At 46.5% G+C, this 72,089-nt stretch overlaps 1 protein-coding gene across 1 annotated transcript; it reads right to left on the bottom strand.

The window, feature by feature from the left end:
- Window positions 1-25,595: 25,595 nt before the first annotated feature.
- Window positions 25,596-57,772, bottom strand: LOC147730532 (gamma-crystallin-1-like). Its single transcript, XM_086958574.1, has 3 exons — window positions 57,755-57,772; window positions 31,656-31,898; window positions 25,596-25,925 (listed from the first exon to the last, which is right to left on the bottom strand). Exons 1-3 carry the CDS (start codon window positions 57,761-57,763, stop codon window positions 25,653-25,655), a joined length of 525 nt encoding a protein of 174 aa, XP_086814700.1. The 5' UTR covers window positions 57,764-57,772; the 3' UTR covers window positions 25,596-25,652.
- Window positions 57,773-72,089: the final 14,317 nt, after the last annotated feature.

Below are 72,089 nucleotides of genomic sequence, written 5' to 3'. Positions count from 1 at the left end.
CCGGGGCCGGCGCCTCTCTCTCCACTGCGGTCACAAGGTATTGGATTATCCTCCCACGACGAGTCAGGTTAAAAACAGCAGCTCCTTCGTCACCAATAAGGCTCAAGCAGGGCTCTCCAACACTCGATCACAGGGCAAATAGTTCTGCTTCTCGAGCGGCACCCGCGAAGCGGGGGCCGCGAGAAGTTATCTGGTTTGGAGGGGGTGTGGCTCTGGGAGGGGGCGCGGCTCACGCGGGAAGAGGACCAGCTGCGAGTTGGTGATTGCTGGTCCTCGCAGTCCCGGGGCCGGCGCCTCTCTCTCCACTGCGGTCACAAGGTATTGGATTATCCTCCCACGACGAGTCAGGTTAAAAACAGCAGCTCCTTCGTCACCAATAAGGCTCAAGCAGGGCTCTCCAACACTCGATCACAGGGCAAATAGTTCTGCTTCTCGAGCGGCACCCGCGAAGCGGGGGCCGCGAGAAGTTATCTGGTTTGGAGGGGGTGTGGCTCTGGGAGGGGGCGCGGCTCACGCGGGAAGAGGACCAGCTGCGAGTTGGTGATTGCTGGTCCTCGCAGTCCCGGGGCCGGCGCCTCTCTCTCCACTGCGGTCACAAGGTATTGGATTATCCTCCCACGACGAGTCAGGTTAAAAACAGCAGCTCCTTCGTCACCAATAAGGCTCAAGCAGGGCTCTCCAACACTCGATCACAGGGCAAATAGTTCTGCTTCTCGAGCGGCACCCGCGAAGCGGGGGCCGCGAGAAGTTATCTGGTTTGGAGGGGGTGTGGCTCTGGGAGGGGGCGCGGCTCACGCGGGAAGAGGACCAGCTGCGAGTTGGTGATTGCTGGTCCTCGCAGTCCCGGGGCCGGCGCCTCTCTCTCCACTGCGGTCACAAGGTATTGGATTATCCTCCCACGACGAGTCAGGTTAAAAACAGCAGCTCCTTCGTCACCAATAAGGCTCAAGCAGGGCTCTCCAACACTCGATCACAGGGCAAATAGTTCTGCTTCTCGAGCGGCTCCCGCGAAGCGGGGGCCGCGAGAAGTTATCTGGTTTGGAGGGGGTGTGGCTCTGGGAGGGGGCGCGGCTCACGCGGGAAGAGGACCAGCTGCGAGTTGGTGATTGCTGGTCCTCGCAGTCCCGGGGCCGGCGCCTCTCTCTCCACTGCGGTCACAAGGTATTGGATTATCCTCCCACGACGAGTCAGGTTAAAAACAGCAGCTCCTTCGTCACCAATAAGGCTCAAGCAGGGCTCTCCAACACTCGATCACAGGGCAAATAGTTCTGCTTCACATCTGAGAATACCCTTCCACGCTTAGGGTGGACAAAAATATTTACAACAAGGGGTGGTGAGGGACAGAGTCTCTGAATTAAGCAGAAAGCTCTCACCTAGTCAAGAGATCAGGGCTAGATCCAACACCGTTTTTTAGCTCACTGCACCATCCCAGTTTCAGAACCTGGCTGTATGCAAATTAGTCTGTTCCTGTCCCAGTGCATGATGGGAACAGGGCAAACCAAACTACAAAAGCCAATTCTTACACTGGGAAGGAAACAAGCTCCCGGGGACCGGTTTCTGGCATTACAGCCGTCTTCGGCCCGGTTTGCTTGAATCCTGATGGTGCAATGAGCAAGGGTCTCACATCTGAGAATACCCTTCCACGCTTAGGGTGGACAAAAATATTTACAACAAGGGGTGGTGAGGGACAGAGTCTCTGAATTAAGCAGAAAGCTCTCACCTAGTCAAGAGATCAGGGCTAGATCCAACACCGTTTTTTAGCTCACTGCACCATCCCAGTTTCAGAACCTGGCTGTATGCAAATTAGTCTGTTCCTGTCCCAGTGCATGATGGGAACAGGGCAAACCAAACTACAAAAGCCAATTCTTACACTGGGAAGGAAACAAGCTCCCGGGGACCGGTTTCTGGCATTACAGCCGTTTAACTCAGACACTCTGTTCATCACCACCCCCTTTTGTAAATCGTTTTTGGCCACTATAGGTGTGGCAGGGTATACTCAGACATGAGTCCCTTTCTCACTGCTCCATCAGGATTCAAGCAAGCCGGGCCGAAGAAGGCTGAAATGCCAGAAACCGGTCCCCGGTAGCTTGTCTCCTTTCTGGTGAAGAATTGGCTTGGTAGTTTAGTCTGCCCTGTTCCCATGATGCACTGGGCCAGGGACAGACTGATTTGCATATAGCCAGGTTCTGAGCTGGGATGGGGCAGTGAGATAAATAACGGTGATGGATCAAGCCCTGATCTTTGGACTGGGTAAGAGTGGTCTGTTTAACTCAGACACTCTGTTCATCACCACCCCCTTTTGTAAATCGTTTTTGGCCACTATAGGTGTGGCAGGGTATACTCAGACATGAGTCCCTTTCTCACTGCTCCATCAGGATTCAAGCAAGCCGGGCCGAAGAAGGCTGAAATGCCAGAAACCGGTCCCCGGTAGCTTGTCTCCTTTCTGGTGAAGAATTGGCTTGGTAGTTTAGTCTGCCCTGTTCCCATGATGCACTGGGCCAGGGACAGACTGATTTGCATATAGCCAGGTTCTGAGCTGGGATGGGGCAGTGAGATAAATAACGGTGATGGATCAAGCCCTGATCTTTGGACTGGGTAAGAGTGGTCTGTTTAACTCAGACACTCTGTTCATCACCACCCCCTTTTGTAAATCGTTTTTGGCCACTATAGGTGTGGCAGGGTATACTCAGACATGAGTCCCTTTCTCACTGCTCCATCAGGATTCAAGCAAGCCGGGCTGAAGAAGGCTGAAATGCCAGAAACCGGTCCCCGGTAGCTTGTCTCCTTTCTGGTGAAGAATTGGCTTGGTAGTTTAGTCTGCCCTGTTCCCATGATGCACTGGGCCAGGGACAGACTGATTTGCATATAGCCAGGTTCTGAGCTGGGATGGGGCAGTGAGATAAATAACGGTGATGGATCAAGCCCTGATCTTTGGACTGGGTAATAGTGGTCTATTTAACTCAGACACTCTGTTCATCACCACCCCCTTTTGTAAATCGTTTTTGGCCACTATAGGTGTGGCAGGGTATACTCAGACATGAGTCCCTTTCTCACTGCTCCATCAGGATTCAAGCAAGCCGGGCCGAAGAAGGCTGAAATGCCAGAAACCGGTCCCCGGTAGCTTGTCTCCTTTCTGGTGAAGAATTGGCTTGGTAGTTTAGTTTGCCCTGTTCCCATGATGCACTGGGCCAGGGACAGACTGATTTGCATATAGCCAGGTTCTGAGCTGGGATGGGGCAGTGAGATAAATAACGGTGATGGATCAAGCCCTGATCTTTGGACTGGGTAAGAGTGGTTTGTTTAACTCAGACACTCTGTTCATCACCACCCCCTTTTGTAAATCGTTTTTGGCCACTATAGGTGTGGCAGGGTATACTCAGACATGAGTCCCTTTCTCACTGCTCCATCAGGATTCAAGCAAGCCGGGCCGAAGAAGGCTGAAATGCCAGAAACCGGTCCCCGGTAGCTTGTCTCCTTTCTGGTGAAGAATTGGCTTGGTAGTTTAGTCTGCCCTGTTCCCATGACGCACTGGGCCAGGGACAGACTGATTTGCATATAGCCAGGTTCTGAGCTGGGATGGGGCAGTGAGATAAATAACGGTGATGGATCAAGCCCTGATCTTTGGACTGGGTAAGAGTGGTCTGTTTAACTCAGACACTCTGTTCATCACCACCCCCTTTTGTAAATCGTTTTTGGCCACTATAGGTGTGGCAGGGTATACTCAGACATGAGTCCCTTTCTCACTGCTCCATCAGGATTCAAGCAAGCCGGGCCGAAGAAGGCTGAAATGCCAGAAACCGGTCCCCGGTAGCTTGTCTCCTTTCTGGTGAAGAATTGGCTTGGTAGTTTAGTCTGCCCTGTTCCCATGATGCACTGGGCCAGGGACAGACTGATTTGCATATAGCCAGGTTCTGAGCTGGGATGGGGCAGTGAGATAAATAACGGTGATGGATCAAGCCCTGATCTTTGGACTGGGTAAGAGTGGTCTGTTTAACTCAGACACTCTGTTCATCACCACCCCCTTTTGTAAATCGTTTTTGGCCACTATAGGTGTGGCAGGGTATACTCAGACATGAGTCCCTTTCTCACTGCTCCATCAGGATTCAAGCAAGCCGGGCCGAAGAAGGCTGAAATGCCAGAAACCGGTCCCCGGTAGCTTGTCTCCTTTCTGGTGAAGAATTGGCTTGGTAGTTTAGTCTGCCCTGTTCCCATGATGCACTGGGCCAGGGACAGACTGATTTGCATATAGCCAGGTTCTGAGCTGGGATGGGGCAGTGAGATAAATAACGGTGATGGATCAAGCCCTGATCTTTGGACTGGGTAAGAGTGGTCTGTTTAACTCAGACACTCTGTTCATCACCACCCCCTTTTGTAAATCCACTGAATGCGGCAGCGGCAACACCCTTGTTCAGAGATGCAACGGCAGCGGCTCCGACGGCGGCACGCTTCTCCGTGGATGCAAGGCACTTTTCGCAATGCTGAGCAATGCGTCAGCTACAGCGGCGACATCCTTGTTCAGAGATGCGATGATAACGGCTGCGACGGCCAAAAGCTTCTGCTTCGGTTTGAGACGCTTCTCTCGATGCAGTACAATGCGTCAGCTACAGCAGCGACACCCATGTTCAGAGATGCGACGGCAACGACTGCGACAGTGACACGCTTCTTCCTCTTGAGTCGCGCTACCAGTTTCTTGCGACACGCAATCCCTAAGATAGCCCAAAACAGCAGCAGGCACTTCCAAAGAACGCTTGGGGAGCTGGGCGTTGTAGTCTGTTGTCCCTGAGACTTCAGCAGGATGCATGCTCTTTTCTCAAGCCCATGGATATCCTTCACAAGTTGAATAAAGTGCACACAAAGTCCTTTTTCCTTTCTTTGGCAGTCAGTCAACCACTGCAGGCCAATCCTCCAAGCAGCACTTCAGCTTAGGGATAGTCTATCCTCAGTTTCTTCAGGTTCCTCTCCTCAGCAAAAGGTTTCTACTTGTAATCCAAAAGTAATCTAATTTCTTGGGATCATGGTACCAATATTTATACCCCAAAATCCTTTATCCTCTGCGGCAGAGGGGCCTTTGCCTAGTCCAAACCAGTTCTGGAGCACTCTGTTTACATGACTCCTTCTTTCCTTTCACAGTGCAGGGCAGAAACATCAGACGCCCCACAGGAGGTGGAGCCACTATTGTGGGGGAAAGGCACAGCCCTGAAGCCCTCTGTTGACATGATTCCTTCTCTCCTTTCACAGTGCAGGGCAGAGGCATCAGCCGCAGCACAGGAGGTGGAGCCAGCATTGTGAGGGAAGGCACAGCCCTATTGAGGTCCCAGGTGAAACTCCTCTCTCCCATCTAGATGCAGATCTCTCTATTCACCACTGGGCTGACTCATCCTGTCTCTTGGAATCCCCCAGCCCTGTCACTCAAGCTCCAGACAAGGAATACACAACCTATCGGAGGCGGGCTTGGATAGTTAGGCAAGAAAATGCCTACTTTCTAAAAGTGGTATTTTCAAACACAGAATGTTAACATTTTGATATTTGATATTTTAAGGGGTATTTATAGAGCGCAGCGTTCGCTCCGGAGGGAGCATCATGGCGCTTCACTAAAAGATGTATTTTATCATTATGAGTTCAGGCATATTAAACTCGAATTTCTACCATCTTCCCTGAGTCAGTTAGGATTATATGATGTAATAATTCAACTGCTCATTCTGGCCTATGGAGAACAGGTTGCGTTGCAATAGTGAAAATCGAAAATGGCTGTAATTCACTATTAGGACATGCCACACACACCAGGGCATGTCCTACCTTATACTTACGATGTGAAGAAAAGGGAAGGTTTAGGGATTGGCAAGTGGGTGCACTTGCCCATTCAGCATGGCAGTACCAGACGGCACAGAGGCTCTGCAATGGCAGACCTTAGACACACTTTTACAGGCTGCTTCTGTGGGTGGCACAACCAGTGCTGCAAGCCCACTAGCAGCATTTGGTTTACAAGCCCTGGGCACACTCAGTGCATTGTACTAGGGTCCGACCAGTAAACTAAATCAGCCAATAATTGAATCACTAATTCATACATCAATTTACAATAGGCAGAGCAAATGCACTTTAGCACTGATCAGCAGTGGTAAAGTGGTAAAGTGCCCAGAGTAATAAAATAGCCAACAACAGGTCAGAAAAAATAGAGGAGGAAGGCAAAAAGTTCAGGGATGACCCTGCAAAAAGGGCCAAGTTCAACATCCTCCATCGTGGTTGGCTTGAATTTTAGATTTACCCGATCTAGCACGACCTCAAGTAACCTACTAGTGCTATTGACGTCTAAGCAATGTTTTAGAATTTAATCTTTAAAAATTTATATTTTGAGTACCACTTAGTGGATATTTATTATTTCAGTCTTGTTTTACTCAGATAAATATTCTCTTTCATTCAAACCTTCTGCAGAGTCTTTTTGTGGTGTTTTCACTGTGTTACCTTAATTTAAGTGCTGCAAAAATAATTTACACATTACCTCTTAAGTTAAGCCTGACTGATTTGTGCCAAGCTATCAGAGGATGAGCACAGGTTAATACAGGTTTTGTATCTGACTTACCCTGCATAGGATTGTGGTCTCTACTTGGACAGGGTGATAAACTCGGCCAACTAGAGACCCAATTTCTAACAAGTTGTGTAATAGGTCAGCTTTACTCAATCATTTATTTATGAGGGGTGGAATTTGCAATATCCCACAGTACATCCATTTGTTGTTGTAATGTCAGTCATCATGAGTTATGGTATTTCATGAAGCATAAAGCCATTTAAGTCCCTACACAGTACACTCTCTTCTGTCCCCAAACTGCCCTTTCTGGTACAATAGCACTTTGCGTCTGTTCCACTTGTTACCGTTTTCCAACACCACATACCTGTCACAAATCTCCTTGACTTTGAATGGGCCCCAAAATGTACTCAATCCCTTGCATAACATTCCATGCCTTATTTTAACCCAGTCACCAGCACTCAATCTCTCTCTAATGACACCACTCACCCCACTACTCTCCTCTCAACCAGTACTAATGAGCCACAGTAATTTTAGTTCCCAGCTTTCATCCACACATTTTCTCAAAGGAGAAACATTAATCCATCAATGAATTGTGGCGCAATGAGCCCATTCCATATAATCCACCATTGCCCTGACATCTTTTCCACTTTGGATAGCCATAGATATGGCACCCTTAACCAACCGGTAACCCCGATTCACCATGCAATTGACCTGGGGGTTGTACAGTGCAGTATGATGATGTTTAATGCCAAATTCTTTCTAGAAAACATTTTATGTTGTGAAAAACTAGTTGAGTTCCATTATCTGTGATAGGCATACGAGGTAGCCCTTCCTCCGAAAAGACACTCTTCATAGTATCGGCACTCATTCTGGTGGTTACATCAGGTAAGAATTTTACCACCAACCATTTGGAACGCACAGCCACCAAAGCCAGAATATTTCTCATTTCCTCATCCTAAAATTGCATTGGTCCAATAAAATTAAAGCACACTATACCCCATGGACACCCTGGGTCCTAAATATGCCTTTAGGCAGCTTGTTCATCTGTCTTAAGCCTCTTCTCACTCTCTCCGCACACCTCACAGTTTTCTACCCAAGAAATGATTTGCTAGTCCATTCATGGCCACCTAAGCATTTTTGGTCATAGTTTGTCTTAAGTGACCCTTATGAGCCACCATAAAAATTATTTCCCTCAACCCTTCTGGTGGCGCAAATCTGTAATTTCTCATCAGACCATCCTTCTCAGTCAAAGTAAATTAATCCAGAATTTTCACAATTGGTCTAACAGACGGAGCCACAGTACTCTCCCTATGCCCCCCCCACACACCCCCATTCACCTACTTTTTGGAGAACAAGATCAAAATCCATACACTTACGCCACTCCTCAGCTGAGAATGAACCTCCAACGCACTTTTTCACATCACACAATGATGTCACAGCCCCTTCCTTTTCCCAAGCTAAAGTACCATGTCTATCCTCCTTTGACCACTCCAAATATAAGCATGAGAGTCAATCAGCTTGTGCGTTTTTGATCCTGGTATGTGTCCAATTTGATATCTATAGTCCTGAAGCCTGGAAGCTAGCCTAACCAGCCTAACAGACACCTTGCCTGCCCCACCAGGACTCAAATGTTTGAGCAAAGGTTTATGATCTCTATGAATGGAAAAACTGAGACCCCATAAGAAGGTCCTAAAATGTTCTACTGACCAAGCAGCTGCAAAGGCCTCACGCTCTATGACTGAATAGTTGCTCTCACAATCCATTAGAGAATGTGAGGGAAATGCTAGTTTTCTCTGAACCATAATGTACATGAGAAAGAACAGCCCTCAGACCACATGCACTTGCATCCACAATAAAAAATGCTTTGAGTTGGAGTTCAAATGGTGCAAGGATACCCATCTCATAAATGTCCTTCTTCACCACTTCAAATGCTCTCTGTTGACCCTCACCCCATACGAACATATACCCCTTCTGTAGCAATATCCTCAGATCTTCAAGCTTGCCTGCAAAGTTTTTTCACAAACAGCATAATATTCGATCAAACCCATGAATGACCATAACTGACCCGTATCATGGGGAACTGGTACAGACCTGATAGCTCTCAACAAGGCCATCTTGGGATGAACCCCTTGCCCGGATAAAGTATTGCCAAGGTATTCAACTTCTTCCACCAAGAACCTACATTTTTTCCTCCTCAAAGAGAGCCCCGCCTCACTGAGCCTACTCAACACAGACCTCAAGATGTTGTTATGATCCTGGACTGACACACCAAAAACCGAGATATCATCTTGAAATAGTTTTACATTATGCAATCCCCTGAACACCTCAGACATGATCCTCTGGAAAATTCTTGAAGCTGAGGATAACCTGAATGGCATACTTGTAATCCTAAAATTTCCCTCCATATATTCTGTGAATCTTCATATAACCTGATCTGGTGGTAAGTACTTTTCAAGTCATTCTTATAAAAGTACTTACCACGCTTGAGCAAGAACAACTCATTTATATTTGGGAGGGAGAAAATATTTGTCACCACATGCTGGTTTAGGCTACATAGATCCACACATAAGCTGGACTTGAAAAGTGCTTACCACCAGATCAGGTTATATGAAGATTCACAGAATATATGGAGGGACATACACTGAAAAGCGTAGTAAAAACCATCCCATATCTCCCCTCACATTTATCAGATCACTCAGCTGTAGCGATGGTAATGGCAGGTTTCCCCTAAGAAGATCCTAGAAGCTGGTCATTCGATCGTTCACTGCTTTCAGCACAAGATGAGATTTCTTTTCTGGCAAAGGAAAGCAAGTGCTTTATGAATCTTAATATTGGCTCTGCCACAACAGGATGTGTCTGGGACTCCTTCAAGGCCTTTCTTAGGGGCCAAATTACTAGTAGGGTCGCCTACAGGAGAAAGATATATAGAGAGGAGGTATATTCAAGTGAGGCTGAAATTGGTATTCTACAAAGGGAAATCAACTTGCAATCAACCGCCTCGCCTAACCTTTTGCAAGAACTACAAAATAAGTTGGTGCGAGTAAAGGGGCACTTGGACTCAGTGCTAAATGCACATGTTCTACAAAGGTGGGAAGCCAGTAAAATCGCCCACTTTCAATATGGTGAGGGTGCCACCCATTTCTAACCAAACGATACCGCCCATGGGTTTTTTATCTCATATACCGAGACCGTTAACAACCACACTAGTAGTGCCACCCCATGACCACCTCTCTATATATGCCACCCTTTGTAAGAGGATATAGCCTGCCCCCAAATGGCCGCTTTCTGACTCCACCCAACCAGCTTTCCATCCGGAAAAAGATGTCCCCATACTTCTACCCCTGCTGATCTTAGAGGGATAGCCAGTACGTCTTTGGTCCATTCAGGAGATCCTGGGCTGTCCCAAATGGCAGTATAATATCCATAATACGGGATTTTTAGTATCCTCCTAATCCAGTACCAGAGTTCCACTGCTTCCCGCAGTACCTTAAGGCGCACTTTTTTGAAATACTTTGGATCCGCAAATTTACACAGAAAACCAGATTCCTTATATTGGCTACTTTTTAGCATTGCTGCCAACAATACACCAATACCCGAGGTCGGTGGAGTGTTCAATAGAATTCTAAGATTTTTTAACTGAAAAGCCCAACAGTATAACTGAAAATCCGGGGCTGACAACCCCCCTTTAAGCAATTTTCACCTTATCTTAGTCCATGAGAGACGAGATCCTTTTGCGGCTCATATAAATGTACTAACCTCACTCTGAAGATTCTTAAACCATTCTCCTTTAAATGCAAGAGGGATTGTCTCAAATAAAAAAGTTAGCTTTGGAAGAACCATCATTTTTATCAAATTTGTGCGGCCATATAGATTAAGAAGCAAATGACTCCATCCTCGAAGCATTCCTCCTATTTCTCTTTTAATTCTTACTAAAATAATTTTTGCTAGGTCATCCAAGTTCTGAGTAATCCTAACCCCCAAATATCTCATTTCTAATTTGCGTTTTATAGGGCCAGGATCCAAATTCCAACTCATAATTTCCGTCTTATCCTCGTTAATTTTGTACCCTGAAACAGCTCCAAATTCTTTAGTGATTACTGATATATTTTCCAGTGTCTGCTGGAGATTGGAAGTATAATTTATAATATCATCAGCATATAGACCTATTTTCTTGGACCACACTTCTACCGAGAAAGGGAGGATCTTATCAGAACCCCTAATCCTACAGGCCAAAGGCTCTATATAAAGATCAAACAATAAAGGGGATAAGGGACCTTCCTGCCTGGTGCCCCGCATTACTTTAATCGAATGAGTTAGGATCCCATTAATGAATACTCTAGAGGTGGAAAAATTATACAATGATAGAAGTGTATTAGTAAAATATGAACCCAGGTCTAAATGAGTCAAAAGTGCTTTTAAAAAGATCCAATTTACTCGGTCAAACGCCTTAGCGGCGTCAAGCGCTATTACTGCTAATGGGAGTTTATATGTTGAGGCCAAATCTATTGTACCTATTAGAGAAAAAGTGAGTTCCTTAAGGAACCTACCTTTAATGAAGCCTTTCTGATCTTCCTGCACTAGTTTAGGAATAACCAAACTAAGCCTATCCGCCATTATCTTTGCAAATACTTTATAATTGCAATTTAACAGCGAAATAGCCCTATACGAATTAGGATCACTTGGTGGTTTCCCAGTTTTTGCAATTAGAACAATAGTTGCCTCATTCCACGAGTCTGGCAACACCGCCTTTCTTCGAAAAATATCATTAAATAGCTGAACCAATAGAGGCAAGGTGCTTTCCATAAATACTTTGTAGACCTCAACTGGTAGACCACCAGGCCCAGGAGCCTTCCCTCTCTTAGCTGATCTTATAGCCTTTTCTACCTCAGTTGAGAGTATCTCCCCGTTCAAAACCTGTTTTAACTCAGTTGGAATCGGATCCACCAGCCTCAACCATTTCGCTATTTCCAAAGTATCAGGATTCAAATCATCCTTATACACGTTTGAAAAGTACTCAAAGAATGCATCCGCAATACCCTTGCTCTCAATAACAGCCTCACTCATACCTGGCAAATTCAATTCCTTAATAAAATTACGTACTAGATCTTTCTTGGCCTGCCAAGCCAGTAGCTTTCCACACCCTTCACTATAATTGAAGTGAGCCAACTGACTGGATTCCCATTTCTCTCTAATTCTGTGGTTAATAACTGCTATTAGATCCAGTTTTAACACCTCTAGATCTTTCAGCATCTGCTCTTCCATTATACCTTCACAGGAATTGATGCTAGCCTCTAATTCTCGAATATTCTTTTCCAAATCAGTAATTTTATTAAAATAGGTTCTTCGTTTTTTTGCTCCCTCGGCACCCAGTCTGCCCCTCAAAAAGGCTTTACAAGTCTCCCATACTGTCTCTATCTTTGCAGTGCCTAGGTTTGCATCCGAAAAAACCTCTAACTCTGAACTAATAACTTGCAAGCACTCTTGATCTAAAAGTATTGTGCGATCCAGCCTCCAGGTTGTTTCTGCTTCAGATGCTTTAATTTTAATATTAAGTGTGATGGCCGAGTGGTCAGAGATATGAACGCCTACATGCCCCACTGCTGTAACTGAATCTTTTAGCCTTAAATCTAGCAGCACATAATCAATCCGAGATTTATGCTTATATTTCTTCTTATAATATGTAAATCCCAACTGTTGTCCATGATTAAATCTCCAGATATCACACAACCCAAACTGAGTCATCAGCAACCTTATTCTATTTAACATTTAGGGATTCATAAGCCCACGTGAGTTTACAGATCGGTCTAATTTATAATCCAGAACTGCATTGAAATCCCCGGCTATTATAATTTTACCAACAGATCCTAACAATTCCCTAGCCAAAGTGTCCAGAGAATCTACCTCATCAAGATTTGGGCCATAATATCCAACTATGGTTAGTAACTCAGAATCAATTCTTGCACTTAAAATGAGCCATCTACCTTTTGGGTCTGCTAAAAAAAATTCTAAAAAAAAATGAACCCCATGTCTAACCAAAACAGCAACACCCTTTGTAACTATGGTCTGCGAAGTACAGAACCCATGGGCAACCCACCTTTGACCCTGCATGACCTCCTTACACTCTATTGAGGTCAAATGCGTCTCTTGCAAAATTATGATATGGGCCTTTGAATCCTCTAAATATTTTAATCTTACTCGTCTCCTAGATTTTGTACGTAGTCCGTTGACATTCCATGACAAAAATTTTAAATCACCTATACTAGCCCCACTCATATTGATCTCTAAAAAACATAACACACATTTTGGTGGTCGCTAAGCTTCTAAGGACTTTTTTCCCCCTTTTCCCACCCCTCCCCCCCCTACCATCCCTACCCCCCAACTACTCCTACCCACCCCTCCCGTGGAAAACCCTACCTTCCTCCCTTTGGCCAAGACCATGTGGGTGCTTTTCCGTGGCGGTGCATCATATTTTATTATAACATCTTACACCAATAAACACAGGCTTAATAGTAAACATTGTATCAAATATTTATCTTATACGGCAGCTTGCCGGGTCATTTCTTGACATTGCTCAATAAATGCATCAACCTCCTCTACTACTCGAAAATTGTGCATCTTGTTCCGCCACATTACTTTTAAAAAGGCTGGAAATTTTAATTGAACTGTAGCCCCCAAAGCCCTAAGTGGTTATATGCGTTTTCCTAGCTCCCACTGCCTGTTAGCTGTGACTGGTGACAGATCAGACCTCACCTCAATTTTTACCCCGTCCACCAAGACATTCTTTTTCTTCAAAGCGACTGACAACATTTTTTCTTTTAAACTAAATGTCAGAAAATGTATCAAAACTTTTCTTGGCTTGGTACGGTTAGCATTTAATCTAAAAGGATCTCGGTGGACCCTCTGTATATCTGCATAAATCGTCTCTTCGTCCTCTTCCAGTTCCAGCTCAGATTTTTAAAGATGGGCTACAAATTTTTAATATCAGCCCCTTCTTTTCCCTCCTGCAATTTCAGTATCTTTAAGTTGTTCCGCCTCTGCATATTTTCAAGTCTCTCCATTCGCTCTTCCTGCGCCCTTTTTCTGAACTTAATTTCCTCAATCTCTCTATAGTTGTCTGCAACAGAATCTCGGAGCTCCTTTGTCTCAACCTCTAAAACTACCATACGTGAGCTCAACTCGCTAAATTTAGCCTCCAGGCTAGTACATGAAGCACGTATATTCTCCTGAATCGCCTTAGACTCCTCAAACCCTTTATGCATATCCAAGTCCAGTTTCTTCAAAAGGGCTATTATTGCCATATCAGAATTTTTCCCCATATTCAGCTCTGAGGAAATCAGCTCATTCACTGCCCTCGAGTTCGAATCCGGCACAATCATCTCATTTATTTCCTCAGGTCCTAGCACTGTGGGCACTTTACCCATGTCCACCAGGTCTTCCCCCTCCATATCGGCCATAAGAAGCTGATATCGATTAGGACTTAAAACACCAGACCAATCTATAGCAGTAGTTTCTAACAGTGAAGCACTGGCCCCCTCGTCCCCTGATGCCGGTGTCACACTTTCTGCAGAATTTACTGAGTTGGGCTTCAGTATTAAAGTTTTAGGGATAACTTTAAAAAAAGAGTTAAGTGAGGGCGTTGTCTTGATTTTATTCTCCAAAATACTAGTTTTCTTGATATATTTATTAACTGTTTTTTTCTTTATAGTTTTCTTAGAATTAACCTTGTGTGAGATTTTATTTTTTCCCTTGATGGGGGTGAGAGCCTTACCCTCCCCTTGCGCCCTAACAGTATCCGGAACTGCAGTAATTTTTGTCGTGCTCCTCAATTTATACCCAGACGCCTCAAATACCGCTAGGTCTGCTGCTTGCTTATGTTCTAACAAACCTCCACACTCCTCATTGAAGTCTAAAGAGCCTCCATGCTGGTTTTATTAGGTTTGTTAGTCAATGAATTACACTTGCCTAGAGCAGTCCCTGATTCGATACCTCTGCAAGTACCACCTCTCCCTTTATAACCTACTCTTGCTGCTGCTCGGCGCCCCCTCCCAAGCTCATGTGCTGCTCTCCCCCAACAACCAGCTAGCGTTGTGGGCTCGACTGAATCCACACCACGCACCTCCTCCGTTTTCACTGCTTCCTCCAGCACATCCAGTCTGTCCTCACACCGAGGGCTATCTGAACCCTCTGCCACCATACAACTCCACTGCAACTCGTTCACTTTGCCTTGATACCACTGCTGCAATCTCCGAAAGAAAATAACCTCAGGGCTCGTAACCTGGAAAATGTGGGCGCTTAAAGAGAACGGGCGGAAACGCTCCAGAAGCCGCCGCTTGTACTTTTCGAGCCTCTGAGCCTAATTGAGAAGCCGCTGCCTGCAATCTCCGTGGCAGCCCGTTCTCCCTCTCTGCAGTGAAAAACGCCGCAGTAAACGCTGCCGCGGTATACGCCGACTCCACCGACTCAAACTTCCAACCTCCGAAGCTTCAGCGCCTCAGCGCCGGTAACAACGCCCGTAACTGAAAAAAAATAAGCAGAAACGCTCCAAGAACCGCCACCTGTGCTAAAAAAAAAGCTATTTTGAGTAGTAAGTCGGGGAAGGCGGCAGGCCCGTACGGCCTCCCAGCTGAGATTTACAGGGTCTTGGAGCAGGCGATTGTCCCATTCTTAACTTCCTTATTTAACCAGATATTCCAGGAAGGGATGTCACCGCCAGTCTCTTGGTTGGGGTCGGTTGTAGGAGGCATCCTGCACCAAGACCAGAAAGGTTTTGTTAAGGGCCGTTAACTCTTTGAGTTGACTTATGATCTTATATGGGCTATTGATATTGCATCCTCTGCTTGCATACCCTTGGCTGTTCTCACGCTTGACGCCACCAAGGCCTTCGACAGGGTGAACTGGTCATACCTGTCTGGGGTCTTGGATAAATTTAACATCGGAGATGAATTTCGCCGAGTGGTGAGATTGTTATACCGGAATCCTTCAGCCTGCCTTCTGGTGAATGGATCACTGACCGACCCATTTAACATCACAAGGGGAACACGTCAGGGCTGCCCTCTTTCCCCTCGACTGTTTGACCTATATATTGAACCCTTTGCCCAACGGCTGAGGGACGATAATAACATCAAGCCTTTTAGGTATGGGGGATGGGAGAATAGGGTGGCCCTGTACGTGGATGACATCTTGATCTTTTCTTCAGAACTAAGCACAGCCCTTCCTTCTGTCATCAAATTGGCCCATAATTTTGGAGACATCTCTGGCTATGAGGTTAATGCCTCAAAAATGGAGATCATGACCTGGAACCATAAGGAGTTAGTTGCAGGGGTCCAGCCCTGTTTAAGAATGCGATACTTGGGTATAGACATCGTCCAAGATGTTAACAAAACTGTTGAGACTATTTTTTCCGTTATAGCGAAAGATTGTTGTAAAACTCATTAGATCATGGTTGTCGCTGCCACTGTCCATCCTGGGAAGGGTTAACCTTATAAACATGTCCATTTTACCAAAGGTCACTTTTTTTGTTTAATACTATTCCCCTTTATTTTGAACCTTTATTTTTAGTTAAACTACAGAGTGACATTAATTCATTCATCTGGGCTCAGCGCATACCTAGAATTGCTTGGAAAAAACCAAGGCGCCGAAGAGAAAAGGGAGGGCTAACAGCCCCGTATCTTCAATTGTATACTTGGGCGTTTCAACTCACCCACTCCTGTATGCTATTGAAGACACCCTCCAACATCGGGATTGGCTGCATGTTTAGGGCCATGCTTAGTGGGGCAAGTTTAGCACAGGAGGGGTTTTTGTTCAAATTTGGAGATCCCCAATAAAAAAATAAAAAAATGAAGGTCTTGCAGGGCATGGCTAGAACATGGGCCAAGGTTAGCAGCTCCATAAAATTAGGTTACTTCTCAAATAAGGCACCACCGTGGGATTCACCTGGGGGCCCGAGTCAGCTTGAGGATAGCCTTGCCTTGCCCTGAGAGAGGCTGGGTTGGCAGTTTGGGGCGATCTGTTTGTTGAGGGATTATTGATACCTTGGGAATCCCTCAGCTCTAGAACTGGCCCTAACCTTTCGAGATTTAAATACCTACAGATAGCCAGCTGGGCTCACGCACAGGCTACCATTAAGAGAAGATTCCCACTAGGGGGGGTAACCACCTGGAGTCTTAACTTCTCAATAAAATTCTGGCCAAAAAGGAGAAATCATTCTGGTACCACTCAATTCTAGAGGAGATTGACGGCGAATTTCAACTGGCCGAGAAACTTTGGGGGAGCTCCTTTCTAGGCCGTGATGTTGGTAGCCTTTGACTTAATTCTTTCATGCTATTGTGGGATATTGTTAAACCAGCATGGCTCCGAAGAAACCGTGGGGCATATTATCAAGGGGGTTTATCTCCGCTTTTTTGGCTTTAAAAGCCAAGAAAGCGGAGATAAAATGATCTCCCTATTACCAAGCTGTCGCTAACACCAGTTAGTGACAGCTAATAGGAGATAGCGACCATCTTGGGCCCCGCTATGCATGTCAGTGATATTTATCACTAATGACATGCAAAGTGGGCGTGCCAAGATGTTAGCGACTGGAAACAGTCCCTAACATCGCTATCTCCTATTCGCTAAGCGCGAATATCTCCAAAAGCTAACACCTGCCCTGAGCAGTTCTTAGCCATGTTATCCAATGGGAGGTGGATAACATGGCTAAGAGCATTTGCTCGATAATGCATGACTATCGCTGACTTTTCAGCGATATTCATGCATTGCGGCCGTTTTTATCGCATTTGCGATAAACCTTGCTAATAGCAAGGTTTATCTGCGATAAAAAGCGCCGATGTGCGGCGATAATTTTTGTCTCTAAACAAGTTAGAGACAAAAATTATCGCTAGTTGTTGGTAATATGCCCCCATCTCTTTACTTTGCATAGGGCTTATTACTCACCACAAAGGCTCTCGAAATTCTCCAAAAACCTACTGGTAGCTTGTGCGAGGTGTGGGGCAATAGTTGCCTCGGACTTACATATGTTTTATGAATGTCCACTTTTATCTCTATTTTGGGACTCAATAAGTACTTCACTTTCAACTTCTCTGACTTACATATGTTTTATGAATGCCCAGTTTTATCTCTATTTTGGGACTCAATAAGTACTTCACTTTCAACTTCTATGGGCCGCCAAATCATGATAAATCCTGCACTCGTAATCTTCGGCGTTATGGAGGGTGTAATGGGCCCTTCTAAACATCTTCTTTTTTATTCCATCCTCCTGACCAGGAGAGAAATTTGCAAAAAATGGAAGGACTCAACACCACCTTCTTTTTCTGATTGGTGGGCATCAATATTGCAGGTCTATAACCTTGACTTAATGAGATTAGGTAATCCAAACAAAAGAGCCTTTTGGTACCTTTTGAAGTGGGACCAACTTTGAACCGTATGGTTTTTTTTCTTTTTTTTTTCCCCTGGGTCCAATGATTATGCTGCCTTCGGTTTTCCTTTCCTCTGCCGGCATACCCAGACTTGTTAGACCTTTTCCAGGTTGCAGGTATACCTGTGCAGCAAAATATTGCCCCTATGGTCTCTGAATGTGGGTCTTGGAGACTGTGACAGGACAGATTGGTAAGGCCGGTTGAAAAAACAAGCCTTCCTATGCAGATTTCTTAGGCAGTATGTCGCTCTCTTTAGATTCTAACGGCACGACCAGGGAAGAAAATGAGGACCAAAAAAAAAAAATTTGGTTGAATCGCCATCGACTGCCCAGCATAGAACTTTGGCGCTGTTGTGGTCAACTAATTTATCCCGAATTCTACATACCAATATTGTATATATTTAGCTTGTATTTTTGACCACATTGTAATTTTCCTGACGCCTTGCATAGTTCTCGCCGTTATTTTTCACCCCTGTGTCACTGCGCCGCTCACTATCAGTAGCACGTCCAGTGCCCACTTGTGTGTTATGGCCACTGTATATTGAATTGTACTGTAGTGCTGTCATAACTACTTACAAATATTAACTCCTTCACCTTGTCTTTTCTGTTGTGGTCTCCCTTCCTTTTGTTCTCCTACCCTATGTTATGTTATGTTATGTTATCTCACTGTTGTATTGCCCTAGTCAATGATTTCCAGCTGAAACATTGTTGTATATTACAAACTTTGCCCGGTCTCACCTGGGTCATCGGGTTTACTGCTGTAATTGTTTCTGTGTCAAAGAAAGGGCAAGATATCTCTGCCACAACGGGGTGCCTTCAAAAGAATGTGCACTTACCCTCCGATCCTTTCAAACAGAAAGTGCACGTGGAAGGCGATCAGGTGTTGTGAGACTGTCTTAGACTAGAGCCCAGCCACGAGCGCGCGAGATTCCACTGTGTTCACATGATCTATTCCTCCAACGTCAGTCCCTTTAAACAATAGCAGCACTACAGAATTAAGCCATAAGACTCACAGTGGCAGACAGGTCCTGCCCCTGCATCGTTTGGGTAACATGGATACTTCCACGCAAAGAGCAGTGCCGTCATATGTGCGATATACCGAGCCGCAACACAGGGCTCTCGTAACTGCCTGTGCTCCTCACGTCAATTGCTGTTACCTGTGTCACGAAAGGCGGCTGGCGATCGTCACCAAAATACAGCACGATATCAAGCTGAAACCCTAATTTATTCTTTAACAGTAAATGGCCTGATTCTCCCTTCACCAGCCGTGGGACAACTGACTAAGCTCTTATCATGCTACCATAACATTCCCCCCAGAACCTCAGTATGTCGTACTGAAGTACTACATTACAACATTACAACATGAGCCTTAAAATAATGGTGTGTGCAGGGGACAGCGAGTACTCAGTGCATGAACATATGCTGCCACCAGAAATTCAACTCAGTCAGCTCTTTTTCTCTCCTACAACCTGAAGCAGTCAACAGCTATTTCCCACATAACACTTAAAGCCCTAGTAGGGACAGAAAACGAAAGAGGGATGATCATATAGCTATGTTGCCTGTTGCAAGATGGTTTATGTGTCTTTCCGGTACTTTGGACTGATGTTAGGCCAGCATTCATGAGTAGGGGAAAGGGACTGTGGCTTCCACATGGGTGCCATTCACAAAACAAAGAAAAGCAGTATTTTCAAGTAAAGCACCCGATCCTACCACGAGCCATTCGGTGGTATATGCCCTTCAGTACTAACATGCTGAAACAATGATTTCTTTGTTTCCTGCTACCCTCCTGTTGGACTTGGCCCTTTTTGCAGGGTCATCCCTGAACTTTTTGCCTTGCTCCTGTATTTTGTCTGACCTGTTTTTGCTGGTTTTATGACTCTGGGCACATTACCACTGCTGATCAGTGCTAAAGTGCATATGCTCTCCCTATTGTAAATTGATATATGGATTAGTGACTCCATGATTGACTGGTTTGGTTTACTTGTCAGACCCTAGTACAGTGCACTGAGTATGCCCAGGGCTTGCAAAATCCAAATGCTGCTGGTGGGCTTGCAGCACTGGTTGTGCCACCCACAGAAGCAGCCTTGTAAAATGTGTCTCAGGTTTGCCATTGCAGAGCCTGTGTGCAGCCTGGTACTGCCATGCTGACTGGGCAAGTGCACCCACTTGCCATTCCCTAAACATTCCATTTTCTTCATATCAGACACCCTTATGGTAGGCCCACTGGCAGGGTGCATTGTAAGTATAAGGTAGGACAGGCCCAGATGTGTGTGGCATGTCCTAATAGTGAATTACAGACATTTTCGATTTTCACTATTGCAAGGCAACCTATTCCCCATAGGTCAGAATGGGCAGTTTGATTATTACATCCTAACATCTTACTGACTCAGGGAACTAGGTAGAAATTCAATTTTAGTATGCCTGAACTCAGAATGATAAAATACATCTTTTAGTGAAGTTGATTTTTTAACATTCTGTGTTTGAAAATACTACTTTTAGAAAGTAAGTATTTTCTTGTCTAACCATCCAAGCGTGCGTCTGCTAGGTTGTGTATTCCTTGTCTGGAGTTTGAGCGACAGGGGCGGGGTGGGGGTTCCAGGAGACAGGGTGAGTCAGCACAGTGCTGAATAGAGAGATCTACATGCAGGTGGTGGGAGGAGTTGCACCTGGGACCTGAATAGGGCTGTACTGTCCCTCCACAATGCTGGCTCCACCTCCTGTAGTGCATCTGATGTGTCGGCCCTGCACTGTGAAAGGAAAGAAGGAGTCATGTAAACAGAGTGTTCCAGGACTGACCAGAACTGGTTTGGACTAGGCAAAGGCCTCTCTGCCTTCGGAGAACAAAGAGAAATTGTGTATAAAAGAGGGGACCCAGACCCCAGAGAGTTAGATCACTACTGGGAAACAAGAAGAAACCTTTGCTGAGGAGAGGAACCAGAGAGACTGAGAAAAGACTATCCCTAAGCTGAAGTGCTGCTTGGGGGATTGGCCTGCAGTGGTTGCCTGACTGCCAAAGAGAGGAGAGAGGAACTTTGTGTGTACTTTCATCAACTTGTGAAGGATCTCCAAGAGCTTGAGAAAGAGCTTGCTGAAGTCTCAGGGACAACATACTCAACCCCCAGCTCCCTAAGATTTCTTTGGAAGTGCCTGTAGTTGTGTTGCAAAAAGAAGTGCCTGCAGTTGTGTTGGGCTTTCTGAGGGACTGTGTGTCGCAAGGAGCTGGAAGCGCGACTCACGAAGAAGAAGCATGTCGCTACCGCAGCGGCTGCCGTTGCATCACTGAACAAGGATGACGCAGCTGTAGCTGTCGCATCGCATCGCATCTCGCATTACCGGAGAAGAGTGTCGCCGCCGCTGCCACTGCCATCGCAACACTGAACAAGGATGACGCCGCTGTAGCTGTCACATCGCATCGCATAAGAGCCTCGCATCACCGGAGAAGAGTGCCGCAGCCGGTGTTGTTGCATCACTGAACAAGGGTGTCGCCCCTGCAGTTGGTGCATCCCCTCGCCAGAGCATCCCGCATCACTGGAGAAGCATGTAGCAGGGCCTGTCGCGGCTCGGAAGAATTGTTGAGTCGCCACATGGTCGTCAGGCGTGCATGCATCGTGCCGCATCAAGGAGAAGACGCCATCATCGTTTTCATTGCACCGGATCTTCATTGCAACATGGCGTTGTGAGCCGCATCACCATGAAAGAGCAGTAAGAAACCGATGCATCACTGTCACTGCGAGTAAGGGACCAACGCATCACCTTCCCTGCAACACTTTTGTTGTATAGTGCTACGCATCACAAGGTACATTGACTCAAAGTGTTGCATTTTAACATCTAAAGAGAACTAAGCAAATTCTACCATTTTAAGTACAGTATTGTGGATTTTTGTCGTTTGTGGTCTTGTGTTAAATCTATATAAAAAATACTTATTTTTATACTATAACTTGTGTGATGTCCATCTGTAGTGTTGTCAATGGGTTACTGTATGTGTTCACAAATGCTTTACATACTGCCTATGAGATAATCTTGTGCCTAGCTACCATGGGGTTGAGCAGGGGTTATTTTAGGAGTGTGTCCCCTTACCCTAACTAGATGCAAGGGTCCCTATTTGTCACAGGTACCTACCCATGCCAACTAGAGACCCCCAAATCTAACACCTCCTATAAATGGTTTCCTATGGAAATAAAACGTAACTATGTTTAGAAAGGTGGTTATATTTGAGTGGGCATTCACATTTTAAAAGTCAAATGTATTACAGTGCAAACAATTCTTTGTATAACCTCAAAAGAGTTGGCAGTTGTTCTCGAGATAATAGACAGCATTTGCTTTCCAGATCTCAGTTTTCTTGTAAATACATGTGTTTCTTTAAAAATTAAAATGGCATTCATTTCGGTAGATTGATGCTATTTTTTAGTGCACAAAGTCTCTTGCACTCATTCTTGCTGGGGCTACCTTATATGCTCACTGACTCCAGGACAGACCCTTCAAATGTATATGGGGTGGTGACTCAAGAACACTCAAGCAGTTCTATCCTATGAATGTGTGTGTACATCAGGCGTGCTTGGGAAACAACAGCTGCGTTCCATTCTCTATTTCATTAAACTGATACTTATAGTTTGGGCAGCTAATATTTAAACCTGTGCTAATCCGAACTAATTTTTTTCTACTCAGCTGAAGGAAAATTATAAATCAGCTGTGTTTAAGTATGTGAATACAGAGGAATATCTGAAGTGTCTGGGCAGCTAATGTGCCCTTGTGTGGTTACAGGGTGTAACTTTGTCTTGGACTTCAGGATCAAGAAAAGAAATATTATGAGAGTCCCATGGTGGTGAAAAGCACCAGACATAGTTGCATGTAGGCGAGAAAGAAGCAAATAAAAAGCTGTGGTGTTTATTTGGTAAACACACCAAGAAGATGAATGGAGTGCTGAAACATTTTAACCACTCACCCACAGTCACAGAACTGGGTTTAATCCATTGTTCTTTTGCTCACTATGCCAATCCAGTTATGACCCAGCCATACACAAATCAGTCTTAACTCTGTTCCTCATGGGAACAGTCCAGCGCAAACCGGTCAAGAATGATTTGCATATGGCTGGGTGTGAATTATAGTGGTGAAGTGAACAATGATGGATACAACCCAGATCTATGACTGGGGTGAGTGTCTGTACATTTTCAGTGCATTTTCCATAATCTCCTTGTGTTTGCTTTGTTCACCCGAAGTTGGCAGGGTATGCCCAGACATGAGTCCCTTGCTCACTTTGCCGGTCCAAAGATGCTTGTTTTCGATCCGGGGAAGACCTGGCTTAGCAGATCGGGCTGGACTGCTCTCATGAGGAACAGGGTCAAGACTGATTTGCATATGGCTGGGTCTTAACTTGGGTTCTCTAAGTGAGCTAAAGAACAATGATGGATTCAACTCATATCTGTCAATAGGGGTGAGTGTCTGAAAAGTTTCAGCGCTCTGTCCATCATCTCCTTGTGATTTCTTTGTTCACCCTTAGTTGGCAAGGTATGCCCAGACGTGAGTCCCTTGCTCACTTTGCCACTGGATTCAAAGCTAGCCAGGCTTATGAGGGGTGTTACCCCAAAACCGGTCTCAGGATGCTTGTTTCCGGTCCAGTGAAGACCTGGATTTTCATTTCGGGATGGACTGTTACCATGAGGAACAGGGTCAAGACTGACTAGAATATGGCTGGTCTGAACTGGGCTGGCGAAGTGAACTAAATAACAATGGTGGATTCATACATAATCTGTGACTGGAGGAGAGTGTGTGAAAAGTTTCAACGCTCTGTCCTTCGTCTCCTTGTGTTAGCTTTGTTCATCCTAAATTTGCAGGGTATGCCCAGACATGGGTTCCTTGCTAACTTTTCCACTGGATTCGAACTTACCGCAAAACAGGTCCTGAGATGCTTGTTTGAGGTCCAGGCAAAACCTGGATTGTCAATTCGGGCAGGACTGCTCCCAAAATGAACAGGGTCAAGACTGATTTGCATATGACTGGGTCTGAACTGGGGTGGTGAAGCGCGCTAAAGAATTATGATGGATTCAACCCAGATCTGTGACTGGGGGGTGAGTGTCTGAAAACTTTCAGCGCTCCTTCCATCATCTCCTTGTTTTTGCTGTGTTTATTTGGTAGCCATAGTCTCGCTTTGGGCAGAAAGCACTGGTCCCCTTGATGAGTCTCTCTAATTGATGAACAACCCCAGCCAACCTCCTTCTTAATCAGGCTGGTACTCAATGAAATGTATCACATAGACCACTTACACGTTGAGTGGTTCAAAAAGACTACGAACTAGAAATGGCTTATCAAGAACACAACCCCATCATCTTTACAAGGAAATAACAGGACAAACCTGCATGTGTGCATCATGTTGCTCACTTCCTAATATTAAGCTTTTTTTTACAGTATGTATAAGAAATAGAAAAAGGTCTTCTGAAGTGCTGGCATTTGTTTAAATGGGGAAAGGAGCTGAAAGACCAAGTTGTCATGCAACAGGTAACGACTTTATCTTCAGAGATGCTAATGAGGAGAAATGTGAGGAAGTGCGTTGAAACAGCAATGGAAAATCCTGGGTCCAGCATGTCCAGATGCCCCAAAGTGGCACTTTTGAATCGCTATTTAAGAATGGTAAAACACCATGTATGTAGGATTTGCAAATAAGTTTGTGAATCCTACATATTCCTTAATTGCGAATTACAAATTGCGAATTGCAATTGAGGAATACCTCCCCATTCATTCCTATGGGCCTAGAGGCCCATAGGAATGAGGCCCTTAGGAATGAATGGAAGACATTCTCAATTTGCGATTCTCAATTAGAGAATTTCAAATTGAGAATGCAATTTCAAGGGTGCCAGGGTGTCAAAAGGACACCGTGTTGCATCCCTGAAATGTGCATGTGTGGGACACATACATTCACCAAGGGCATGTATGTGCGCCACATGGCACTTTGAAAAATGCAAGAAAGTGCATTTTTGAAAGAAATCGCAAATTACCACTAACTTGAAGTGGTAATTTGCGATTCCTTATGGCCAAATTGCACTTTTTCAGGGCCTCTTACATTACATTTAAAGAATCGCAATTTTCGTTTCCTTAAATGCAATTGCAAAATAGGGAATCGCAAATTTGTGATTCCTTATTTTGCGAGGCTGTTCTCCATTCATACTTTAAACTTAGCTAAATTGCGATCACAAAAGCCGAACTGGCGTTTGTGATCGCAATTTTGAATGATACATATGGCCCTTAGTCGCAAAAAAGTGTTTATTTTCCAAAAATTCACATCTCTGGTTTCCTACAGAAGATTTTTTTCCATTTTGGTGTCATTTAAATCATAAAAATATTTCCAATTTTTATGAATTGCTGTTGGATTTCCATTGTGTCTTACGTATGTAACGTATTGCTGTTTTTTAATTGCTTTAAACCCATGTCTCCTAAGTTAAGCCTGCCTATTCGCAGCCAGTTACCAAGGGCTGAGCAAGGGAATAATTTATTGAGACCGTGACTGGACCTTATATTTTGATTATGGCCTTTTTACTAGTGGTAGGTACCTGCCTACATCTAATAAGTAACCACCTTTCAAAAGCAACTATATAGATTCCATATGTTTTAAGAAAAGCAGTGAGGATCTTTATTCTCAACTGTTGAGGGGAGGAAAAATACACTTTGAAATCAAGGTATTTTAAGTTTTATTAATACAATCTAAACAAAGTTACTACCTACAGTAGTTTACAAATATCCCATTCTTCTGAAGGAACCAACCCTGGGGCTCATAGCTCCCCAGTCGGTGTATCTCCTGTACTCCCCAGGCCTCAGGTAGTATTGACGTCCTCTATAGTTGGGCTCTTCATAAAAAATCCAGTGCCCCTCAAACACATTACAGGAGTGGATGTCGTTGAAGTGGAATCGGTCATAGACATTTGGGCAGTCATCTGTGAAGTCCATCATCTGCCCTTCAAAGTCACTTTCCTCATACAGCCTGATCCGGAAAGTGCCATGGTACTGTGAAAATGAAAAGAAAAGAAGAGATGCAAAAGATCAATTTTTAGATCAACGTCGCATACCACTGGAATATCATGATGGCAAAATATCAGGTCCTAAATAACTGCTAAAAAATTATTGTGAAAGTATGAAGGTAAGTATATATCAGTAAGCATATATTAGCTACTCTTTGATTCACACATATGTATTTTGACAATATATGTTACCTTAAAGATAACATGGATGTAAAGTTAAGAATTGTACATCTATGTACCTTATATTCATAACTTTTAGGTTCCCAATATTCAGGCCAAGATATTTCCACACATCAATATATTTTTTTACTCAATATTCTGACATACAACTGATCCACTTACAAAACATTTTTTTTTTACTAAAACGGTATTGAAACACCCTGTATATATTTATACAGTATTTATACAGAATGTTATTTCACGTCTCATTCTGAAAAGGAAACTGTATTATATTCTTTTCATCAAACAGAAAGATAGCTTGACAGCAAACACTATAAAGATATGTTTTACCAGAAGATGAATTATCTAACTGGAGGTAGGTCTTCTATTACCAAAAGCAGATAAATTAAGAATGGATAACAAGGGGACACATCACATCAGGTAGGATACCTGCACCCCATTGGTTGTAGGTATGTCTAAACTGCTTTTTCAAGGTTTCCACAGTGCTACCAATCATTATAAGGACTATGCTGAGCATTCTTTAGATTCATTGACTATTCTGAACACTGGCTTCTGGTGATAGAGACCCTGTATTGTAAATTGAGCACTGCATTTCAAATGTGTGGCCTTACAATATGATGATCTAGACCACCCAAACTGCCTAATGTGGTGTTGCTTCTTTGCTCTCTGCTACCTTACAATATAACTCTGACCCACACAAAATTAAATGCAAGACAATCACACATGACTTTCACTTACCAAACGACATCCATATAGTTAAAAGTATGGTAAACGAAATATTGGCGAAAATGATGAAAGACCTATAAATAATGTTGCTAGTCAAGGAAAGGGATGTTATGCTGCCCTAAGTGATGTAATCCAGCCTATTCTGAGATGATACTAATGATGCAGATATTCCATCCACTGTATTGGAAGTGTCATAGGCTGTAATGCACTTGTAATATGATGGATGGGATAGCTGTATGTTTGTGATTGAGTATCCCATCTGTCAAACTCTAAATACGTGTCATGGTGTTGATCACACCAAGAGTCAAGTTCACAGTCAATTTAAACAATGCCTTAGCAGTGTTAAGTATTAAACTTGCACCTCATTTCAGGAAGGAGGACAATATTTTGTCTTGTAGGAAGGAAATACAGCCTTCAATGCCCATACAAGTTGCTGTAACAGCTAAAGGTGTCCTGGCCCAGCTACTCTTTCCATTCTACTAGGGAGCACTTCACACTTGAGACTGGACAGGAAAGAGTCAGAGAGGCAAATGTATGCCATCAATTTGTTTATTGTATATTTAAAGATCATGTTAGTGCAGTCAGAATACAGACCTCTCAGTATATATGTGCCTTGTTGGCCACACAAGGAAAAGTCATGTGTATCTTACACATCTCTACAATTTATTCCTGCATGCTTTCAAAGGTTTTTCATCAATAGTTGCTATGATTTATTTACTCACAAAATCCAACCTGTAGTAGATAATACCTGCCCAACACACTGTAAATAGACTCAGGTCTGATCATATTATACAAAATTAACAATTTAATGCTGTTCTATAGTGCATCTCTGTGGGACTTGGCCTTTTTGGCTAAAGTTGCCTAAACATTTTGCTTTCCCCCTAGTCCGTTTTTCTGACAGAGTTGCCAATTCAGATGCTTTGGGTACTTTTCCACTGCTGATCAGTGTCAAAGTAGGATGTACGTGGTTACAGTGCATGCTTTTCCCACGCATGCCTTTACAACGCAGGTTTTTCAACGCAAGTCGTTACAACGACTTGCGTTGGGGGGTGCTGGATAGTGAATAGTTTAATTTACTATTCCAACTCCAGTCCCCGTGCATAGTAGGGAAGGTGTTAGATAGTAAATTGAACTATTACCTATCCTAGAGCGCCCCCCAGCGCAAGTCGTTGTAATGACTTGCGTTGAAAAACCTGCGTTGTAAAGGTACTGAGTGGTAAGAGTTGCGTCGTAAAGGATGTTTACCGTCAAGTTACAAGTGTTCCCTGTGTAAATTGTAATGGTAATTGGTTGGTCATGATTGGTATGTTACTTACTAGTAAAGTCCCTAGTGATGTGCACTGTGTGAGTCAGGGCTAGTAATGCAAAGGCACGCGGAGAAGGAAACTCCGGCTTGCAGTGTAGGGCCTGCGCGCAGTTTGCTAAGTTACCATGTTGTCCTGTCCAGTGTGCATGCTTCGGTGCAACATGGGACTCTGGAGGTGATCAGCTGATCATCGTGTGCACCAGAAGACAGTGAGTCTTTGCAGCGCGGTGTGCGTGTCTTGGTGCCAACTGAGACCGCAGGAAGGAGTGCCTGGTAAGCGTGCACTCGGAGTTGATGTAGAGTCCCATCAGTGTTGTGTGTGTGGCCTTGTGCCAGAGGAGACCAGGAGGGTGCTGTTGTGAACTTGCACCCGGAGTAAAGTAATTCTCAGGGGCGTGGGGTACGTGTGGGGTACGTGTGCCCTACGGCCACCTGAGACCTTCCTAACAGTCACAGCCTGGACCAGCAGCCCCGGAGGAGCTGAGTTGCCAGCCCGAGCCGGCTTCCAACAATCTCCCAAACATATGTGATTCAGATTAGATGGCCAGTATTTGGACCAACAGCCTCATTAGCATCAGAACTGTCCAATCCTGCTTAAGTTTGGGAAACAGCTTTAGGTACACCTGTTTAAATAGCACTCCCTCATGATGCAGCAACAGTCCGATTTGCCTCTTGAAACCAACTACTACCCCGCCATCCCACACGTTGACTGAGTCTTTGCTTTATACCATATACAGCGCTCCTCTGCTTTTCAGCTACGGGCACACTATATAAATACAACATACATACGTGCATACATAAAAGAATAGGGTGTCATGGTTGATCAATGGATTTTGATACGTCTTCCTCCATACTAAAAAGGATGTTCAGGGCTTTAATTATCAAAACTGTTTGGAGCGAGACATAGAAATGTGGATGCTCTAGAAAAGCAGTTGTTGCATTAGTGACCTATTTTAGACAGAAGCATAAAATATACATTTTCAATATTTGTGTCTTTAAAAACCAAAATAAAGTTGTTAAAAAAGCTGAAAGCATATGGGATGAACCTGGACTTACTTCAGGGATCATTCGACAGGACCTGATAGTGTCATTGTATTCCATCCACCGCTGGTAATCGGGGTCCAGTGCAACCACTTGTAGGCATACACAGTAGGCAACCCTGTGGTAGGTCCCGGTACCCCGGGCAGGGTGCAGTGTAAGTAAAAGGCAGGACATTTACTGAGGTGTATGCTATGACCTGACAATTAAAAACACTCCATTTCGTTTTTCACTGGTGAAAGGCCATCCTGCCCATAGGACAGAATTGGGGAAGGCTGGGTATAGTGTTTTGTTAGCCTAGTTTCCTATAAGTTTAAAATGCAGAGGTGAAGTTTAGTATCTATGAACTCACAGTGTCATAACGCATCTTTCTATGAAGGTGCTTTTGTCACTGTGTGTTCTTTTAGAAAGTGGCTGAGTTTTGTGCTTTACGCATTTCTGTGTGTCTCTGTTGAATATGGAATGACTGTCTGGATCTGAGAGGTGAGAGGAGCTGGGGGAGGTCTTGACCCAAGGGAGGGGTTGAGATGGCACCAGGCTGACCTGCATCTAGAGAGTAGGCGAGGAGAAGCCCCGTGAAGGGGAGGCCTGGGTTGCTGCTGTAAAACAATTGACCCGTCTCCTGCTGAGTGATTAAGGATCCAGACCCCCGTATGAAAGGGAGAAAGGTGACACTGGGAGGGAGACATCCAGAACTGATTTAGGCAGGGGCCAGGGACCCCTGAGCACAACAATCTTCAAAGACATTTAGGGTAATAACTATGAGAGCTGAGACCCCTGAACGTTGGAATGGAGCAGAAATGGATTGAGACTGAAAAGGCTTGAACCCATTTCATGGTCAAGAGCAACCTCTGCTAAGAAAGGAACAACTAAAGAGACTGCTGGGGAAGGACCAAACCTTGCTTTGTGATCTGGGGCTGGTCTGCAGTTTGCTGTTTTAACTAAGGAAGAGGCTGTTGGGACTGTGCGTGGTGCACTGGGTCCCCCTGCTTGGAAACACAGGAACATAAATGTTTCTGGGGAAGTTTCAAGCAAAGTGGTGGGTGCATGTTGTGGCAGCTTGAGACCCTTGGAAGGTGTGCCCTGTGATCTTAGACACACAGAGGAGGAGTGAGACTCAGATGCGCTGGGTGCATGTCGTGGTACACAGGAGTCGTGGGTGAAGAGCGCCTGGCCAACGTGTGCATCGAAGGTGAAGTGAGTCTTGGACGCGCTGGGTGTGCGTCGTGGTGCATCGCAGGTGTTAGTGAAGAGCGCCTGGTCAGTGTGTGCACTGAAGCTGAAGTGAGACTCGGAAGTGCAGCGTACGTGTCGTGGTGCACTGCAGGCGCTGGTGAAGAGCTCCTGTTTGGCGTGTGCATCGCAGGTGGAATGAGTCTCGGACGCGCAGGGTGGGTGTTGTGTCGCACAGGAGGCGTTGGTGATGAGCGCCTGATCAACGTGTGCATCGGAAGTGGGGAGAGTCTTGGACACGGTGAGCGTGTCGTGGTGCGGCCGTGGGCATTGGTAAAGAGAGCCTGGATATCGGGGCCCTGGAGCTGGCGTAAGTCTCAGTGAAGCAGTGTGCATGCTTCGGTGCAACATGGGACTCTGGAGGTGATCAGCTGATCATCGTGTGCACCAGAAGACATTGAGTCTTTGCAGCGCGGTGTGCGTGTCTTGGTGCCAACTGAGACCGCAGGAAGGAGTGCCTGGTAAGCGTGCACTCGGAGTTGATGTAGAGTCCCATCAGTGTTGTGTGTGTGGCCTTGTGCCAGAGGAGACCAGGAGGGTGCTGTTGTGAACATGCACCCGGAGTAAAGTAATTCTCAGGGGCGAGGGGTACGTGTGCCCTACGGCCACCTGAGACCTTTCTAACAGTCACAGCCTGGACCAGCAGCCCCGGAGGAGCTGAGCTGCCAGCCCGAGCCGGCTTCCAACAATCTCCCAAACATATGTGATTCAGATTAGATGGCCAGTATTTGGACCAACAGCCTCATTAGCATCAGAACTGTCCAATCCTGCTTAAGTTTGGGAAACAGCTTTAGGTACACCTGTTTAAATAGCACTCCCTCATGATGCAGCAACAGTCCGATTTGCCTCTTGAAACCAACTACTACCCCGCCATCCCACACGTTGACTGAGTCTTTGCTTTATACCATATACAGCGCTCCTCTGCTTTTCAGCTACGGGCACACTATATAAATACAACATACATACGTGCATACATAAAAGAATAGGGTGTCATGGTTGATCAATGGATTTTGATACGTCTTCCTCCATACTAAAAAGGTTGTGCAGGGCTTTAATTATCAAAACTGTTTGGAGCGAGACATAGAAATGTGGATGCTCTAGAAAAGCAGTTGTTGCATTTGTGACCTATTTTAGACAGAAGCATAAAATATAAATTTTCAATATTTGTGTCTTTAAAAACCAAAATAAAGTTGTTAAAAAAGCTGAAAGCATATGGGATGAACCTGGACTTACTTCAGGGATCATTCGACAGGACCTGATAGTGTCATTGTATCCCATCCACCGCTGGTACTCGGGGTACTCCCCCATCCTCAGATAGTACTGGTGCCCCCTGTAGTTGGGGTGCTCATAAAGCATCCAGTTTCCATTTTGAACACGGAGGGAATTGCAGCGACTGAGGTGGGAGTGCAGGTCTGCACTATCAGAATTGCACTCATAGGAGCGGCCACCAAAGTTTCTGTCCTCGTAGAAAATAATCTGTTAAAAGGATGATACAATGAAACATTCTGTAAGCTATTGGCTATGCTGTGTTGCACCCGTAGCAGATAAGTCTGTTCTCATTGACCTTGATGAAAGTTAGACTTTTGTCATAATCCTCAAACTTGCTATCTAATCTCATATTTACACTTTCTGTTGAAATCACATACCTTAATACTAAAAAGTGACCTGGTGAATCATTCCTAAATGTAGCATTTTTCAAGACCTTAGAATGGGTATATTCACCTATGACACATCCAGCTTTCCAACTGGCTATTGAGAGATCCAACTTTAGAAAAGTATTGAGCCAATCATTCTTTTTATCACACTTTTTCAGCCGTTTCTTTTAATCCTGAATTGGAGGACACCTGTAAGAATATAGATAATCTATCATCTATAAAAGTACTGCTGTACATAGAGTGGTTCTAAATCTGTGAAAATAAAAACCTAAAGCACCTACATGTGGATGGTGTCTTCATACAGTTGTTAGGTTGTGTATCTTTATTCGCCTCACACAACCCCAGAAATGCTCCTTCTAAAACGATGTTGATAAGTGGTGGGCCAGGGAATTAATTGTGTACCATTTGCAGGACTTTCCACAAGGCGAGGGTAGGGGTCACCAAAAAGTTCTCAAGTGATTCTCTCTTGTTTCCAATTGGTGTCTGTGGGCTTTTAGTGGTTAATTTGAACCTGTGGTAGCAGGTGGGACTCGCCAGCACTCTATTCTGAGGACAATGAGTTATTTCTCTTAAACTTTGATCCAGCACACAAGAGAGAGGAGCACACAAAAGGGAGGAAATAAGGTAGAAGTTGAAGAAAAAAAAACTGTGACAAAGGGAGAAAGTTGGGACCTGGAAGAGTGAAATAAAAGGACAGGGATTGTCTGGTGGTGGACGAAGGGGCATGTAGTGGAATCAGGGCTAAAGCGAACATAAATTCACCTTCTCCAGTGCTCAAAACAAGTTAAATATTAGGAGTGTGGCTTAGCAGCCAGCAATGGCGGACACATGAGTGAGAGGCTCTGCACTGACCTTGTAAATATTCACTTAAGACACTGCAACAGGTGGCCTGACACTGTACCAAACGCCACGCTGCCGCCGGGGGATCTGCCGCCACTGGAGGGGTACCTCGGCAGTCCTGAGATCGAGTTTTGATGGAGTGCTCTGACCCTGCGCATGACTCTGACCAGGCCCTGCTAGAAAGTGCTAGCTGCGTCGGACGTTGGTAGGGGGGCTGGGACGAGTCGGTCCCGGAGCATACCAATGCAGAGAGAGACGAACGGACTGCAGAGGTGGATTCTGGCCCAGGACGGGTGACCACGTACCCACTGGGGGCCTGAGCCATTTGCTGTTGAGGCGGCGCAGGCCGGGCGAGATCGGTGACACTGTGGTCCCCCTGGGGGACAAAGCTAGGCAGTTGGACCCCAAACGTAAAAGAACGTCGGGCCCACACCTGGGGAGATCGCTGACCCAAAGGCGGGCCTGGGGACAGGTCTGAGGAGCAGTGTGCCTGATTTGCGCCCGCAGCCTCCATCCAGCCTTATCCTGCCCGAGAATTAAAAAGACACGTGGAGGCAAAAGTTACTGTGAACCAAGTGGTGTGGTGGCTTGATGTAGAGCTGCAAGAGAGCTGGCTTGTGGCACCCGGTCTGGGTCCTGGGCTTGAGAGGCCTGGTCGGTGCGGCTGGCCATAGTTGAGTGCGGCGAGGTGCCCTGCTTTGGGGTGGGCCCTGCTTGGCTGTGCCCCCAGGACCGGGCGGCTGCAGTGGGATGATCTATGGCCATGAGACTGGGTGGGTGGCACCTTGGAGGAGCCCCATTGAGACTCCTCGGGAGGAAGGTACAATGCCCTGAGACCACCTGGACTGGGCAGCCCAGGGACGAATGAAGTAAAGAGGAGGCCTTGAGCCATGGAAAAGTGACTGGTGTGAAGCAGGTGAGAGCCACTTAATTCCCGGCACTGGGGATTTACTACCTTCTCACTACCTCGAATACCGCAGTACAGAGCTGGTGGACTTGGCCATTGCCTGACTGAGGCCTGCCACCTGGGACGCGGAAGCCATGGGAAAGAGGGGCCAGTTAATACTGTGGGGACTGCGGCGCACTGTGCTTAACCCTTACGTGTTGGAGACCAGCGGGATCTCCCCTGCATGCACCCATCGACAGCAGAGTACTGCATTCCTGCAGTATGGTGGAGGGCACCCGTGTGAGGGCAGAGCAGAGGCGACATCAGGGACACCTCAGGACAATATCATACCCGAGTGGCAATGATGGGCAAACATAGGGCAAAACCAGTGGAGAGTGCCACAGAACAAGAGGAGGGACAATGGGAGCAGGTGCAGAGCAGGGGCAGCAGCTTGAAGACCTCATACAACAACAACTGGCTAAGATTCTAGAGGCAATCTTAGACTCAAAAGAGACCCTGTTTCCGCCTGACTTGACTAGATGGATTTTCAGTCAGCGCTGGGACGCTCCTGGGCAGCCATGCGCTCTATGAATCCCATTCCAATTCCAATTCCAATTCCAAGATATAAGCACAGTGTCGGTGGGGTTTGGCCTACTCCGTGCGGAGCACCAGAAGCTCAACGAAAAGGTGAAAGTGGTGGTATCGAGCCTTGAGAAGCTGTCCCCGTCCCTCCAGGCGATGGTCAAACAGGTGGCAGAGCGGCAGGACAGGGTTCAAACACTGGAGCGTGGGGCAGAACATAATTGAGGGTGTAGCCGAAGAAACAACATCCGCATTTTCGGCCTTCCAGAGGAGGTTGAAAATGGCAACATGATGGCCTATTTGGAACCATGGCTCTGCACAGTGGTTGCTCCGGAGTGCTAACACAGTTCTACACCCTGGAGAGGGCACCGGGTCCCAGCATGCCCACTGGTGCCGGGCCGACCCCCGAGACCAGTAGTGGCCTGGTTATTGCATTACATCTTACTGCACTAGGCATGATCAGATAGCCAATTTGAAGTAATGTACAGTCTTGTCTCGATATTCCCGGACTATACCCTTGAAGTGCAACAAAATTGCGCCTGCTTCTTGGAAGTTAGTAAGGCACTGAGATCAGAAGGATTCCCGTACTCTCTTATTTTTCCTGCCCAACTTCGCATAGCAGTGGATAGTAAGACACATTTCTGTAAAGACGCTTCAACTGCATGGGACTGATTGGAAGAGTATAAAACTGAGACCCCTCGCGTTGTGCAATAACAGGCGCTGACCCGCCAGAATAGGTGGGCTGGAAAGTGTCCCTCACAGACAGAGCGAGAAAGGGCAGCGGCACACCAGGCAGGGGCTGAGATTGTGTGGGAAGATAAGTCCCACTCTGAAGAGGGGTCACGCTCCCAGAGGGGCACTTGGGGTTCAGACTCAGACTCCTCTAATGGCGACAGCCTCAACATGCCACAAGTAAGCCCAAAAACTTCATATGAGATCATATAGCTGAGCCTGTACTGAGGAATGGCACTGGCTCAGTGCCTTGCTGCTGCAGTAGCAGCGGACTATCCTTGAGCCTGAGGAGGCAATATCGCCCTGGTTGGACTATTATTGAGGATGGCGCACAGCAGAGGCCCTGATATTTGACACTTTCTTGAGAGATATCGAATAAAGCCATGACCCTCTGAAGAACATTACCGTAGCTGGTATGGGCCTTGATTGTCTTTTATAGTCATATGAAGGGTTTGGGCGGACAGCAGTTGCCCCACTGCTCGGGGAATGGGGATTTGGTCCATGTTGGGATCCTTTTTTCTGTTGTTTTTTGTTGCGCAAGTCTTGGCATATTTGTAGATCGGATAACTGACTGCTTTTCCGTTTAGCTAAATTGGGAGGGGGGTTGGAGGGTGGTGGAAAGGGATGGACTGCCTCACCTGTGATGTCAACACACTGCCAAGCACTGTAGTTCCTTACGTGGAACATTATGGGGATGGGGTCCATGTCCAAACGCCATAACATACATAATTATTTAAAGAGACAGGGAGTGCAGATAGCTCACCTGCATGAGGCACATCTGCTTCGAGCATAGGCAGAAAGAATGTGTAGGCTTTGGGGAGGGCAGGTCCATGCTACATCTTTCTCAGCGCATGCACAGGGGTGTTCGTCTGGGTTAGATTCAGGGTACCCTTTGAGCTGACATGGTCCATAATATATAAGGAGGGCAGATATGTCTTTCTCATGGGGAGGCTATATGGCCAACCATTCTACTCAAATAGCGGACATGATGCTAGGACAGGTTATAATGGGGGGTGATTTTTATATAGTTATAGAGGTAGACTTGGACCGTACTCACCCTCCCTTACACGGGGCTAAAACCCGACGAGTGGCGACTGGATTGGGGAGTGGATGTCACATTGGGAATGGAAAGATATTGGGAGAATCCAACATGGAGAGACATGAGAATACTCATTTTACTCCCCAATGCACCAACTGCACACACGACTAGACGCCTTTTGGTACCCCCCCTCCCTCGGCGGTGTTATCATGGGTACGGAATATCTAGGGTGGACCCTGTCGTATCACAGTCCATTGCTGCTGACACACCGGCCGCATGGAGATAGACCTCCAATACCTACATGGCGCCTCAATCCGATGTCTCTAGAATATAAACTGTTTACTAGTACCTTGCACTCCCTCGTAGGAGAGTTCTTTACTGAAAAGGAACACTCCACTTCCTCTGCATTAATAGAGTGGGAAGCGTTTAAGGTGGTGGTGGAAGGACACTGTGTGCAGCAAACTGTGGGAGTGTGTAAGGTCCTCCACAAGGACTTGTTGGCTAGGGAGGAAGAAATCCGGGCACTGGACAACCTCCAGGGACAATATGGGCAGGCCCACACTCGTCATCTGGATAGACGCAAGCAATACGCTGACACCTTGGAAAGGCTCAGGTTTTAAGACTATAACACATATATGGACAGGGTGCAATGGGGAAGGGAAAAGCTGTCCGATTGTTGGCCTGGTTATATAGGCCGGAAATACATGGGTCCCCAGTTCTACGTGTTCGGACTGCTGCTGGCTTGACTGTACATGACCCGGAGGAGATCAATGGTCTTAAGAAAGAAAGAAAGAAATTTAGGAACTATTATAAGACATTCTATGCCGCTCCCCCTGGGGCCAACAGTGCGCTTATCAGTGCTTTCCTTGGCCCGTTAAACCTCCGCATTTTAAATGCAGAGGCAAGAGAGGAATTGGGAGGACGTGTGACCCTGCCAGAGGTTCAGGGAGCCATCGCCACTTTGGTCAATGGGAACACTCCTGGCCTGGAAGGCCATCCGGCGGAGTTTTATCGGAAGTTTGGGACCGAACTGGATCCAAGATTGGCTACCTTGTATGCAGAGTCGCTACAGGTGGGTCATTTGTCAGAGAGCACGTGTGTTGCACTGGTGATCCCACTCCTCAAGACTGCAGCCCCTGATGCTGGGGTAAAAGATTACAGGCCCCTCTCCATGCTCAACAATGACTTTAAAATATTTAGCAAGGTATTGACGCTTAGACTATTTCCATATATGCTGAACTTAATCAATGCCGACGAGAATGGATTTATGCCTTCCAGCAATATATCTTACAACCTCAGATACTCGTACTGCATCACCCAGAGGCACAATCCGTCAGACAGGCCGCTATTCTGTCCATCGACCTGGAAAAGGCCTTAGATATGGTGGGGTGGGACGTCCTGCTAGCGGTTATGAGGTGCTTCGGTATGGGAGATGACTGGGTGGCGTGGGTGTGACTATTGTATACTCACCCCACAGCCAGAGTCAAGCCTAGTAAAAATATCTCACCACAATATCAAATAGAGTGAGGTACCCCCTGTTGCCGCTTCTATTTGCCTAGGCGATAGAGCCCCTGGCTGAGCTACTTTGACAAAGAGGGGAAGTCATGGGCCTGGCGATAGAAGGGAGGACACATATCATCTACCTTTATGCGGATGACCTTCTGGTCTACCTCTGCCATGCTACTAGGGGTGTGGCGACAGCTCTACATTGCATGGAGACATTTGGGGAGCTATTGGGTCTACGGGTTAATAAATGCAAAACATACCTGTTCTGTGTGGCTGGACCATTAGAGCGCCCTCCCGATCTACTTGCGGGCGTTAACTGTGCCCCAGTTACATTTAAATACCTAGGTATTCAGGTCTTTCAGTAATTGAAAGATCTAAGCGGTGGTAACTTGCATAAAGCACTTAGATCACTCCGGTCCAGCGTTCAATTCTGGGGCACGTTACTCCTTCCCATAATGGCTACGTTCTCCCTGGTGAAAATGGTCAAGTTACATGGCTTATTATGCTATTTCGCAAACTTGCCAGTAATGGTGCCTGCGGTATGGTTTGACACTTTTGACTCCTTAACTCGAGACTTAGTCTGGGGAAACGGTACACATAGAGTGTTCCTCCAGACTCTGAGGCATCCTGTAGAGGCAGGGGGATTGGCAGTGCCACATTTTGAGCTCTATCAACTGGCCGCCCAGCTGCAGTGGCTGGCCCAATCGCTGGAAGGAGTAAATACGGAGGGACCTTTTTAATGGAGCCCGGTCAAAATCCCAGGCTGCTGCTGCTGGCCAAACTCATGGACCATACAATAAAAGTTCCCTATACCTCAATATTGCAGACCACAGAACTACAGTGCTGGAAACGTTGCATCAAGAAAGTACCTGATACCCCAAAGTACTCTCCGGGTTTACCCCTGGTGGGGCTGCCACACGAGGAGTCGCTGAGTGTCATAGCAGCGGAACAGATGCCACCATGGGCGGCGGTGGGACTTGAGAACGTGAGGGATTGTCATCAAGTGGGAATGTTGCTCCCCTTTGCAGAACTGGTGGAGGGATGTGGCCTGCCCCCCAGTCAGTTCCTTATATATGTGACTTTGCAATGAGCATTTGGGAAGTTATGGGGTCGAAGTAGAGAGGAACCGGGAACGAGCGGGGTGTGATCACCCTGGGCACAGCGAGACACCAAATGAAATGGTTTTAAGCGTCCCTGCTTTCTCCACAACTGAAACTGAGGGGTAAATGGGAGAGGAATCTGATAAGGGAAATGACCGATAAGGAATGGATCAGAGTCCTGGAATCCCCTAAGAAAGTATCACGGAATACATGTTTGACAGCAAAGAAGTGTGTGCGCCTCTCATATCGCATTGCATCCCTTATAAGTGTCTGCAAATATGAATTACGGGTGCCTATTTACTAGATGAATGAAAGTTACTAGACATACAGGATGCAGAAACAGCAAGGGGTATTCCAAATGGTGCTCAGACCACTTCTGATGGGAGAGAAATCTCTGTGCTGTATGCTGACGACTGGAACCGTACTGTAGGGGGTAACAAGAGCAATCAAGCCTAAAAAGCATTGGTATTCATCACTCCGACCTTCAATAGATCCATCCACAGGCTTCTGAGCAAAACACCACGTATTATTTTACAAATTAAGCACCGTTGCTTTGCTCCAAAGTACCATGGGCTCCTACCATGGTCATCACTTTCTTGGTGAAGTCAAGAACTCCGGGCTTGCTCTTTGAGGTGATTATGCATCAGAGACTCTGATGCAGTCTGACACAATGAAATATCACTCAAAATGGCCCTCCAATCCCAAAAAAGAGCTATAGCTACTAATGCTTGACTTTTCTTGTTTACAAAATGCATTAACAGAGGAGTAAAATGGTTATCTGCATGGCAAAGTCGAAGGTCCTAACAATTTCTAGGCCCATGATTTAAACGATACATGTTATTGTAGTGCTACCACCTCTACATGCTACAGACACTGTAGCACTGAGTTAGATATATTATGTTAACTATGGAGGAATTATGATTAAAAGCAACATTTAGTTGCAAGTGCTTTGTGTCACAGGATTGAGCTCAGGCAGACAAAACATCTGTTACTCACAGCTATTCTCTTGCAGAATCTGTGCAGGTGAGAAATAAGTATGGGCGATATTTGCGAATTCGCGTTCCGCGAATTCGTGCGTAATCGAATTCGCAATCCGCAAAAGCCACGAATTCATGCGAATTTGGCGATTTTTGTTTTTTTGCGTGTTCGCGGGGTTTTTTGCGTGTTCGCAGGGTTTTTTGCGTGTTTATGGGGCTTTTTGCGTGTTCGCGGCCTGCTTGCATGGCGAAGTTACCCATGCAGTCGTGTATGGGCACAGCACCCACTTGTTCACCACTGCCACCCTCTGGTTCATCACTGCCACCCTCTGGTTCACCACTGCCACCCTCTGATTCACCCCTGCCACCCTCTGGTTCACCCCTGCCACCCTTTGGTCCACAACTGCCACCCTCTGGTTCAGCATTGCCACTCTCTGGTTCACCCCTGTCACCTTCTGGTTCATCACTGTCACACTCTGGTTCACCACTGCCACCCTCTGGTTCACGACTGCCACCCTCTGGTTCATCACAGCACCTCTGGTTCACCACTGCCACCCTCTGGTTAACCACTGTCACCCTCTGGTTCAGCACTGCCACCCTCTTGTTCACCACTGCCACCCTCTGGTTCACACCTGCCACCCTCTGGTTCACCACTGCCACCCTCTGGTTCATCACAGCACCCTCTGGTTCACCCATGCCACCCTCTGGTACAGCACTGTCACCCTCTGGCTCACCACTGCCACCCTCTGGTTCACGACTGCCACCCTCTGGTTCATCACAGCACCTCTAGTTCACCCCTGCCACCCTCTGGTACAGCACTGTCACCCTCTGGTTCACCACTGCCACCCTCTGGTTAACCACTGTCTTCGTCTGGTTCAGCACTGCCACCCTCTGGTTCAACACTGCCACCCTCTGGTTCACCCCTGCCACCCTCTGGTTCACCACTGCCACCCTCTGGTTCATCACAGCACCCTCTGGTTCACCCCTGCCACCCTCTGGTACAGCACTGTCACCCTCTGGTTCACCACTGCCACCCTCTTGTTCATGACTGCCACCCTCTGGTTCATCACAGCACCTCTGGTTCACCACTGCCACCCTCTGGTTAACCACTGTCACCCCCTGGTTCAGCACTGCCACCCTTTGGTTCACCACTGCGACTCTCTGGTTCACCACTGCCACCCTCTGGTTCACCCATGCCACCCTCTGGTTCACCACTGCCACCCCCTGGTTCACCCCTACCACCATCTAGTTCATCACTGCCACCCTCTGGTTCACCCCTGCCACCCTATGGTTCAGCACTGCCACCCTTTGGTTCAGCACTGTCACCCTCTGGTTCACCCCTGCCAACCTCTGGTTCATCACTGTCACCCTCTGGTACATCACTGCCACCCTCTGGTTCACCACTCCCACCCTCTACCGAGACCTTTTGTGACGCAGCGGCAGCACAAAAGATGAGCCATGGTACCTGGTATTAACAACGTGACGCATCTGAGAGTTACGTCAGGTTGTAAAGCCCTGCGCAATCAAGAGGCGTTCCGGCGCAGGGGAGGGCGTTCCTGCACAGGAACGCCTCCTAAAAGTGGCTAAGTGAAATCTACAAGAATTCACTCAGTCACTTTTAGGCCAATGCTGCGTCAAAACCCTGCTCCTGCTTGAAGCAGGCGCAAGGCTTGATGCAGCATTGGGGAGATAGGGCCCCCCAGAGCATTGCTGGAGCTACGTCGCAAGCGCGACGCAGCTCCAGCAATGCGCTGCTTTTACGGCACAGATGCGTGACGCATCTGTGCCGTTTTTGCCACATGGTGCGCCGCATTCTAAATGCGGTGCACCATGGGTGACGGAGCTGCGGCGCACAATAACTGGCGCATCCCTGGGGATGCACCAGTTATTGTAAATCTGCCCCTTTACATTTAGCCAATGAGGGAGCACTTACTGATTAGACAGTAGAAAGCACTCCAGTTGAGTAGAGGTATTGTACAAAAAGGTGGCATCTTCGTGGACAAACACGCAGGGCGGGATTCATTCTGCCCCTGTTAGACTCGTTTTTTGTGCCCTTCTGCCCTCTGTTAGACTAGTTTTTCTCTAGTTTTTCTGCCCTTCTGCCCTCTGTTAGACTCGGTTTTCCCCTGTTTTTCGGCCCTTCTGTCCCCTGCTAGACTCGTTTTTTGTGCCCTTCTGCCCTCTGTTAGACTCATTTTTCCCTTGTTTTTCTGCCCTTCTGCCCTCTGTTAGACTCGTTTTTCCCTTGTTTTTCTACCCTTCTGCCCTCTGTTAGACTCGTTTTTCCCTTGTTTTTCTGCCCTTCTGCCCTCTGTTAGACTCGTTTTTCCCTTGTTTTTCTGCCCTTCTGCCCCGTTAGACTCGTTTTTTCTGCCCTTCTGCCCTTTGTTAGACTCATTTTTCCCTTGTTTTTCTGCCCTTCTGCCCTCTGTTATTCCCTTGTTTTTGTGCCCTTCTGCCCTCTAAATGACTCTTTTTTGTGCCCTTTTGCCCTCTGCTAGACTCCTTTTTGTGCCTTTCTGCCCCGTTAGACTAGTTTTTTGTGCCCTTCTGCCCTCTGTTAAACTCGTTTTTCCCTTGATTTTCTGCCCTCCTGTCCTCTATTAGACTGTTTTTTTGTGCCCTTCTGCCGTCTGGTAGACTCATTTTTCCCTTGTTTTCTGCCCTTCTGCCCTTTGTTAGACTGCTTTTTGTGCCTTTCTGCCCTCTGCATCACCACATCATCACTCAGCGCTACCCGAGCATCACTCAGCACCACCACATTATCACTCAGCACCACCACATTATCACTCAGCACCACCACAGCACCACTCAGCGCCACCACAGCATCACTCAGCACCACCACAGCACGTGACAGGCGCCTAATTGCCTACTTGTAACTATTCTCTGACCCTGCTTCAAGGGTCAGAGCAGGGTCAGAGAATAGTTGCAAGTAGGCAACGAGGCGCCAGTAAGCACTTACAGGGTTACAGCAGCAGGTGCCCACGTTGAAGTTAATTTCTTTGTAACCCTTTTGTAAAAGGTTACAAAAAATTACCTTCAACTTTTGCACCTGCTGCTGTAACCCTGTAAGTGCTTGGCTGAAAATTCGTCCCCGCTGATTCGCGGATTTTACCGCGATTTCGCGAGATTCGCGGATCGCGAAATGGCGGAAAATCCGCAAATTACGCAAACGGAACGAATTTTCAGCCCATGCTTAGTGAGAAACTGAGTTTCATGTTACCTAACAACTGTGACTTCGCATGGGAACTTCAACAAAGTGTTTCTGTGTAAAACAATCCACAGTCTCAACTTAAAGTTGCAGGGCATAATTTATCCAATCATCACAAATCTCGCTATTGTGCTGGCCACCTAAACAAATCACTGATGCCATTTCCTTATGGCGCGGGAAGTAGGGGTGTGGGGGAAACTACAGCACCCCCAACAAAGTCCATGCTTGAGTTCAGAAGGTGAATCAATAATGAAGATTCCTTTACATTATGTTTTTAGCTTGTCACATTTGCTCTGTGTTCAAAGAGAGAGTCCAAATGGCAGGCTATGTCTTCAGACAAATTGCGGGCTATCCTTTTAACATGGAGATTAGTGTTTACTTTTCTTTCTCTGATTGGAAAGTTAGAGGGCTTTCTAAAGTGAACTATGTGACAATCTTGCTGGGAAACAGTGAGTGTGAACCGCAAGGCATGCCACGTTTCTTTCGAACACAGAAGAACCTTTAAATACCTGTAAATAGGGGGCGTGGCCAAGATGGCGGGGTGAGCGGACGCTTCTTCCCGCAGCTCCTCCGGCCCGACTAGGCCCGAGCCCTTTTTCGTTAGCTTCTCTCCCCCCGCTGAAGCTCAGCGGCTGAGAGACGGGCGGCGGAGACCTTGGGGCACGCACTGATGCTACTTTGGCCCCGATCGCTCCGGCGGAAGCACGCTAAAAGACCGATTGCAGGACGGCGGAGCGCCTTGGAGGCGGAGCAGATCGGGGCGCTGTCCGGATGCCTCGGCTGGGGCCTGGTGCTGATGTCTAGCGATCTGGAGTGAAGCTCGCCCCGGTGCTCGACGGGGATCACCAGAGAGATAACGGCTGTGTGACTTCACTGCGCGAGGACACTGCCGCGTGATCGTGGAGGTGCTTGGACTTGCGGTGGTGGCCTCTCATGTGGTGCGGGCCCCGGCCCCGTGGCCAGTTGGCGACAATGCTTGGGATCGGAGCCAGATCTACTGTTTCTCCTCTCTAGCCGGACAGCCCTGGTTAGAACTTTCCTCCGTATGCCTGGCTTCTAGAGTGGCCCTGGTGGCACCGCCGGGCCTGGACGATCTACCCGGCCCCGCTCAACCGCCATCTTGTCTTCACGGCGACGGTGACGCAGCCCTCCTTCAGTGTCGCTTGGAGTCGTCTCCTACACCTCTGCTTTTGCACAGCTCTCCCTTCCTGCGGGACGCGCCAGCCGGAGTTCCCCTAGCGGGGGTCCCTGTTGGAATCTTGGCTGAGCACCAAACGGCTCTCTGTGACTAGACTGGCCCACCATTTTGTCATCTGTGGCGCAGGTCCCCTATCTGGCCGGGAGTTCCTTCTTGAGGAACTCTACCGAACGTTGGAAACTCATCGAGGGCCGAGCTTACTGGAGGTGGCTGAAGCCAGTGTTCCTGCTTCAGTTGAGTGCGACAGAGTACGGGACACGAATGTCCGGAAAAGGAGGATCGAGGAAGGGGGATTGCACCCTGCCAGACATGCTTTGCAGGGCCCAGCAACAGCGGGACAGGGCGCAACCATCTCCGGGCTCTTCCAGGACCGCTGCGGACCCGACCGGGGGTGAGCCCCCCGTCAACAGGTCCTTCATGGAGGACCTTTTCAGCTCGCTTAAAGCAGACTTCCAGACGCTGAAGCAGGAGGTGGCCAGTGAAGTACGCGAGGTCCGCAGGGAGGTGGAGGGCCTTGGTGAGCGGATGGAGACGGTGGAGGCAGCGGCCCAACGTCGGGACGACGAGATTGTCCATTTGCAACAGGACGTTCTCCGTCTCAGGGAGCAACATGTTGAACTCCAAGCCCATAACGAAGACCTGGAGAACAGGTCGAGGCGGAATAATATACGGGTACGGGGTGTACCATCTGCAGATGAGGGGACAGGGGGACAGACCTGGTGGGCTATTTGCAGGACTTGTTCCGGGAGATTCTGGGAGAGGCCGCGGACTTTCCGATCCGCATCGACAGGGCCCACAGAGTCGGCCGACAGCGACAGTCGGCGGCACCTCCGCCGGACATCTTAGCCTACCTCCCTGACTTTCCGATGAAGGAGCGCATCATGTCCGAGGCCCGCAGGAAACAACCATTGACGTTCCGAGAGCGACCTGTGGCGCTGTATCAGGACCTGTCGGCCATCACATTGCAGAAGCGCAGGTCCTTCAAGATTGCACCGATTTCCTGCGCGAGCACGAGACACCGTACTCCTGGGGGCACCCCTTTCGTTTGATATTCCGTTGGAACGGGGTGGTGCACCAGCTGCGCTCCTTGCAGGATGTTTGCGGCGTCTTGGGGCTCACGGCTACTGAAGAGGATGGAGCAACTCCGACCTGGAGGCGCTCGGATAGAGGAGGACGGCGGCGGTCGGCGAGAAGGAGATCGGCGGCGAGCGCTGGGCGGCCTGACTCGCCCACCATCAGAGTGGACATGGCCAGTGCCCTGAGAGAAGCGGCCAGGGACTCGGCCGCCTCGAACGGTGTGGCCTTGACGGCCTAGACTCACTTCGGGGGGAGATGGACACAGCTTCTTCGGTGCCAGGTTCGGGGGTCGGAGGGAGGGTCGGGGGGGGGAGCGGGGGAAGCGAGTGGCCGGACGTCCACTTTTGATACTTTCTGCAGACTTGTCCGTTTTGGGACTTGACTGGGACAATGGGTTGTTTGTGTTTGAGTTGGAATTTGGCTAGTTGCCATTGGTTTGTTTGGGGTGGGGTCGGGAGTTGTTCAGGGGTTGGGAAGGAACCGTCCGATATTTCCTATTTTGCCTGTCCTGCGCTGCTGCCCTGCGCCCCTCCCCCTCCGGTTGCCTGCCCGCGACATAGCGTCTCTGGGAGATATGTCGTCCCTGAAGGTGGTGACCCTTAATGTTAAGGGTCTGAATAACCCTGTAAAGGGTAGGGCGATTTTGTCTCTACTGGAGGGGACACAAGCTGATATATGCCTCTTGCAAGAAACTCATTTGCTGTCCCGTGACTGCCATAGAATGCGCTCTGCCAGGTTTCCCACCCAGTTTTTCTCCTCTGCTGCGTGCAAGACTGCGGGGGTGGCTATTCTGCTAGCGAGCTCCTTCAAGGGGGAGGTGTTGTATAAATTTGCTGAACAGAAGGGGAGGCTTTTGGCATACCGCCTTCGCCTGGGGGGCACATCGTTTACTATTGGCTCCTTATATAGCCCGAATGACCATCAAGAACGCTTTTTAGATTCGGTGCTGGTGGATGTAACCGCCTCCCCCGATCGTCATGTTATCCTAGGGGGTGACTTAAATATAGTCTTCGATTCTGCATTAGATAGGTCAGCGCAGCGATTCCCGCAGACTGGGGAACTTTCCCAGGCCGGGAAGGCCCGAATCACCGACATGGATTTGCATGACCTTTGGCGCACCCTCCACCCTACAGATAGGGATTACTCCTATTATTCGCATGCGCACCGGACCTACGCACGGTTGGACTACTTTTTGGTTAGTGGACCGATGCGTGCCGCTGCCACGGCGGCAGACATTGGGGTCCTGACACTGTCTGATCATGCGCTGGTCGTGGGTACGTTTGCTTGGCCGGCGACCTCCCCCTCTCGGGGGGTGTGGCGCCTTAGGGACACCCTTCTGCACAAAAAAACAGTTGTAAAACATATTGAGGAGGCAATACGGGACTACCAGGCACACAACAGTAACTCAGACACCTCATTGGCGACACAGTGGGCGGCGCTGAAGGCGGTCCTCAGGGGGGAATTCATCTCCATCTCCTTGGCAGAAAACAGGGAGCGGCAGCGGAAGAGGGAGGAGCTGACTTCCCAGGTCCGGGAGCTCGAACAGGTCCACCGACGTACGGGTGCTCCAAGGGTTTGGAGGCAGTTGAAGGCTGCCAGGAAGCTCCTGTCGGCACTGGACATGGACAGGCGGAATACGCAGCGCTACGTCTGAAACATGCATTTTACACAGGGGGGGATAGGTGTGGCAAACTCTTGGCACACAGGCTCTGTGTCACGCACCAGCGTAACGTAGTGAAGGAACTCTTGGGTACGGACGGGGTGGCTGTCACGGGTGATGCGGCGGTGGCGGAAACCTTTTGTGGTTTCTATGAGGCGCTGTACACCGGGGAGCCCTCCTCGCCGCGGGAAGCCGTGGACTATCTGGAATCTGTGACCCTTCAGGCGCTAGACCCCGCTCAGGCGGAATATCTTGAGCGCGATATCCACGTTGCGGAGGTGATTTCCGCGATAGCCAGACTTAAGCACGGGAAAGCCCCGGGACCGGACGGTTACACGTCCCTGGTTTACAAAACCTTTTGCCCGGTTGTGGCCCCTATCCTTGCCCAGCTGTTTAACTCTTTCTCCGAATCGGGAGCCATCCCACCAGATCTCCTGAGAGCGACGGTCTCAGTGATCCCGAAGCCTGGGAAGGATCGGGCCTTATGTGGCTCATATAGGCCCATCTCGCTCCTGAATGTCGACCTCAAGTTGTACACGGGGATTCTGGCGTCCAGGCTGGCCCTGCACCTCCCGGGTCTGGTTGAGGCCGACCAGGCTGGCTTTGTGCCCGGCAGACAAACTGTCGACAATACTAAGCGAGTGACGCACATTCTGGAGAAGGATTCGCGGATCCCGGGCGAGCGGATGCTGCTGGCGGTGGATGCCGAGAAAGCTTTCGACAGAGTTCACTGGCCTTACCTCGAGCAGGTGCTCAAGAAACTGGGCATCGGTGATAAATTCTGCTCGATGGTTTTCAATTGTTACAGGTACCCTTCAGCGATGGTGAGGGTCAATGGGTGCAGCTCCCATAGTTTTGCAATCGAGCGCGGCACGAGGCAGGGGTGCCCTCTTTCCCCACTCCTCTTTGCTCTTTACATGGAGCCGTTTGCCCAGAGGATCCGCCAAAACCCGGATGCAATCGGGTTTAGGATGGGGCAGTATCTTCACACGGTCAGCCTTCATGCGGATGATGTCCTGCTGACCCTGGACGACCCCAGGAGGTCCCTTCCCGCCTGCATCCACGAGGTGGATGCTTTTTCACGAGTGGCCGGTTTCAAAATGAACATGACCAAGTCGGTGGCTCTAGATGTGTCTCTGGCTGCGGATACTACACGGGACCTTCAGCGGCTCTTTCCCATGCAGTGGTCATCGTCCCTGGTGCCATACCTGGGGATTCTGCTGGCGCCGACGTTGCCAGAGATGGTAACGGCTAATTACACCTCTCTTAGTAAGAAGATCAAAGAGGAGCTTGGCCGCTGGAGCAAGGGCCTGCTGTCTTGGCTTGGCAGGATTGCTGCGGTCAAGATGACGGTTCTGCCCCAGATCCTATATCTTTTCCGAGCCTTGCCGCTCCAGCCTCCAGTGGGTTGGATCAGGCAGACGCAAGCTGACATCGCACGCTTTGTCTGGCAAGGCCGCAAGCTGCGGATGAAGAGGGTTCTCTCCACGCATGCCCCGGAGGCGGGGGGCCTTGGTATTCCGGACCTCTGTAAATATTTTCAGGCGGCGCAGCTGCGATACCTTGTGGAGTGGAGCAGGTGGGAATCCGATAAGCACTGGCTCTTTCAGGACCAGGCGGTGGCAGGGCGTACCCTCCAGGAAGTTCCATTCTTGCGCCGAGTTCACCGCCCCCCAACATGTATGCTTCCTTTGTCACGCGGGCTCCCCTGAGGGTGTAGGACGCGGTTTGCGAGGTTCGGGAACTCACCACGTTCCCCTCGCCATTTACGCCCATAGTGGATAATCCTGATTTCTCCCCAGGGATGGAGCCGGGCGCTTTCTCCCATTGGAGGACGGCGGGCTGCCGAGCGCTCTTTCAGATTTATGGGTCGGAGGGAGTGGTCCCCTTTCAGCAACTTCAACAGGAGTTCCACCTGTCGGAGTCGGATAGACTGCGATATATGCAGGTCCGGCACTGGGCGCTTCAACCCCAGGTGCGGGACACCGCTGATCGTCAGATAACACCATATGAGCGGTGGCTGGTGACCCGCGCCTCTGATTCTAAACTGATCACTGATCTCTACAAGTTCTTACAGCCCCCTCCGTTTCACTACTATAATCCGGGCAGGGACGATGGCACAGGGAATTGGGTAGGACGCTTAGCCACAAGGAGTGGGACCAGATTGCACACCGTGCGAGACACTCAGCGTATCACACTGGCCTCACTGAGACATTCACCAAGGTGTCCACATACTGGTATTACACCCCAGAGAGACTGCATAAGATGAACAGGCATATCGAGAAGGAGTGCTGGAGAGGTTGTGGTCAGGTGGGGACCCTTTCGCATATTCTTTGGGATTGCCCCTTGTTGGCCGCGTATTGGAAGGAGGTTCTTGATGAGGTTGATATGCATTTTGAAATTGAATTACTGCGCTTTCCGGCATACATATTGCTGGGCCTTCCTAATGGCCTGATGTATCCGCTGAAGTCCCGTAGGGGCAGGCAAATCGCGATAGCGCTGGGCTCAGCGGTTCAGAACATCCTAATCCACTGGCGGACCACCACGGTCCCCTCCATCACTGGCTGGTTGCACAGGCTCTGGCATGTGCTGGGTATGGAAAAATTGTCACTCACGGTAGCGGGGGAGATAGACCAATTTGATGAGCTGTGGCAACCCTTTCGTGCGCTATTAACTTAACTACCGAATTTAGGGAACTCACCTGTCCGAGGTACCTCAGGCTCCTAAGGTTGACGCCACCGGTGATTCCAGCAGACTAGGAGGGGTAGCGGGGCTGGGTTCCTGGAGGGGGGGTGTGCGGTGGGGGGGCAGGTAGTGTTGCTAGCGGTATATCGGACGGGGGGGTAGGGGGAAGTTGGGGTGTTTGGGGGGGTTCTAGGGGATGGTGGGTTGGGTTTCTTTGTGTTATTGCTTATTATTTTCTGCTCAGACTGATGGTGTTGACTATGCTCAGAATGGAGGTATTGCTTATATTTAGCCTTTTTCATTTGCTGTTGCTTCCTTTTCCACAGCGGACTAGTCCACCATCGCACTCGTAATGTCATGCTCTTTTCCTTCGCTTCACTGTATGTAACCCTAACCTCCTGTTCCCTCTCCCTATGTTTTTGTCTTAATAAAATGCTTTAAACCTAAATACCTGTAAATAAACTGTACAAATATTTCAAATACTTCAAATATATCAGCGGTTGCGAAAATACACGTTTTATAATTCTGAAGAGTAATGGTAACAGAAATGTTAATACTCATACCAAATCAAGAAACTTTACTTGGTGATGTGCACATGATAAAATTATGCTGAACCCGAATTCCCGTACATTATCGGTTGTGCGCTGTATAGTTTTATCAGTCAAAATGCATGTCTATGCAAATTTACTCGAAATTTCAATAGTAAATATGCAGTCTAAAACTAGTGACAATGTGCTACAAACTGATGCTTTAGTAATATATATGTGACAGTGTCCTCCAGGATTCACTACAGACTACACATTACACTCATAAAGGCGTTCCTGCTGAATAGGTCTGGTTAAAAAATGGCATTAGAGCAATGTTGAGGGTGACATGTTTGATGTCCAGTGTTCCTTGACTTCAATCTATGTAATTTTCCGCCAATAGAGATATGTAGAGGCTGCTAAGGAAATCCAGCATAAACTAGTTCAATGTACTCACTGTTCAGATACAAGCTCAGATATACTCTTCCCCATGGTGTATGTCAGGGTCAGAGCAGGGGTGGTGTCTCTCAAAACAGGCTTTGTCATCTGAAGCTGTTCTGAAAGTCTCTGTTGTAATTGTTAATGGTCCTGCTTTTGGGTCTGACTGGGCAGCTAGTTAGATGATTCTGGGATCTTGGATGTGCTTTTTCTCATCCAGCAGGAGCTCACAGCAGGTCTTTGGTACACAGGTTATACGTATGGTTTACAGAAGCAGGTGCACATCTTTTCTCTCCCAGGGCAGCGACTCTCTTCTTCCTTATTACAGTAACACACCTTCTTCTATGTAAGCACAGAGAGCTTCATCCAAAGTCGAATGAGTTCTCTCTTGATGGCAGTAGAGGGCAATATATTTCTGCAGGCTTAGGCTGCAGCTATATACTAGTGTCTAATCATTACGCTGCTTAAAAGGACTGTCAAAGCACTAAAAAGTACATTTTTCGGGGCTCTACCACTGGTCTTATAAATGGTTCCCAGCCACTAGACTCTGTGAGTCCTTTCCCAGCTGCCTTTTACATGGCAGATGCTCCTAGTCTTCTCATGTCCATAGGTAGAGGGAAGTGCGCAGGAACGTTTCTGTATACGAGGTGTGCATATGATGGACAGGCTTTGGGCTATCTATATTGGGAATCCAGGCTAGTAGAAGAACAGGAAATTGTGGAGAAAAACGGGGCCTCTGAGGATCCAGCTAATTACAGCACTGTTATAGGGGCATTGTGTAATGGGAGTTGAAATGGACTAGCCTTTCAATCATCTCAGCTGAATTAGCATTTTGGTTCACAATCACCACATGCAAAATGCACAGCACACAGAGAACAGAAGATTGCCTCATTCTGAGTGGCTTATCAAATGTTACTATGTGTGGAATGAAAAGGCACTCTCCACTGTGCTTACTGTGCGTATTTTTTAGCTACCACCAATCATCAAACTCACAAATGTATATTAACAACCCTACATTAGCAGTGAGTGCACTCTTGGTCCCTATTGTGTATCCGAGTACTCAACTTCACTAGTAGGAGCAATTGCAAAAACAAACTCTTTTCAAATGTACTTCAGATGTCTAGGCCCACAAGGTAGGAAAAATACAAAGTCAAATTGTAAACACATAGTGAAAGGAAGATACCACAGACCAGAATAACATAGGGTACTGAATTTTACCCAAAAATCTATATAAGTTAAACTTAACCTTATTGTGTGCTTCTTCAGCCACCTTTTCGCTGGCTCTCTGGCCACAAAAACACAAAACATACTTAGGTCATTATTATTATTAATAATATTAAATTAAATTTGTAATGCGCGCAGATACCCAAAAAGTGTTTCCCGGCACGTAGCACGCAAGTTGCTAGAAAGCGAGTGGTTAAAAGCACATTTACTGGTAAAAAAAGCCAAGTTTTAAGATTTTTTGAAAGCTCAGATAAGACGAGTCATTTTTCAAAGACACAGGAAGAGAATTCCAGATTTTGGGACTGAGACAAGAGAAGGAGCAACCTCCCATTCTTGTTAATTTGAATCTGGGAATAATAAAGTCTGTAGAGCACAGGGGACGAGAAGGAATGTAGGGATGGATGAGCTCTTTCAGATACGGTGGTACAACCCCTTGTTTGATTTTAAAGATATAACACAAAGTTTTTAATTTAATTCTTTGATCGATTCGTAGCTAGTGGAGGTCACAAAGCTAAGGCTAGATGGAAGCCTGTCTGAGAACTTGGCAGAGAAGGCGTGCTGCAAAGTTCAGCACTACCTGTAACTTTCTTAGTACCGTTTGACAACTACCAAGGTAAAGAATGTTGCTGTAATCGAGGCGAGAGGTGATAAGTGCCTGGACTACCGTGCGTTGGGTAGAGACGGGGAGCATCCAGATGATCTTATGAAGCCATCTCAAGATTGTAAAGCAGATGTCAGCCACATTAGCCGCCTCTTGTCTCATGGAAAGATTTTAATCAATGATGAAGTCCAAATTGCGGACATGAGTGACATGAACGGGAAAGGGACCCATTTTGTGAGGCCAGTGTTGAGGGCCCCATAGGTCCTTATGCATACCTAGGATAACAACCTCCGTCTTGTCCCCATTCAACTTCAATAAATTGAGGTGCATCCACTCTGTCACTTGCCGTAGGCCGCACTGAAGGGCAGATGTTGTAGTGTCTTTGGTGGTGGACAATGAAGAAACAATCTGCGTATCATCAGCATACGAATAGAGGGATAATCCTGCCTCCTCCACGATTTTAGCCAGGGGTCTAACGTAGATGTTAAAAAGCAAGGGGTTTAAAATGGGCCACTGTGGGACTCTGTGTGCTGATGCGCAGATCTTAGATGATGACTTGGCAGAAAAGACCTGAAAGGTGCGACCACTGAGAATTGAGGCAAACCAAGGTAAGGCGATGCTATTGAGCCCAAGTGACCTGAGGGCATTAGGCAAGATGTTATGGGACACGGTATCGAATGCGGCACTCAGGTCTAATAGAATGAGTGCGGCTGTTTCCCCTTGGTCAAGATGTTGGCGCAATTTCTCAGTGACCCTAAGAAGAGCAGTTTCAGATGAGAGTAATGAAGATAAACAACTTTTTCTATGTGTTCAGTCAGTTGCGTATAAATATGTTTTTCTAAAATGTAATCATACTGCAGTTTCCTCATGCTCCTCACCAGAGATGAAATATTAACTGTCTTATTGCTTACTCCTCAACCTTCATCAGAGAACTGCCTTCCCCTCAAAAAAGCAAATAAAGCATTGGTAGGCAGTGGTCAGTCTGACTGAGTCGCTGCCGTCAGGCACCGCCTCCATTAGTCCCCCGGTCAGAAACCCCGTCATACAGTGGAATGCATCACAAGGAGCAATCACTGCCCACATGTTATTGTGATTATAGTAATGCAAGTAATGTAATGCAGTCAACAGACACAGTGTCTGGCTGAAAGTACTTGTTGTCATCAGTAGATTAAGAGAAATTCATTGCACACAACTACAATGTCACAACAGTGAACCGATACCTCTGCACTAGTCCCATAAACATAAATGCTTTTCTGAGCTTCTTAAATTCAAATCTGATGATTGTGCTCACAGCAAAAAGTAGGAGTGGGTGAATAATTCCCTTCCACCTGCAGAGTTTGCAGGGTTTTGCCCACACCAGTTTTCGCTTGGAATGTGGACTTCCGGCAAAACTCCTCTAACCACCACATGTCAGTGTTTTGTTCTTGCATGTGAGAATTTGCATCCCCTAGCATGATTTTCGGGCTCTAGAACGGCTCACAGGGAGATTTAGCAACACGAGCAGTAGTGGCAGGTCGTGACCGTTTGCACTGATAAAGCTGCCACTCGAGTAGAAAATCTACTCGAGTGGCAGAAAGAAGCAGCACCCTCTGGCATGCCATGTGGTGTCGTATGTGCTAATTTTAAAGCACCAAACAAGCTCCTGGTGCTACAAAATCAGTGCAATTAACGCAACATGCCACTTCCGTCCACTCTCAAACTCTGCAAAATCTCACAGGGTTTTTATGTAACTCTGCAGCATTCCACTGAGTGAAACTCCCCAAGATCCACTCACCTCTTCATAAAAAGGATGGTTAAACATATCCTCTAGTAAACAACTCTATTCACATGCCAAGATGACAGTAGGTATTATACCCAAACTCTTACATATATTTATTTGGATTGTGAGCCAGGACATTTTGGGGTAACTTTAAATTCATGCAATACAGTACACCAACCAAAGGTGCTGTGCTGTGCTGCATTATGGGAAAAGGTGAGAGCAGCACAGCACCATATTCCATATTTGGCACAGATTTTCTTTCTCCCTGTGTTAGCACACATTCAGCGGTCCTACGCCAAAATATTCAGCAGGGAACCATTGGTGCATCTGTGATGTGAAGAATAGATATTGTACAGGAAGGAGAACATCCCAGTACAAAATACAAAACTTCGACATAGTACAGCACAGATGCAAATTTATATATGTTTTGCGAAAACCTATTCCTAAATTCATGTCAGCCTCGAGAAGGTGTAAATGTTTGCCAAAACACTGTCTATCAATGTTAGTGGGTAGGGATTTTCATCAAAACACTTGCATCAAATACCCATGCACTACCCATGATACGCTCCATTGACACAATTAGCACAAATGGTTGCTTTTTGAGGCTACTTTCCATCACAAAACTTGCTTTTCGATGAAAAGCAAATCCCAAATCAAAACTTCACACGAGTTTGTGTCCGTTTTGTGACTCATACCCGGTGGAAAGTGAAGAGAAATTTGACCCTTTGTGCTTAAACACTTAACTGCATAGCATTTGGAACATTATTACAATGTGCAATTAGCAGTGCCCGAGCAGCAGGCCCCAGGCGCATGGCTTACTGCAATGAATCAGTAGAAACCATTCTGGAGGGAGATTGGGTGGCTTGGAGCTGAGGGGAACTTTTCACTGCAAGGGAACGCTGACCGCAATGACCTTGGCAATGAGGGGAATGATTTCAAAGTTCATCCGGTAGGTTTTGCTCTTCTGAAGGACAAGGCACAGTTTATCAGCCTGGTCTCAGATCCTTGGTAAACTGAGGCTATGCTACGATGTAGTAGTAAAGTCCATCACTGGTCACCTATTCAGTCAGTGGTAGAAGGGAAATGAGAGTAATCTTTTGAGCTGTACTGGCTGCTTGACTACACCCGTTATCTATGGGGTGAGCTACATTTCAAAATTATATACAATGCTATTTTTCTCATGTTTGCTTAGGTGGGTAAATGGCGATAGCCAGTGATCATAGCTAAAGGCCTGGTTGGCTAATTCTTCTGGCATAGGCATCTCTATATAAGCATTTCATACCACTAATTTCTTTAAGTGATATTGTCACCATTACACCCCTTGAAAGGCACCTATCTTTTACATGAAACATAATTCATGTACATCGATGCATTCCATTATTTCACCAAATATTTTGAGATCTATTTAACCACATTTCTAAATAAAAAATGTGTTGTCCAGTTTTGATATTTCCGCATTACTTTGCTTAAAAATTGTGTATATCAGCATTGTGGTCGTGAATAGCTCTGAGGCTCGGTATTATTGAAAATCTGATGATGGAACTCATCTCCTAGTGAGTGGGTTACCATGAAATACAGTAAAAATTGGCGCATGCTCTGTCCTTCACGCATCACTGAGACGTGTGAATACATTGTTAATGAAATTAACATGCATAGTATGTAGCCTAGAGTGCACTAGAAGTCACAGACAATGTTAACTATAGAAAGAGCAGCCGATCCCTAATAATGAAGCATCAATTACTGTTGTGTCTCAACACCCTACCACACGACTATTTCTAGGGTTGATCAGCCGGTTGCTAAGCACATTGGTAAGCTAAGACTTTTTTTCTGTCAACAAACTAAGAATATATAGGGGAAGACAGGTCATCCTTTGACTTCTTGGACTCAGGAACCTTTGGCTATTGGCTAGGGCATTTTTAATCAGCCTACAAGCGTATTTTAGTCTCAGCGTCTTTCCACTGGCTGTTTGAACCTATTCTCTCTCCTCTAATGGGATGCATGAGGGCCTATTGTACATCTAAAATGCTTGGTCATTCACCATACATTCACTATCCATTTCTGATAAGCACAGTAGCCAATCACACATCTGCCCTGCTGCTGAGCCGCAGCTAACATTGTGATTGCACCTGACTACCCTTCTACCCTACCACCAGAATGCTCTCAGGTCACTGCTTCCTTACTGTGTACACACAGCACTGCTTTAATCCTCACCTGGTGCCTTCTATCCCCTGCAAGCAGCTATTACTGAGACATCCTAGCAGCGGCTTTCCGCTGCAAAAGAACATTGGTAACTCCAATGAGTGTGGCTTATAAATCACTATCTCAACCAGACCGGTTGGATTTACAAGAACGGTGGAACACAAATGGATCCCTCACAGCAATGATTTCCCAAAATATTCACAGCAGAACATTTGCTTGAAGGGAAGTGTTACATGGTGTGATTTAATTTTGTTTTTGCTATTTTTTTGCATACTTTTTTATTGAAAGAATGAATGAGATAATCTACAACCCACATTTAAATAATTAAATGTACAGAAAAACGATAGACATGCCAAAAATATCAAACACTCTTTGACCGAGTAAGTCAGTCACTCAGAAAGCTACATCACCCTAAAGACAAAGAAAGGGGTGGTGGGTGTGAGGGTGATAGAGAAGCCAGGAAGATGAAAACTGTAAGGGGAAAAGTCTAAAAACAGTAGGCCTCATTTATGAGGCCTTGTGTCAGTTTTGCGCTTTCAATGCGTCACTTTTTGTGATGCATCGGCGGCGTAAAACATGCCTCCTGTTGCGCACTAAGCAAATGCTTCACTTTGTAAACTCCTGCACTACATTATACCTGCGTCAGGTATAATGTATGCATGGGGCATTCCCCGGCAAAAACCCTTGTAGAAGTGATGCAGTAAAATCTTGCGCCTGACTCACAGCAGGCGTAAGACTGACGCAGGCCCTTTCACATGGGGCTTGCCATGTGAAAGGACGCATTGCTGGAGTTGCGTCACTTTTGTGACACACTCCAGCAATGCGTCACTTTTGCGCTTACAGATACGTCAGAAATACTGACGTATCTGTAACTCCTTGCGACATGATGCTTCATACATTAAATATGAAGCATCAGGTATGTCGCAAGGAGTGCGTACTGAGAAGTGACGCATCGCTGCTTTCATAGAGGGATGCGTCATTTCTCATAAATGAGGCGCTGTGTATTTAGCAGGTACGAAAGGAGATATAAGGGTGAGCACTGGGAGAAATACAACGATCGATCTTTCCCGGAACGCATGCAGTCAATCTCATTGGTGATTTAGAAAAATTGTCTCTCACAAGCATTGCAACCTATCCTGGCCTGCTTCCACCTGTCCATACGTTTGTAACAAATAATGCAATTATGGCACAGTGCTCTAGGAAAGGCTTAATACGTTTTTCTTTGAGCTATGAGCATCTACATCAGAAAAGTGTACAAATGAACTGTTCAAAGCAAATTAATCCATCTCAGCCGTCTGTATTACAACATATGGTAACAATTAGCTCTGTTTATCAAACCCTTGAGGGATCCTAACAAATGAGTAATTGATATTATAGCGACATTCGGGACAATATGACTTGAGGAATTGCTATAGCTGAAGCCCGACATGTTGCTTTACCTTTCCCATGTTGGCTGGTGTCAGTCAGAAGCTGTGTACTCAGTGCTCGGAGGCCCCAGCCCTTTTATACACCGTGGGCACAAACGGAAGTCTGGAAACAATGGACCTCGGTCAAGCCCTGGAAGGGAATGTATAGCTTTCTGTATTGTTGCACTGTAATAGGGGAACAGGGGAACAGTCTTCTTTTTCAGACTCTCTTTTTCTGTTTTTGCTTATTGTGGGTTAAACCTAACTGCTGACACTTTGCGTGGAATACAGGTTTCTGGAAACATTTTGTCAGTTCCTGAGCAAAACAATGTTAAATATTTCTGGAAGCCTAACACATGGAGAACGCTTTCATAATTTGAATGTGTTCATAGAGCTTTAAGGGAAACATTTATTGTTTTGTCATAGCGAGGTCTGATACTTTGTTCGTCTATCCTTAAATCCCTAAATTAAAGGTTTTCATACCATTTTTATTCAATAACCAAATATGTTAAACTAAGGTAAGAGGATTTGAATATTCGAGATACCACAGATATCTTCCACAAATGTTATTATGACACTTTTGGATTCCTATAAAATATATATGTATATCTCCAATATAGAAACACCAGTCTAGTTTCTAGACACAACATAAGTCTTTCAGTACTTATTGGCAGAAGAAGTGCTTGTGCTTAAAGCGATGCTCTGAAGCCAACAGCTGGCACTGACTCATGAATATGAAGGCTGGTGGTCTGGAATACACTTCATGCCTCTTTAATCCACCACCAGACAATCCCTGCCCCTTTATTTCACTCCTACAGTTTCCTCCTTTGCAATATTTTTTGGGTATTTTTCTTCCTTTGTCTTTCCATTTTGTGTGTTTTCCCTTTCTTGCTCTTGAGAAATTTATGATGGGAAAACAGAATGTCTGACAAAATATCGAAATCAAAAATATCGAAATACAAAAATATCGGAACAAAAATATCGAAGTCAAAAATATAGGAATCCTATCCCTAACAAGGTAAGTACAAAAATATCGAAAAAATAATATCGTAGTACAAAAATATCGAAATTAAAAATATCGTTTTTTTAAATGTATTAATAATAATGTAAAAATAAATATAAAATACATATAATGTTACAAATATTAAATAAAAATATTAAAACATAATTAAACAATTAAAACTAATACATATACATTTAAAATAAATTAAAAACGTAATAATTTAATGTAATTTTATATTTTTTTATTTCATTTAATTGATTTAATTTAAATTTATTTTATTTTTACCCTGTACGACTGTACCCCAAAAACCCCAAACTGACCCTGAACCCTAAAAATACCCCTTTACCCAAAAACCCAAAACTGACCCTGAACCCTAAAAATATCCCTGTACCCCAAAAACCCAAAACTGACCCTAAACCCTAAAAATACCCCTTTACCCAAAAACTGAAAACTGACCCTGAACCCTAAAAATACCCCTTTACCCAAAAACTGAAAACTGACCCTGAACCCTAAAAATACCCCTTTACCCATGAACTGAAAACTGACCCTGAACCCTAAAAATACCCCTGTACCCATGAACTGAAAACTGACCCTGAACCCTAAAAATACCCCTTTACCCAAAAACTGAAAACTGACCCTGAACGCTAAAAATACCCCTTTACCCATGTACTGAAAACTGACCCTGAACCCTAAAAATACCCCTGTACCCATGAACTGAAAACTGACCCTGAACCCTAAAAATACCCCTGTACCCAAAATTAATTAATATTATTTAATTACCAATTAATTATTAATTAACAATAACAATAAAGTAAATATATTAGCACATTTGCTGTAATTAATTAAATTTAATAATTAATATTATTTTGCACAATTCATTAATTAAGAATAACAATAAATTATATATAAAAAAATTACTATAATTAATGTAATTAAATAATTAATAATAATTAATTACCAACTAATTAATAATTATAAATATGTAAACAATTATATTAATTAATTAACTAATTAATAGAAATTAATTACCAATTAATTATTAATTAAAATATGTACAAACATATATCAATTAATTAATTATTATTAAATTACTTCCCACCCTATTCCCCTATAAACCCATAACCCGCTACAGAACATATTTATCAATTACTAAATTAATTAAAAATAATAAAAAATTAATTCTCAATTAGTTAATTAATAATTCCTACTAATTCATAATTCATTTAACATAATCAAATTACTTCCCACCCTATTCCCCTATAAACCCACAACCCGCTACAGTAGTAAAAGACAATATTTAATAAAATAACCTTAAAAATAAATAATAAAACATAATAAATACAATATAATATACACTAAATTTATTTAAAAATTGATATTAGTAACATCAAAGTTATTAATTTCGATATTATTAATATCGATATTTACAACTTCGATATTACTGATATCATACCAATATCGATATTTAGACTGTCGATATTACTTACCTCCGATATTTTTGTATTTCGATATTTAAACTTCGATATTTTTGCATATCGATATTTAAAAATCGATATTTTGTCTGTGTACCGGGAAAACATAAGTGGCGGTCCCAAAAAATGATTGCCAGTGGGCACCACTGGAAACCACCAACTCACATTATGCACTGAAGTCTTTCCACATGTAACAAAACTGTTTGTGGGGAATGTAGTGTCTTGTCAATAAAAGAACGCTGGAACTCTTTTGGCTCCCACTGTATACTGTAGGCCTGTGACGTAAGTCTTTAGAAAGATAAGTTAAAGGCAGGCTTTGAATGTTGAGTTCTGACTTACACCCAGCAAAATAACGATGTGTAAAATTTCTCTCTATGTGTGGCGTGATTATTTGCGCACACCTGGGGGTTGGCAGGACTCTACAGGTATTACACCTGACCTCTGCTTAAAGGTGGATTTTAGGAAAGCTTAAACAGTGGTTTATTCATTTTTACATCCAGAGCTATGAGATCTTGAGTTCCACGTACTCATATGAGTGAAGAGTTTAGCTTAGGCCTAGCTGTCCCCAGCATGAAATATGAAATTCCCAGGATTTTCTATTAACACTGAATCATGAATCACTAGGTTAGTTTCTCTGCAAGGGTTTTAGAAATAGTATAAATACAGTGTTTTCAACTCTCTGGAGCAGAGGTGCAAACCTTCAATGCAGAAAGCGTACTGGTTTGCTCCACTGGCAAGGCTATTGATTTATGTTGGGTCCGCCAAGAAATAACATGGCTTTGCAGGCCCTAAGCAGCCTGCCCATTCAGGAATCCTGGGTAAAGGTAATAGTTGAGGCATCACATCCTCAAGATAAAAAGCAATTCATGTCATTCTATGGGATATTCGAGTCCCATTTGAAATGTGTGTGCACACTATTGTGATGCAATGGGTCCGATCAGAATATTGTTTTGCAAAAGGAAAAAGGATGACTGTGATGTACTACGTCAGTGGCCAACACTGCTTGAGAAGAGAGGAGGAGCAGGAGCTTACTGAGGAAGAGTATGACCTGATGAGGAGGAGGATATTCACCCATGCAAAACATATCCATGAAGACCACTTAACTAGGCAGCATTTTCTTCCAGAATCAATTCTGAATATTGCTAGTCCGCAGCTATTAGCTAAGCAGCTATGAATGCTTGTTTTGTCTATGCATTACTCAACTCCGCACAAACTCAACTAACAGATGCCTCTCTATAATCTCCTACACATGCCTCCCATGGAGGTGCTACTCTGAGCGATAAGCAATTTATTTATTTATTTATTTTATGTTCTTGTATAGCGCAAGAATCGACCCCTTACGAGGTATCTCCGCGCTTTGCTCGCAAGATGGAGTAGTTGCTATAGAACAGAGAATGTGGATGAACACTGATGAATGGGAATATTTAATCTTCCTGGAATAATACAGTTTTTAGTTTCTTCCTGAAAGAGGAGTGATTGTGGGTTTGTCTGAGGTCAGTAGGAAGATTGTTCCAGAGCTTGGGCCCTACCAAAGAGAATGCTCTGCCCCCTTGTCTGGTTTTTTTGACAAGAGGGGTTTTGAGTAGCAATTGATTGCTTGACCGCAAGGCTCTGTCAGGTTTATAGACAGGTAGCTTTTGGACCAGGTAGTCAGGACCTTTCCCGAACAAGCACTTGCAATAGGGGTGGCTGTTATATTTGAGGTCATGTTGTGGTACCATCACAGAAATGGAAGAAAAATGTGTGATTTCAGGCAAATATTGAGAATTGCAGAACATGTTGAGTAAGAAAAATCTTGTGGATCCATCCAAGGCACACCACTATGGACTCCCCTGGTTATCTAGTTTTCAAAAATGTCTGTAATTCATAGGTTTGCATGGGTGGTACAACAGCACGGCTCCAAATACAGAAGCTAACTTTATTCCTTATCTCCCAATGAAGCACTTTAGAGCCATTTGTCTTGTGGTCTTTGGGCCCACCGACACAAGTGAGGTACTATTCTTATAGGAAATGTATGGGTACCTGAAGATTCCAGAACTTTCTGTCACATAAATGGGGATGTATGTCGTTACTACGCATGCTTTTACAACGCATGCTTTTACCACGCAGGTTTTACAACGCAAGTCGTTACAACGATTTGCGTTGGGGGGCGCTGGATAGTAAATAGTTTAATTTACTATTCCAACTCCAGTTCCCGTGGATAGTAGGGAAGATTTTGGATAGTAAATGAAACAATTCCCTATCCTACAGCGCCCCCCAGCGCAAGTCGTAGTAACGACTTGCGTTGTAAAAGTTGTGTGTTAAAGGTACTGCGTGGTAAAAGTTGTGTTGTAAACGCTGTTCCCCCATAAAGGGTAGTAAAATGTGTTTTCATCAAAGTTTTATATTTGCAACGACTTCTGGGTAAATTTACCTTGAGAGAGCCATGCAAGTCATGCACCCCTGGATGCCCCTGCTTGTCTAATTTTCAGAAATGTTCAGATTTTCCTTGGTGCTGGCTGAGCTACAGTCCACAATCCACAGCGACCCACATTGCAAACAAAATGGTATGTTTTGACTGGAAAATGTGATGTATCTATGTGGCATTTTGGTCTCTTTCCAGTTGCCGGCACTAGGCCTACTAACACAGGTGAGGTACAATTTTTATCAGAAGACTTAGCAAAATGTTTAGTGGAAGATTTCTGGCTCCCTACAGATATCAAAACTTTTCATTACAGAATTGTGAGAAAAATGCGCTTTTTGTAGACGAAGTATGAGGTTTTCAAGGAATTCTGGGTAAAAATACCCAGTCCAAGCCACACAGGTCACCCAACATTGGATACCACTAGGTGTCTAGTTTTTAAAAATGCGCAAGTTTGCTATGTTTTTCTAGATGCTAGCTGAGCTAGGGCCCAGAATCCACAGCTACCCATTTTGAAAAAAAGGGTACGTTTTGAATAGAAAAATGTGATGTATCCTTGTTGTGTTTTGGCCCATTTCCGACCTCTGCCATTGGCCTACCCAAGGCCTACCCACACAAGTGAGGTACCATTTTTATTGGATATTGGGGGAATGCTGAGTGGAAGGAAGTTTGTGGCTCACTGCACATCCCAGAGCATTCCAACACAGAAATGTGAGGAAGGTATATTACGTTAGTCACAGTTAGAGGTTTGCAAGGGATTCTGGGTGAAAAGAATTGGTGAGAGCCATGCAAGTGACCCCTGCCTGGATATCCCTAGGTGTCTAGAATTATAAAAAGGTACAGGTTTGCTTAGTTGACCTAGGTGCAGGCTGAGCTAGGGTCCAAAATCTACAGTTACCCACAGTGAAAAAAAAGGGTCAGTTTTCAGAGGGTTAATGTGATGCGTCCATGTTGCATCCTGGCCTATTTCCTGAGGCAGGCACTAGGCCTATCCAAACAAGTGAGGTACCATTTCAGGAGACACAGGTAAAATCCAGGTGGAAGGAAATTTGTGGCTCCCTACAGATTCCACAACTTTCCATAATAGAAATGTGAGGAAAATGTGTGTTTTTAGTCAAAGTTTGAGGATGGCAAGGGATTCTGGGTAAAAAAAACACCTGGTGAGAGCCACTGATGTCCCCCCCAAATGTCTAATTTTAACAAAAAGCACAAGTTTGCTAAGTGTGAGAAACCAGCGCTTTTTTCAGTGTCCTCCCACTTTTGTCCCCATTTTGACTACTAGATGCTGGTTTTCTGGCTCTGATTGTGCCATAGGCTCTGCTAACCAGACCCAGGGCCCCTGCTCTGATTAAAGGCACATGGTAATTAGGTATAGTTAACATTGGTACTAATAACCTAACTGTAAGTACCTAGTATATGGTAGGGCATGTTGGTTTAAATGCCGGCAGATTTAATGCTCTTAAGTGTGCACTGCTGTGTTGCATGCTGTCAATTTAAAGGAAGCCCTGCTGTGCAAGCTGCATTTAAAATTAAATGATATGCATATTTGACTTTGGAATTAAAGGTTCTTCCAAAGGCTTAAACGTCATACTTATACATCACCCCTAAGGTATTCCTTGAGTGCTCCCTCAGTAGGGTGCATTGTAACTATAAGCAGGAACATTTTAAAAGATGTTTTATATGCCCTGATAAGGGATAAATGGCCAATTTGCCGTTGTAGCACATTGGCAACATAGGCTAACATTGGAATACTTTTATATAGTACAACTATTGATAGGATTGACTTCCTGAAAGCAACAGATTAAAAGAGCTCTGCCTGCTCTATCTCGACCGAGGGGAACTTAGCTAGACAGCATTCAGCTGACTTTTATCTGGCCAGATGCATTGTGGGTCGTGTAGTCCCAACTTCCCAATGGAGCAACTCAGAGACTCTGGAACCTTGAGTTGGTGTTGTGGGCCCCAAAAGACCCAAAAGAAATTTCCAGAGAAGAAACACAGCTCTGCTGGACCTGTGGACTGCACAAGAGAGGACTGCACTCATAAGGACTACACCTGCTGCACTAGCAAGGCTTCACAACAAAAGGACTGGCTTGTCTTAAATGATAATGAGGGACTACCTCATCAGCCACAAACAAGCCAGTAGGTCTCGCCTTTGGTACCTTATACGTGTTTAGGTATCCAGCACAATATCCTTGGTGCAACAACATCAAGTGTTGCATGGCTAAACACTTATAAGGTCCAAAAGGCGAGACCTATTGGCTATGCCAATGCTTATTTTGAGTGAGTGGCTCGTGCAGGTATGCCACTGTGAGGTAGAGATGCAGCGAGTGCTTTTACAGGAGATATGCCTTTCCGGGACTGATGCAGAACATTGGCTACATAAGTGACCACAAGAGGGCGCCATATTGCACCTGCCTTTAAACAAGCCTTGCTGATAGAGGTAGGGAGGCGCAAAAAAAAAATTCAGCCCTGGAAACATAAAACTACTTGCACCTGGCCTGGGATTAGCAGGGCAAGAAGAAGGGTGAGTAGCACCCACGTCTATGCTTGCATCTCTCATTTGCCCTTAATTAATCATCTTGGTTTCAAGCATTTTCCTGCATTCTCCCTCCTGAGGTTTTTCTATGGACATTCCAAAATGTAATCAAATCAATAACGTAGGTGTTCTACGGTTCAGAACACCGTTAAGGAACTAACAGAGAGTGTTTCTCAAGTAAGGGACAAGATAACATCTAAATCTGCTTAAAATAAATCTACCCATCAGCAACAGAAAACCCTGAGATGCTGCGAAATTAAGGTTCGGATAACTATAATGCACCACCACAACCACACTCCCATGAAGGAGCACAAGCCACATCCATGCCAGAAATCAGAAAACAACCCAACAGTGCTCAATTTGAGCTGGTAGTTTCCGCTAGTCGGCACCCTCAATTAATTGTCTGCACTGGTTCAAGTGACAGTCCCCACATGGTGGCACGGTGTGTCTAATTCTGATATGAGGCTAACAATGTTTAATAAATCAATATACAATGTAAAAAAATACCTGCAAATCATATTTATTATAGCTTTAAATGGCCTAGAACAGTCTGAATTGTCTCACTTGTGTGATGGTTAGTAGTTGTGTTGTTACTTTCATTGGCAGATCCAACGGGGCAATGGGTGGAGCAGGATGGTAATCACTTTTTTCCCCTTACTTTTTTACAAATCAATCACTACCACCCACCAACACCCCAACCTTCACCCCACCTGTTCAAGGGCTTCAAAGAAACCTACGTAGGAGTTTTTGTGCAGTTTGCTGTAAAAAGGTGTGTGGCACAGTATACAACATATTAATTGTGGGATAATAACCAAAATGAGAAAATATGATTCTATAAATAGGCCAGCAGGGCGGGGAATAATCTGCCTACAAAGGAGCCCAACTTGGAAAGGCAGGTTAGAGGTATGAAATGGGAGTCACAGAAACTGTATTACAAAAGGTTTTTCGTGAAGACAGCTGCTCATGGAAGGCAGTTTTCCCCTGTTTGAGCTTTAAATTAACAGATGGGCCTTGGGATCCATCTTGACTTAAATAAATGTGTGGGCCTCTTTTGCCTGCAGGCCTTCGTGCTCGGCTGGTTTCAAGTTTGACTAATGCTGGTTAATTTTAGGTTGTGTAAATTGATTAACAGTAATATATATCAATGGTCCCTAAGTGGTAATGACAAGATCAAACACATAATTTTATTCAGAGCTCAAGGGTCTTCTGTGTATAAAGAGTGCAGGAGCGTTTATACAACAGACGGAGCTGCCACGTGTGGGTTTAATCTGGGCCGCCATTGCTCTGTATTTCTCTTCTTACCGAAACTTGAAGCATGAACGAGAACATCAGGAGACACGTCTCTACCGGTTTCCACAACTGGAACATGCTGATGCACACGCATGGCTGCGGCTCGCATCTACCTCGGGAGGATGAGGCTGGGTTGGAACCTGAGCCCCCAGGTCACGCTACATCTGTGCACAGCCACCCGCGCTTCAGGCCTTGAGATAGACAAACAGTTGACTTATTGTGTCTGGTTTGTGAGGTCATGTTAGCTCTACTCTTGCGTGTATCTAAGGGTGAGGCGTGCAAGGATAGCTGATGGGAAGCATTTGGGTCCTGGCCGTAAAGCATGTAGAAAAGAACGCAGATTCGTATGAACTTAATACTCTGGAGCACTAGAAGTCGGCTGGGTTATTTAAGCACTAGGTAGGGAGAGTAGCTTCTTCTAGGCCCAAACATCTTTTTTGCTGCAGTTCCCTCAGCAGAGATTGGAGTCCACACACCTGAAAACGTGATTTATTTGTGCATAAATTAATGGAGACAGGCGGAGGGAAACTAAAGCCGCCATTCCCTCCTCGTTAATCTTCCTCACCACATGACTAACAAAGTGAGCTTCAGCTTCACACCAGAACCCGCCACAGCAAAAAAGTCAGCCTTCCATGCTTCCCATCCCTTCCCAATATGGCCTACCTATTACACCCTTGACCTCTATAAGAGGCGGGCCAGCCCAACCCATCAGCCTGTTTTTTTGGTTCTGCGCTGCAGTTCTCTCCGAAGCTTCTTTCAAGTAAGATGTTATGTTATGTTATGTTATTTATTTGTTAAAGCGCAAACAGCTGCCCCAGCAACGGAGCGTCCCGGCGCTAACCTAACCAGTACCTGAGGGGAGGGGTGAACCAACAGAGAATTAGATGACAGAGAAGAGATGGGTTTTGAGTTGTTTTCGGAAAGCGATCAGATTGGTTTGGGTACGGATGTGTGGAGGAAGGGAGTTCCACAGCTTGGCCCCCAAGACTTTGAAGGAACGTCCACCCTTTCTACAGAGCTTAGTTCGGGGGACCATCACGAGGTGTTGTCCCAGTGAGCGCAAATTGCGCTGGGGAGTGTATGGTACCAAAAGCGGGCGCAGGAGTTCAGGACAATCGGCGTTGAGAATTTTAAATGCCATGGTCAGGGTTTTAAAATGGATCCGAGATTCAATTGGCAGCCAGTGCTAATTGCGGATGGTGGCTCTGGCAGAGCACCTACGTGGGAGACCAACCACTGCTCTGGCGGCCGAGTTCTGGATACGCTGCAGTCTTGCAAGTTCAGCTTTGTTAGCCCCCAAGAGTAAGACATTGGCATAGTCCAGCCGGGCAAGAATCATAGATTGTATAATGAGTTGGCGGGTTTTGGAGTCAAAGAATCCAAGTATGGGGTTGAGGCTCCTCATGAGACCCACACACGTGGCTGCCACTTTTTTCGTGTGGGACTGAAAGTTAAGTGAGGGGTCGAGCCAGACACCTAGGTTTTTGACGACATCTTTTGGCACGGGGGTGGGGCCAAGTACAGAGGGCCACCAATGGTTGTTCCAGAGGGTGGGGTTTTTTCCCAGGAGGAGGACCTCCGTTTTCCCGGCATTTAGCTGCAAGCAGTTGAGTGTCATCCACTGTGCGACTGCTGCGAGGCCATCTCTGAATTTGGTTGCCGAAGGTGATGGACCTTCTGAGAGTGTGATGACCAGCTGTGTGTCGTCAGCATACGACACCAGCGTAAGGTCCCACTCTTTTGCCACCACTGCGAGAGGCTGGACGTATAGATTAAAAAGGGATGGGCTAAGCGCCGACCCCTGGGGGACCCCTTGTCCGATGGAATGGGGTTGAGAGATGTAGGGAGGGGCTGAAACTTGAAAGGACCTGTCTTTTAAGAAAGACTGGAACCATTCAAGTGCTAATTCGCCAATCCCAATGGCCTCAAGTCGTTTCAGCAAGATGTTGTGTGAGACCGTGTCAAAGGCCGCGCTAAGATCCAGCAGGATCAGCGCGGCACTTTGACCGGCGTCTAGGATACCTCGAAGGTGCTCCGTAGTGGTTAGCAGAGCCGACTCAGTGCTGTGACCTGGTCTGAAGCCGTTTTGGGAAGGGTCCAGGACATGGTTTTGCTGCATGTGGTGGGATAGTATTTTGTTCTTCCTGGTATAGCTGGAACTGGGGTCCCTGGTTGGTGGCCCTGCTCTAGCGGGTCCTAGGACGCTGGGACCATCCTCCTTCCTTCCCCCGGTGTCTGTTCTGGGCCAGTTAGGCTCTGCTTTAGCAATCCCAAGGTGTACAGGAGGATGGACGGGGAGGTCTGGGGCTCTTCCTAGCAGCCTTATTTCTCCTCTCTCCTTGTCCGTGCGGACTCGGTGTTTTGGCTTATCCTTGAGCCCAGGCCTCCTCCCCCTCCCTCCCTGGGAGTGCTCCTTCTGTTGGTGGCACTCTGATGCCCCCGTTCTCCCATTATAGGGACGGCGTGGGGCTTGTGTGTTGGGGTTGGGGGCGCACAGCAGACTGTTATGTGTTCCCCAGGCGCACCTCTGCCTCATGGTTGTTGATTTTTCAGGGTCCCCAAGGGGCCTCGCTGCAATCTATGCTGTCCTGTGGGGCCGGTGGGGCGCAGTCTGCTGAGGGGAATTTGCTTCCTCTGGGGGCCTGTTGGGCAGTTTTAACCCATCGTGAATTTACTCTGGGCTTGCTACGTTGGTCTTCTTTCTGGGAATTGTCTCTCAGATTAATTGGTTCCGGGGAAGCTTCCTCCAGGAGTGGGCGCGCGAGTCGCCGGGTGCCGCGTGCAGTTACATTACCCTGGTGCCGTGCACTGCGGCCGTGGTCTCGGATGCTCCCTAAAAGGGGGGCTGGAAGGTGTCTGTGATGGCTCTGATGACTGCCCACTGGCTACATGATATAGAGACTATTCCTGTAGAATTCTGAAATGTGTGAATTTAAGATCTGCATTACTTACCCGTCCCTCAGGTCAAGGGCGTGCGTCCTCACCTTCCTTCCTGTGGCTTCTGTTTGTGTTTTGGGTGTGTTCACACGTGCATGCGCGCTACATTCATCTCCCGCAGCGATACTGTGTGGGCATTGTTTCATTTCAGGCTCTGCCTCTCTAGCACTGTGGGGGCGACTTGGTTATGCAGGATCATCGTACTCTGGGTGAGTGTATTGTTTCTGTATTTATATGTTTTTCCTGGACCTCCTTGTTAATATGCGAGGTTCCTTCATACTTTTGTGGTCACTAGTTCAATCGTGTGAGCGTGTTGTTGTGGGAGGCAGATGTTGTCTGGTAGCAGTACTGCGGACTTTGGGATCCGGTGTTTGGGGTTCACATCTCGGCCTCTGCATTCTACCCGACAGCCCTTATTTCCTGCGGCTGCCGGTTGGTAGGTGTTTGCCTGACTGCTTTCATAAGTGGATTATGGTTACATTCTAGGTTTTCCCCATTGTCACTTGTGCATCGTGTGCCTCAGGTGCATGGGATCCTGTGGGTCCGGGTTTGGTGTCCTGCCGTTGCTTGCTTAGTATCCCGAGAGGGTTGCTGTTCATGCAGTCCCTTGCGGTTGCATGTTTCGGCCCTGGTGTTTTACTGGGACGGTTGGGGTGTTTCGAGGGGCCACAGCTTCATTGTGGACTGTGTTTGTCCCGGGCTCCTTCTTCCCTTCCGGGCTTTGGGCCTATGGTCCTTCCGTAAGGTGAATTCCTGTTCCCACCTGATCTCCTTGGGGTGTGGGGTGTGGGGTCTGGCCTGGTGGGTCCCTGGTTGGGTGTCCTCCTGGGGATTTCAGGGGTTGTTAGCGGATGCAGGTGTGCTGGGGGCCTTTGCCTCTGTACTCTCCGTGTGGATTTTTTGCTTCTTCTTCTGCTCCTTTGAGTCCGCTGCCTTGGCACCCCCCTTTTCTTGTCCGGATTCTTGGCTCTGCATACAGCGGCTCTGCCTCTTGTCCGTGTTGGGCTTCTCCTCAGCTCCTGGTCTTTGGGGCACTGTGGGGGGCTGTTTTGTGGCCTCTCCTTGTGTCTTGGGTGGCCTCTGTGGCGGTTCTGTGGTTCCCGCCTGCTGCCGCGCCACTTTGTTATGTTATGTTATGTTATGTTATGAAAATGTATAATGCCCACTGCTGCTCCAGCGAAGGAGCGTCCTGGCGCAAGACAAGGTAGCTAACACAACACACCAAGGAAGGCAACAGACTAGGAAAAAAACAGGCTCAAGGAAATAAAAAAGTCTTGATGGCCCTACGGAATAAAAAGAGATTATCAAGCACACGTATCTTTAAAGGAAGAGAATTCCACAGGGCCGCAGCCCGAACTCGAAATGAGCGGCCTCCAGCTTGGCTAAGCTTAAACCGAGGGACCACTGCAAGATCCTGACCTAAAGATCTCAAAGAGCGGGCAGGGACATACGGTTTCAAAAGATTCCTAAGAATCGGGGCAGAAGAGCCCTTAAGAATTTTGTAGGACAAACAGAGCACTTTAAATTGAATCCTCTGCTTGACTGGAAGCCAGTGGAGGGAACGCAAAGTGTTGAGAGCGGAACAGAACCTGGGCAGACCCACCACCGCTCTGGCTGCCACGTTCTGGACACGTTGCAAACGTGCAATTTTGGCCTCGTTCACCCCTACCAAGAGGGAACTGGCGTAGTCAAGCCGAGAGACCACCGTCGCCTGCAGCACCAGCTGCCTGGTCGAGGTGTCAAAAAATTTCAGGGCTGGTCTTAGTCCTCGCAGAATGCCAAAACAGCAGGCGGCAGTTCTCTTAGTATAGGATACAAAGATAAGGGCGGGATCTAGCCACACACCAAGATTTTTTGTCTCCATTACCGGAGTCGGGGTAGGCCCAAGTTCCGGAGGCCACCATATGTCGCCCCATAGTTCCGATTGCTTGCCGATGATCATTATCTCAGTTTTTTTTGCGTTCAGCTGGAGGCAGTTGGAATTCATCCAGCTGGCAAGCGCCCTCAGTCCATTCTGGAACCTAGGGGCATCCAAGTCAGAGTCCCCGCTGAGCGTGACCGCCAGCTGAGTGTCGTCAGCGTATGAGACCATAGTCAAGCCCCACTGCTTGACGACATCAGCCAACGGCCTCACGTACAGATTGAATAACGTGGGGCTCAGCGAGGATCCCTGGGGAACCCCCTGGTCCAGCGGATGGAATTTGGACTGATGGGTTGGAATAGCCACGCAAAAAGATTGGTCGGCAAGAAAAGAGCGGAACCACAGGAGGGCAGTCCCTGTGATACCAGCTTCTTCCAGGCACTGGAGAAGAATTTTGTGAGAGACGGTGTCAAAGGCGGCGCTAAGATCTAATAAAACAAGCGCCGCCGTTTGACCCGAATCTAACACCATGCGCAGATGTTCCACCATATAAAGAAGGGCTGTCTCCGTGCTGTGGTCAGCATGGAAACCATTCTGCGTAGGGTCTAAGATATTTGCCCACAAAAGGTGGTCAGAAAGGGCCCTGTTCACATGTGCCTCCGCTACTTTTGCCGGCCATGGGAGAAGCGATATCGGACGGTGGTTCTCAGGTTTAAGAGGATCTAAACCAGGCTTCTTCAAAATGGGCGTAACCACCGCATGCTTCCACTTGGCAGGGACCCTGCCAGTAGCAAGCGAAAGGTTAATCAGAGAGCGCACCGGTAGAAAATCAAAAGATGACAGGTCCCTGAACAGAGCCGGTCTCAAC

The sequence above is a fragment of the Lissotriton vulgaris genome, chromosome 2_1 (genome assembly GCF_964263255.1).
Source record: "Lissotriton vulgaris chromosome 2_1, aLisVul1.2, whole genome shotgun sequence".
NCBI classification, from domain to species: domain Eukaryota; kingdom Metazoa; phylum Chordata; class Amphibia; order Caudata; family Salamandridae; genus Lissotriton; species Lissotriton vulgaris.
Note: the sequence above shows the minus strand (reverse complement) of the source record. Positions and strands in the feature narration are given on the sequence as shown.

What these genes read in the sequence shown, in the direction of transcription:
- LOC147730532 (XM_086958574.1), bottom strand. An exon ending in CCTGTCGAATGATCCCTGAA is followed by an intron (nt 25,926 to 31,655) that starts GTAAGTCCAGGT and finishes TCATTTTCACAG; the next exon opens with TACCATGGCACTTTCCGGAT.